This window comes from Cygnus atratus, chromosome 1 (assembly GCF_013377495.2).
Source record: "Cygnus atratus isolate AKBS03 ecotype Queensland, Australia chromosome 1, CAtr_DNAZoo_HiC_assembly, whole genome shotgun sequence".
NCBI classification, from domain to species: Eukaryota; Metazoa; Chordata; class Aves; order Anseriformes; family Anatidae; genus Cygnus; species Cygnus atratus.
Genome location: NC_066362.1, coordinates 78,510,679 through 78,582,767, shown reverse-complemented (window position 1 = coordinate 78,582,767; position 72,089 = coordinate 78,510,679). Strand labels below are relative to the sequence as shown.

Genomic DNA, 72,089 nt, shown 5'->3' with positions numbered 1-72,089 from the left:
CTGCTCCCATTTGCTGCCTCCAGTAAGACAACACGCTGGAAATTTACTGGTTTCATTCAGAGTTATCTAGTCTTTTCCCTGCCCACCCCTAGGCTTAGCAATAAAACACAAGCAAAATACATTTAGCAAGACTTAAAGCAAGGCTTGTCCTCAGGAGGAGTGTGGGAACACAAGGTTGCAAGGGAAAAACATAAAAGCAGTCCTAGTTTGTGGTTAACCTGCTTGTACCTCACCCAGCAGTACCCAGCCACCCCTGGCAGTGAATGTTGCTGTTGCCCAGACATTTCCAAAAGCCAGGGTGCCTTGCTCTGGAGTAATTTGGAGTTAGGGCCATCAAGGGAGACAGGCATTTTGTATGCTTTCTGGTGGTTTCCCATCCCAAGTGCCCTGTTGCTTATCTCAGGAGGGCAGGTATCTGCTGTATAGAAGCTACTGATTTGGCTTTGGGAAGTTTTTCCCTCTCTCTAGTCAGCCGTTCTGGTTAACCAATTCATATTAATTCCCTCACCTTTACACTAAATACTCCATGGTCACATTGTAAAACTCACTGTCTTGGGTGTGTTGCTAAGTTCCTATAGAGACGGCACAAGACAACAGAGCAACGTGCCAGATGCAGAAACAGCTTGCTGTGCTGCAACCCTGAGAGCAGGTCTTCTCATGCCCACACCTTCGTCAGTGTTCTGGTGTTGCAATATGGAGAACAATTTGACATTCAGAGAGAGGCATAACTTCGCAGCTCAGTGGTTATAGCGCTTCCTGGAGCTGGGAGAAGGGAGATACCAGTTCCAAGAGCATTCATGCATTTTATACAATGACCTCTTTTATAAGGAAATATTTAGAACAGCCAGGTCTCTGCATTGCCAAGATGGTTCAGTGAGCATGGGGGTTATGCTCTTCACTTTGGGACAATTTTGATTTTTGTTGTTTTGCTTCAGCAGAAAAATGAAGAACCCCGGAGTAGACAGTGAACTTTCTTTGTGCCAATCCTCAAATCTCCCATGCAGAAGCTAGAGACATTTCTTCAAAATATGCTAACCACTATAACCCCAAGTGGATAAGTAGGGGCCAGTGTCACCACAGTTTTTCCACCCCACTTCCCTTTCTGGCATCAAAGTAAGGGAATGGAGAAAAACTATGGATGGAAAAAAGGGTCAGAGTTAGAAACAGAGTGAGGAGGACAAATACAGAGCACAAGTATGGGATAAACTTGTACAGGATTTGTAGTTCAGACAAATGTTTAAGTTGACAAGGCAAAGATGAGTGTGGGGAATGACGGGAACAGGTAATACCTGGGAGAAAATGTAACAGCCTTGTTATGCAAAAAATCAGAATAAAAGACAGAAAGGCCTTTTTTGCCTAGAAACACTAGTGCTATGAAAAGGTCCACCAGCAAGCTCTTTAGCTCAGATGATATCAAAGTCTCCAACCTTCTGATAATCATTATTTGTGCCAATATGACCCTACATCATGAAATGTAGATTTTGCCATTTATTTAACAACAATAACGAAAACACCTCAGGAGCAGACAATAAATTACATTAAGATTACAATCTCATGTGATGCTAACATGAAAAACATGGAAGAAAACTGATTCATGTATTCATGCACTGTGATATAGGTCTGCAAGACCTCTGCTTCCCTTTTGGCAGCACACTGAAGGTGCTAATATCAAGGAACTCAAGGAAGAGAAGGAATGACCTCGTGATGAAGACAAAGTGATGTCCTCAAAACTAGACAGAGCCCCAGCTTTAGGCCCACAGTGATGTGGGGCAAATCACACACCTGGCCTCTTACTGTATTCCTCATTTTCTATGTGTTTGAGGTAAAGTACTTAACTTTTCTGCAGTGCTGGGCACACATGACAGCAATTGAAGTCTCTAAGAGCAATGCACAACAAAACATTGCACCTCCTGGAGAATTATGGCTTTATTGTCTTAGTTCAATGCCAAGTACTTATAGCTGAACTTAACTGTTTTTGTGCCTGAGCTCCCAAGCTGTAAAGGAAAGATACAGAAGAGAATTGCATTAATGGTGCCTATTCCTGCAGGGTATTATGTGAATATTTTCACGTCTGTGGGACGCTCACCAACAATGCTATGTGCGTCATCAAAATGCCACATGGGAATTATTAACTACTCAGTGAGGAAGTAAGATTACATGGAGTAAATATGGCCTCCGTCACACTCTGGCTGAAAAGACACAGAAAATCCAAATTACTGGCTACTTACCGGCTGAGGCAGAGGTTCTGAGCTAAAATAGTCCTTAATTACAAGATCACCCGCTATTATAATGCATAGGCACAAAAGAGGCTGAATACAGGTTGCACCTCCACAGCAACATTTCCTAATTTTTGAATGCTCAGCTCTATTATCTTATATCATTTTCTACTGTCTTTTGACATGCAGTACCAATGCTCTTCAAAGCATTGTTCTTCCCTCTCAGAAGTGGCTATGTGGGGCCCCTTTACTGGCGTGTTCCAGTGGTTGCACATCAGATGTGATCTGTGTATTGTTTCTAAGCTGAGTGTTGGTTTTCTGCCTGCCAGCTCTTCTGCAAGCAGAATACTTTCCGTTTGGTATGCAGGTGCCAGTAAAAATGTCCTACAGAGTTCCAGACTTGCCTCTGAACCCTCTCCAGATAACTCCTTGCTATCAAAACCATGTTATGGCTACTTTTGTGCAAATACCCTTGAGGGCAAAAAGTGCCCCTGGATCAGAAACCTAATTTATCTGATTATCATAGAATTACAGAATGGCTTGGGTTGGAAGAGACCTTAAACATCATCTAGTTCCAACCCCCCTGCCATGGGCAGGGACACCTCCCACCAGACCAGGTTGCCCAAAGCCCCATCCAGCCTGGCTTTGAACACCTCCAGGGATGGGGCATCCACAGCTTCTCTGGGCAGCCTGTGCCAGTGCCTCACCATGTTCATAGGGATTAATTTCTTCCTAATATGTAATCTGAACTTGTCCTCTTTCAGTTTAAAGCCATTACTCCTTGTTCTATCACTATACCCCCTGACAAAGAGCCCCTCCCCATCTCTCACGTAGGCTCCCTTTAAGTACTGGAAGGTTGCTATAAGGTGTTCCTGAATCCTTCTCTTCTCAAGGATGTGTGGACTCAGAGCACCTAGAACATTCTGCCTGACAGCATCACATTCATATGGTCGGTTTTCAGAGCAGAAAAGGGAGTTCCCTCTCCTCAATCCCCCCCTTCCCCGCCCCCCCTTCCCCCCCTTCTTTTTCCTGTGCTTACAGTTACTCAGCCTGGGAGGAACAGACAGCAAGGGTGTTGGTCTCACCATTGCCCACACACTTACTTACCAAGAGCTAAACTCACAGGAGGAGCCTTCACCACCAGACTGGAGCCTGGTCAGGCTCCAGATAAAATGCTCCTAAAAACAGGATTCACAAAAGCCAGGGCTGCTGACCACGCAGTCACAAAAATCAGCCAAAAGGAAGCATCAGAGTGTTTTAAGTCCCTGTAGGACTTAGCTACCATCCTCCAGGCTGGAGGGAGGCACTTTCTCCTCCTGGTTTTCACATTTGCCATCACCTCCCTTCCAAAATGCCAGCAGTACTGCTGGGAGACCTTTTATGTTAAAATAGCCAAGCGTCTTCTGGCAGAGGGATGATGTTGCTTTATCTCCCAAGGAACTCACACCAACTCCTCCAGGTTATGTGCCCTGCCCGCTGAACCAGGCTAGCTCATGCTTGGGGTAGAAAGAGCTGCTTTTTGCAGGGAATTAAGAAAGCAAGGACAAAGAAAGCAGACTGAGCGTAACCCTGAGCACAAAGTGAGTTTGGGTACTTACTGGTGCAAGGTTCCTCCCTCTCATCCCATGACTAATTGAGTGGTTACCCCAGGATGTTGGAAGAGGTGTAAGACCACATTGCACTCCTCATCACACTCCTAATTCCTAGCCACCACCATTATTCAGCAAGTCTCTTGAAAGGACACCTATGGACATGCACAGCTGGCGCTGGCAGTCTGATGCAACCCCTGGAGTTTCCAAAGCTCCCTTTTCAGAGAAAAGGCTCAACTTAGGGGGGCTACTTGCCCCACTGCTGTTAGCTTTTTCTTCCCCCAGCATCTGCAGAGGGTCTGGGGCAATCGCCTCTGTTACAGCCTTCTGAGAATGCCTGTTTTCAGTCGCTTTGTAACCACAGGCAATATAGATGCTAGTCCCCCCATGAGTCACCCACTTGTCACCAGTGCAGAGGCTTTCCCATGGGAGCAGCACAGGGCAAGCCTCTTCCATGCTGAGGCAGGGAGATGGGGATTCCCTCTCCATTTCCTCTCTTTATGTAGACGAAGTTTAAAAACAGTATTATAAGTCAGAGGAATGACTCAGTAAAGCAGCTTGGAAAGGGTGGGAAGCCTAGTTTAAAAAAAAAAAAAAAGGAAAAATAAAAGCAAAGATTTTTGCTTTATGATGCACTGCCTGCTATTTATCATCCATACACAAAGGGCTTTTCTTCCTGAGCCATTAACTAAATGAATCAGCAGAGAACATGCTTCCAGATGCATTGTGCAGTGTTTCTGCAGAGCACAGTCACATCTTGCCTCTCCTCCAGGGCTCAAAGGGCACGCATCACTCTGTTACTGGAGGAACGCTGCACAAACAGGAAGGTGCTTTCCAAACTGGAAGATTGCTGCAAAAATAAACCTTGCCTGCTCTGCGGACAACAGCAAACAGAAATCATGGGAAGTATTTTCAGCCTTTGTTGTCTCAAATGGAGCAAGGGTAAACAACCTCACAGGCAAAACTGCCTGCCTCTGTGTGTGGGATAGGGGGGGTATCAGCAGCACACAGCTCACACACCAACTCAAAATTCATGCCAACCCCAAGCCGTGGCAGTGCCTGTGCGAGGTGTCGGCTGTCACAGAAAGTTTCTGCTCCTCCAAGCATCTCTCACCAGCCCCAGTAGGTGAAGCTGGCATGAGAGCAGACACATCTTTTCCTGACAGCCTCACAAGATGTGCTCCAGCCACTGCGCCATGGCCATTTTGCAGCTCAGGACCTGGACTAGGGGTGGGACCCCCAACTAAGGGTCTTGGGGTAACTTTTATGTTGGTTCCTTCTTCCTTGACAGCCACTCAAATTGAGTCATTTCCCAAAAGCCATTCACTTACAATCAAGGCTATTAGGGCATTGCTAAGGCTTCAGACAGACCCAAACGCTCCCCAGCAAAGTGAGAAGACAAACTGAGAGGATGAGTATGTAATACTTCAGCATACCAATCCCAGCATAAAAATCCAGATTGCAAACAGTGCCCTAGCACCGTGGCTGGTCCCCCTCGCCCTTGCAACCCAATCCACGATTCACCCCTTGGAGGAGAGCTGCAGATAGCCAGCAGGAGGGGATGCAAAGCAGCAGCCGCAGCTGCAAGAAAAGCAGAGCTGTTGTGTAGGCATAGGGACATTTGTAACTAGCACTGGAGCAGGTCACAGGCTGGGGATGCTCATCACCATGTGGAGGGGATCACATAACATACCTTTTCATATCTGTTCCGCCTCTCCCTCTTTCTGATTATCCTCTCTCCTTGGCAGTCTTTCTCTGGCCACCAGTGTTTATGCACTCCTCTCAGAGCCAAAATCACAGTAGTTCAAAGAGACTCTCGCCACCTCTCATCACCACATATCATGGCATTAATTTTTGGACACCTCCTGGAGCTGTACATGGTGCAAAGAAAACTGGCCATAAATAAGGGGAGCAGAGCCTTTTGCCCAGGCTCCTGGGCAGGCAGGTGTGACCCCACGCATGAGCACACACAGTTGTCCAGCACACAGAGGTGTGTCAGGGCACAACTTAACACAACTTCTCTTCTGCACCTCTTGCTGTGGCATACCCAGAAGAAAAGGGGAAAACATGAAAGTAAAAAACAAAAACGGGTAAAAAAAAAAAAAACAGCTTCCCTACGAGGCTGTGTTTGAGAGGAAGCGGTGTTAAAGGTAAGAAGAAAGGTAAGGAGGAAAACATCTTCCCACAGATAAAGGGAGACTAGTTATCAGCCCCAGAAAACACACGGAGGCTCCACTAACACAGCAACAATCTCTGGAAGAGCTGTGCTCCCTCTTTACCCCCAGGACCAGTAGGCAAGGTGGACCTAAAATGTACACTTTGCAGGTAAAACGGGGTTTGGCTTTCTCTCTTGTTCACATTTTGCTCATAATTCCTGAAAAGAAACCAAAAATATATAGTAAGCATAGAGGAGACAAGAAGCATCCCAAGATGGTGGCCCATGTGCCTACATACAACCAGAAGTTTTAAGTTCCTGGGTACTTACAGCTGCCTTGCCATAAAATCAAAGACTTTATTTTGCAGTTCATTTCTCCAGCAACAAAACTGTTGAGCTATTTATTGGAAGCCTGGTCTCTGTGAAGCTGCTGGTGTAAAATTGAAGATTTACCAACTCTTGTCTGATGAGATCGTGCAGGTGTTGGCACATGGGACACACAAGAAGACTAAGTAATGCATCTGGGAGTCCCTCAGTGCTGGTTTTATTGACTTATGCCATGCATCTTACGCTCCGCATACCCGTCTGGCAGATTGATTATCAGTTCTGAAGATATGATTACCATTAAGCTAAATGAGATATCACAGGTGTGTTTCCATGCTTGCCAGCATTTATCCATGAAGATACATGGTACTGTCAGATAATGGATTTGATTATTTTTCCCCGCCATGTACTCTTCTTGTGCTTAGCAAAGCAGTATGAAGAAAAATCAATATTTACCATTCAACAATAGATTATTTTCTCACACTAGTTATAGTAATCTTTATAATAAGTGATAGAAACGGGAATTTCAACTGCTAAGCTGAATAAATGTTGATACTTTCTAATACATCCCACTTCACAGGAATTATGAAGTCTGTAAGAAATATTTTTCTTGACTAAAACATGTTATTTCCTGTTTTTGTTGTTTTGTTTTTATGTACTCAAGCCTTCTTGAGACTTGACATGTGAAGAAAGTAAATAAAAAAAAACAAACACCTCCCCCCCCAAAAAAAAAAAATTGTAAAACATACCCAGTTCTACTCGGAGAAGTTGCAGCAGGGGGAACAGCACAAGGAGACTAAGAAGTGATAAGATTTCAAGATACTAGTGCAACTGCTGTTGCAGATGTAACAGACAAGCTCATGGCATTACACATGCTTGTTCACTTCGGTATGCAGCCTGGCACAGAGCCACAGGCTGTCCCTGTTTTCACCAGTGGCAGGGCCACTGATAAAAAAAAAGTTGCCTGTGTACCCATAGAGTAAACTCTGTTTAGCTCCAATGAAGTCAGCAGAACCACAAAAGGGATGAATCTGGCAGTCCGTATACAGTTGTGTACCTACTCTTTCTTCCAGCTGTTAATGTAAAAATATATATTCAAAGCTTCAAGCCAACTTGGACTTAACAAATGCAAGCATGGAAATGAATCAAGCCATTTCACTCAAACCACAGATACCTACGTTTTAACCAAAAGTTTGAATACAAAATATTTTCCATTTCAATAATTTGACTATGCTCATTCAGTCCTACTTCTTCCTGATATTATATCACACAGCGCTTAAGTGGTCCTAAAATCCCAAATTACATTTTTATGGGGAGTGGAATGGGCAGAATGTGCAAGTTTGCCACATAACTGTGCCACCAAACCACATCCAAAAGGCGTATTTCTGAAATGAATTTTTTTTAAAAATGAAAAATGTATACTTTGCCACCAATCTGCTCCTACCTGCCTCTTCTTTTACCCATTCTGTTGTTGTTCTTGTCCTTTTCATCTCCTGGAAGGGTTGGTTTTGGATCCAGGCAAGATACATTACTAGCCTTAGCTAAAGAATTCTGCAGTCATCACCACTAACAGTTTTCAGAGCACAATTGTCATTGCAATGAAAACTCCTATTCACATCTCTTGGAAATATTGGTTTAGGCTGTTCAGCTGTGGATGAGTGAAACAAATGTGAACTAACGCACATTCCCCACCATGTTTGCAGCCTGCTACAGATCATCATAAACTTTTGCTCCAGAAAATGAAAATTCTGGAATCTCTACTCAAATCTGTAGATTCATAGTATAAATCTGTTCCTGTCTATACTGCTTAGTCTTCAGCCACAGTGTACAAACAGTGTTGTACAACACATTTAAAAAAAAAGCAAACCAGCAGCACCCAACTCCTGCCAAGGATCCTTTGCAACAGATAATAGAAAAATTGAAACAGAAGGCCTGACAATGCTTAATTTCATAGAGTAGAATAGGGGCATGTAGATCACTAATGTAAAAATTACTCAGGCTATGCCTGTGTCTGAAAGACAATAAAAAGATCTGGGGTTAAACAAAGTAGGAGAAGAAATGCACCTCCAGCTTCCTGTAAGACAATGGTCTACCCTCAAAAGGGCAGAGTGAGAACCTGACACGTTTTAGCCATTCACCATGTATCCCATACATTCAGCTAGATAGAGTTCATTTGGAAACCACAGCTCCTAGGGACTGTAGCCATTTGTTTATGAACCAGGGTGAAAAAAAAAACCTCTTCACTTGACTCCTCTGCTACTACCACTGATGACTGACTTCAGAGACTATTTTATCTGTTTCCTAGGATGACAGTCCCAGGTAAAACAGCAAGCAAGACTATCCAACCGAGATCGCTTACTCTACTAACTATTCTTGCTAACACTGCAACTTGATACTCCCACAGTAAGATTTGCAGGAACGCGAGAGAAAAGCCACAGCTATGAAACATCCCATCAGATTAAACTGCAACATCCTAACAGGATGCAGATGTAAATGCAAGGCATGCCCACATGAACTGTTCGCAGTTCCTGTTAACTGAAAGAGACAGTAAAGTGTTTAACCCCTTTTTCAATAACTTAGCCACTTCAGAAATAAACTGTTGGGTCAGACCCAGAGATGATGGCCAAGGATCTCATGAAAGTGGTACCCACCAAATACTTATCAACCAACAAGTCCTAGGTAATTTTGAACACCACAATCCTCACACATTTAAAGCCATCTACAGTTCAAACAGGATGCAAACCAATTAATAACTGATGGAGATCTGGTTATATCACAGGCATTTATAGTTTCATATGGAAAATTAACAAACAATTATTATATTAAACTATTAATTCAAGGCTAGCAAACACCAACCAGTAGTGGACTTTCCACAGTATTTCTTGCATTGCCTAGAGTCCCTAAAATCAGATGTACTTGCTTGAATTACTCTCCATTTTTTATGGGTCTTGCTCTTCCTGGTCTCTCTGCACATATTCCATGATACCAGCCATACTTTAACTCTTGCGTGATTGGTAATTTCCATCTACCCAGGAGACTCTGATGCCTGTATCCTGTATCAGCTATTTTCTTTCTGCGTGCTCCTCAAGATCTTAATTCATTATGAAAAATAAAGTAAGATTCAAAAAAAAAAACACCACACACCGACCAGAAGCTTTTATTGAGTGAAATTTCCCCGCTTCTTTCCTCAGCAGGAAAATAATCATGGCAACAAGAGGGAAAAAAAGACAATCCTAGAAGAGAAACAAAAAGTGCTTTTGTTGCAAATCATATTCTTGTCTCTATTTTTATTTTGCAGTTTAAAATAGTAACGTATCCTCTTCTTTTATTTGTTTCTCAGAGTGTATCATCAGTCATTGGCTTCTTCTTTAATATCTGAAGAAAAAAATTCCTAAGACAATGTGATGATCTCACTTTACTCCATATTGCCTGAAATTTTTCAAATGTTTTATGTTGTGAAATTAAATAAATACCCTCCCCCCCCACTTGAACTTTTAAGGCACAGGACATCTTCCAGCAAACCTTTTTGTTTCTAAAATGTAAGTCTGTAAATGGAAATCAAAACAAAAGATATCCCTCCCCCTTCCCCTCTTCCTTCTCAAGAAGTTCTGCCTTGAAGAAACATGTATATACCTCTGGAAGTCTTAAAAAGAAATCAATCCTGTTTATTCATCTTAACAACAGATGTCTGACACAAAACACAACTTAGCCACCTACTTTACTGACCCCATTTAGTCACCATTTCTAAGAGATGAATCTGAGAACTAGCTATTGGATAATTGGGCCAGTCTTAGAAAATGAGTTCCATTCCCATTCATGCCACTGTTTTAATCCCATAACTGCATTCAAAGGAGCTACTGCTGTCTTGGAACACTTTCCTTATTCCAGACCCACTTCTCAAAAAAAACAAAACAAACCAAAAAAAAGTCAGCTGGTCTTTCATTTACCAGCAATACTCTCTCCCTTCTTGCTGCTGCTCTCTACTTCCTCTCTTTCAGCAAGTGATGTCAACTCTGGCGCTGTTTGGTGGCTCTGGTACAAACTCTGGCCTGGTGTTGTTATTTCCTTCTGTTTTCCCATATGTGGTATGGATCCTAGTGTTGTTCCATTGGGCACTTGAAGGAAACATGGAGAGGAGGGCTGGCAAGGTGGCTGGGTGTAGGAAGTTTGCTCTGAGAAATATTGTCGTCCTGCTGTGCTAGAAGATGGCATTCGTGAGTGCGACTGATTCAAAAATGGAGCTCCCTGCATATAGAAATCATTCCAGGGGACAGCCTGATAGGCAGTGATGCCTGCTGAGGAAAAGGCAACAAAGAATAGTCAGAAGCATGAAAATAAGGAAACTGGGATTAAATCCATGTATACGTAAAAACACATATGTTCTGCTTCTGACTGTGTACTCAGTGCAAAACAGTATTAATTATTCCTTAATGCTTACTGCAACAGAGCTGACATCACATAGTTATGAATATTAATTCTGTTGTTTACATTGCAGTATATTTATCCAGAACATTACTATTAGGAAGGAAAAAAAAATCAAGTCATAGCATTATAATAACCTAAAGAACATGATACCACTTTAACACAGATCCCAGGTGCATATAATGACATTAGAGAACTCCCCAAATTGTTTTCCCCCCCCCACACTCTTGTTTTCCAAATCAGTTTTGCAAAGCATGAGCTGGATGCTTAATCACCACTTTCATTTTATTAAAGCTGCAATCCAGGAGTCAGAAATGGTGTTTTTTTTTTTTTTTTTCCAAATTTGTATGTATTAATTCAACTAAATTGCTCACATGCTTAAGTAAGAATTTACACTGGCAGTTTTTCTCTGCATTGCACTGCTGGATCCCTGACCCCAGTTGTCCACATTGCATAAGAGTTACAGGATCTCCTTGGACAGAAGAGCTGTGCACTGCTATTTATTACCCACTGTGCTCCAGAAAGAAATATGGAAGAACAGAGCATCAACTCAGAGATGCTATTCCTTCAGCAATCTTCCTTCTTCAGTCCTAGCAAGCAAGACTTGCACCTTTATACATCCCTTTATGCTCGTGTGACATGCCCAAAGGCACACAACACACACTTCTGGCATCACATTGTAAAAACTTTAATTTGGTGTGCTGGAATACAGCCCTCTCATTACTTCTGACACTTCAAATTGAAAATACACAGAAAATAATCATTATGCCTTACAGAGAGGAGAACCAGTCCAAGTGCTAGATAGCAGAGGTGCTGCCAACCTGTTCTAGAGAATATTAGCCATGAACAACAGTGTGAATGAGGCAGCTTGCACCAATCAGCCTGCGAGTCAGACTCCCTTCCCTGAAAGGCCCACAAGAACAGTATAAAAACACGAGCAGCATTTGTGATCTAAAGCATTTTGTTCTCTTATGTGAGGAGGCATACTTTTTGGACCATGACCTTAATTTAAGGAACATGATGGTCCAGGCAAATGAACTGATAAAGTTTGTGATCTTTCGATTGTACTTGGGCTTGAACAAATTCAAAATACAAATCACTGACACAAAATAAGGAGATTGATAATGCCATTTTTACCTAGTTACTTTTTAAGATTAAAGTACTTCAACATAGTTTTCTAAGTAGTATTGCAAATTCATGTCAGAGGAAGAAAAGGAAAATATATCCATATTCTCTCGGCCCCCATATCCCTAACTCTCTTCTTTTGCACTACTGTAAGACACATAACATTATTTCAAAATCGTCTCTGCAGAAGTCCAGCAGAGATAGAAGCCTGTTTTTCTTGCTGTCTCCAAGAACTCCATTTGCTGTGGCACCTTTTCACTTTGCGCCCTTGACTGCTACCTACATACATCACAGGCACGTTAGTTTGTTCAATATTGCATTCCTGAAAGAGAGAAGTTGCTCTCCATTCCCAAGAAAACCACTGCAGTACCTGACATACTCACATGGTAATGTTCTCTCTGACACACAGACTAAGTAACTTTTGATTCAAATTAATGGATCACCCAACACTTAGAAGAGAACAGAGGAGAAAAAAAAGAAATAACAAAACATGGGCAGCACATACATGTATATTTATGCATGTGTACACACATTAAACCACTGATCATCCTGAAACTTTCAGGTATATTTAGTTACCCCAAAAGAAGATTTCGAAGGATTTCAGAAATTTACCTGAGTTTCCACTCGGCTGCTGTAACACAAGCTGTCCCCCCATGTGGTTCTGTACATAGCCCTGTGTGGCTCCTGCTGTCCCATAGGTGACAACCCCACTGTTGCCAGGTAAGGGAAGGAAGGAGGTACTGGACTCAGTGGGTGTTGTAGGAGTGAGGCGGACACTGGAGAGCACATTGCTGGCCAGGTGAACTGGCAGATGGTGGAACTGGGAGAGCTGGTGCTGCTGAGGATACTGGGGCAGTTGGTAAGTTCCACCCTGGCTGCTGTACTGACAGTATGGGGTCTCTATGCTGCCTGGAGACTCCAGCTGCTCAGGGTAATCACAGGAAACTGGTGAACACAAGCTGCAGCGAGCAAGGAAAAAAAAGCAGTTCAAAGATCAGAGCAGGGTCAAAAGCTACAGCAACTTGTACAATAAACAATTGCTGTATCTTCCCCTTGACAATTCAAGCCCTGATCTGACTCCAACCCTTTCTGCCAAATCCTAGGTACAGGACAAGAGCACCAGAAACCACCTGAGCCAAAAGCTCTCTCTCAGCTTTTTCCACAGGATTCTTTAACATTGCATATTGGTGGGGACTACCTTTCCTTCAGTTCCTCCCAGTCTCAAAGGCACACTGCAGTGCTTAATGCATCCTCTCTCAAGATTTCCTGTTCACTGTGCTTCTGAACCCCACTTTCACTTGACACGCATGCAATTATTAAAAGGAATCACTTTACTGAAAGCAGGTGTCTTGTCCTACCATGCACGTTATACATTCTTTTCATACTCCATTTAAAGGAGTTTGCTTTCTTTTGCTCTCCATTCCCAGTCCCATGTCTAAATTCTCATGTATGCTCCCATTTATCTCCTTATCCATGTCCCAGCTTTGCCCCCCTCTTCCCCTCAAGGCTTCTCCCTCACAGAGGATCTCATCTGTTCCTACCCTTGATTCTGGATGCTGTAAGTGAAGGCCTCCCTGGATCCATTTTCTTGACTGGACAAGCTGCATTCACTGTCAGGAGTGTCCAGCATCAAGGGAACAATATGGTTGTGGGGGTTGAAGGACAGGCTGAGAGGGAGGCTGGCCCTGCGAATGGGCGGAGGGCTGGGAAGACTAGGGAAGCACTCCATTCTGCTGGAACTGAAGTTGAACTGCAGTAATGTCTTTGTCTGAACTGCTCCACAAGCTGCCACCATTCCTGCCACTGAAGAGACTGAATAAAAAGAGAGACTGTCATACTAAAAACTGAAGAGAGCAAGCACAGGGTCTAGCAAGAGTGGCAGAACAGAAAGGCAAGATGTCAGTGAAAGAGTGGAGGTTAACCAGTGTGAATAAAAGTAAACGAGTAGCAGCACTGCTGCTGGAAAGCAACAGGGAGTAGTAGCAAGCTCTCTGGAACACAGAATTATGTTTATTGGTTAAATAAAATTACCTTCATGATTTCAGTCTCTGCATACCGGATTTATTCAGCTCTCAAGAAGGCAGCCAAATGAAGCAAAGTACTTCCTGGAAAAAAGCCAGGAAAAAATCCCCCAGCCACCTTCCATCTCTATTGTCCTCTGGGAAGATCGTGCTGCACAGATTATCCTTTTGAAAAATATAATTGGTTTGAAAGAAATAAAAACGTGCCTTTGGAGATCCACTGCCTAGGCCACTTTTTAAACCAAAACTTCTCTCCTGGTTTGGCATCTGATGAATCATGCCAAAACTAAACAACAAAAAAACAGAGATGGCAGCTGAACAGCCTTGGGGAAAAAGCTGGGAGATGAAAAAGGAAACCAACACCTTTTGGTTTCTAGAGTCTTGTTTCGTGACCTGTCTCCTCAGTCACTGCTGGAAAAGGAGAGGGTAACAGTTTCCTACAGAGCAGCCTCTGTGGAAAGAGGACAATATAGGAAATGGAAAGGTCAGAAGCATATATGCTGGTGATCCAGAATAACAAGTATACACAGATGTTCAAGAAATTTTTATGTGGTGCAAGAGAACAAGATGCTTTTCTGTTAAGCCAGACAGCAAATTCTTTCTCTTTAGAGAAATGTAACTGTCTTAAGGTGTGCAGCACAGTTGAAGTGATTTTTCACATCTAGCTAGGCTGAACCAGCGTAAGAATGAGGCAGATATAAGAAAAGTAACACTGACATTACTGTTCAGATAGAATTAGTCTACTCCCACACATGGTAAAGCATTCAGGGAATGCTAGTTATATGAATAGTTTACAGCTGTACTTCACCCTTGCAGGCATACAGAGTAACATCAGATGTACTCCACCAGGTGTAAGCCAAAGGCCTTAAGCATAAAACCTAAGCATAATACTGCCATAGCCAGCACAAGCAACCTTTAGAGAATTTTGGAATGCATGCCCAGAGAGCTGATAATGAGATTCCTCTTCCACCATTTGCAGCTCCATTTCTTAGACTCCGCAGAGAGCTGTGCAACTGTGCTTATCTTATTGCACCTTCCTACTTTTTTTTTCCCCAAACTCACACCAACTATGAAGAGAGGCATTTATGACATTTCAGTGAAAACTTTTCAGACTCCTGATTTTGAGCTCACTTAGAAAAGTAGATCAAGATCTGGGATGGCTTCTATAAAGCACTCACATTCCTAGACAATTCTCAGTGGTTTAGCTCTCAATTTGAACATACTCCTTCTCCATTTTGGGCAACCTTTATGAGGTTCTTGTCACATTCTAAGTCCCGTACAACAAAGCAAGCAGTCAAGACAATATTTAGTTTCCTAACAAGGCAAAATAGCTTAACTAGAAATGAAGCTGAAGGTCTCTTCTCATTTATGAAAACATCCATTTGCACTGTTCCTCCTGACCCTTCTGGCCTAGAACAAAGTAGTTCACAAGGCTTTATGAAACAGCAGCCATTTGGGGCACAACTTACCTGAAAAACTGTCTATGAAGTTTCAGTTCAATGACAGTAGGATTAGCTATTCTGCAGGTGGCCTTAGCCTTGCTCAGGATGAATGCAAGCAGTAGTAATAACATAGCCCAAGAAAACACTTCTAAACCCACTTCCACACCCACTGAGAAGTTCTATTTTTCAAAAAATACTTTCAACATTTAGTGCAGATAATCTTTGTGGATCACACCAATAGGATCACAGATAACAATGCTGTGAAGACAGCACACTTGACTTCCAAAGAGCTGGTTCAGCCTTTTCTTCAATTTCTTCCACTTTTCAGTCCTTTCAAAAAGGACACTGAATCTGTATCTTCTGAATAAAGTAAGAAATGCAATACGGATAAATAATTCCTAGAAAAGTAGTATCTGCTAAAGTCTGACACTGTGTTTACAAAAGATTCCAGCACTCTGTTCAGTGTTGAATTCTGATCACTGGCTTGAGATCATACTTCTATTCCACAACTCTGTGACCATTCCAGACCTTGATGTAAATACAGATATCCTCAGAAGGCTTTCCAGGGAACAGGTGAACGTAACAATACAATATTTTGTTCATTGCTTCCATTATTTGAGTTTTCACTCCGTGAGACAACCTTGGGAATTTTTGGAGAGCAATTCAATAATTTGTAGCTTCAGATCTCACTTCAGTCAGTCTGTGAACCAGTCCTGGCATTACACTTGTCTTAATTTGACAACAGCTACACAGCTGCCTTCCTGTACTATAGGTGCTTTCTCAGCATCCTGGCAGAGTTAAGACACCCATTCTTTAATGGGTTTCATGATTTCCAATGAATGGGATAGTCTTAAATGGAAAAAGAAGAAAAGCATATACTTCTCTCCAGATGACTGATTTCAGTCTTTCACCAAACTTTAGAGGACTGAGATCTATGTTAGAGAGGTGTCTATGAATTTAAAAATGAGCATGGTCTGAACTGTGATGCTATATTCTAGGAAGCTGCTTTCTCTGTTGTTAACAGACCAGATCACATGCACAACATTTGCTATTTGAGTGACACCTACCTGCTTTGGAGCCCTTCCTCTTGACATCTGCCATATGTGACTTTCTTAATCAAAACACATTATGCTGATTCCAGAAGGCCTTGGCATGAGACACCTGCCACAATTCTGGCAGATAACTAAGGAGCTGCTTGCAGACTGTTTGGGAGGCCTGGGGACCATGATTAACTGCTTACCAAGCCCAGTGTTGGGTACAATACAGGTGATGTTGAGCAACCAATCTAACTTCAGATGGTCTGCTTACAAGGACTGATTTCTCCAGCATCAAGAGTTCATCAAAAGGCTCTGTTACTATGGGTCTGTCACACACTATCCAATCCAGTTTCTTCTAAAACATGCCTGTGTAATCACAGCATTTACTAGAACATTAAGGGCCACCATAAACCTCTTTGCAGATGCATCCTCTTCGTTACATTATTATAAATTATGAGAAAAAAATGCATACATCTTGCAACTGGCTTCTTGAAAGTTAAGAAATCTTAGGAGCAAAAGCATTCTTCGGTTACTGGAGTAAAGATCAGTAAGCTAACTTCAGCCTTTAACTATGCTGCTCAGATAAGTATGTCAGTCTAATCTTCTAGATTTTCAGTAGGTCGGAACCTACCACTTCAAGTTATGACTCTTGGTTGCCATATCAGCTCCACATCATCAGCTTTAAAGTAATTTGTTCAAAGGCCAGAATCCTGGATTATAGTGAAGTCATCATTAGGGCTTGTGGAATTTATTTACTGTTCTTTGACAGATCATGTCAAACCTCATAAAATTGCTCCCAAGATTCCTACTCCATTCCCATCTCTGCTAGTGGGTAATCATAGGCTGGGCTCCCAACATGTGTCCTCAGCAAAAAAAAAAAAACAGGAAACAAAACACTACCTACCAAAGTATTGGGGGACAAAAAAACCTCCTCAAACAAACCAGAGACATAGAAAATAACTTTTATTTCTTAAGGGGTAAGGAGACATAAGTATTTCTTCTGTCCACAAACAGCTTCAGCAAAGTAGGCATCATCAGTTAAATCCTCAGAAATTTCTTAAAATATGCAAAATTATCCAAGAACATGCACAACTGCCTGCCTAATTTGGCCTGAAGAACTGCTATAATTGGTAGTTTATGTACACACAGAGTCAGTGCTTACCTGCACAAACTTGATCTTGTTTTGCACATAAAAGGCATTTCACTGTACATGCATCCAAACTTTCCATAACACTAAGGGAGTTCAGTCAGAAGAAGCGTAAGAGAAATTGGGGTTTCATCTCTGAGCAACTATTTATGATTTAAGTCAGTAAATCAAAGAAATATATCTGTAAGAAGTCTCAGACAAACAAGAGAAACTTCAAACAACTAGAAATATCAAATATAAACACACACACACTACTTTGTTTAAAGTAAGCTACCTGTCTAGCAAAAGTAGTATGAAAACAATTTTAAGATCAAGGCAAGCTGAAGTAAGAATTTCTGAAGCACAAATCAACTCTAGTGGAGCTAACACCAAAACCAGAATGAAATAACATCTCAACTACAACTTGCTGACATTTTCAATCAACTTGTTTGGAGAACTGACCAAACAGTAAGACAACAAGGACAAAAAAGAAAAACACATAATCAGAACTACTGTCTAGAGAACAAGGAAAAACAAAGGAAAAGAGAGCACTGAGCACTCTCCAAAGGTGTCAGCTAACAGATCATGCTGTTCTCATACATGTAAGTCATTTGCTTGTCCAGCTGAAAGTGGTTGAACACTGCTATCAAGGAAAGCATCTGAATAATCACCCCATTAGGCCACAGTCTCTGGGTGCAACTACAGCATTGCACAGGTTGCAGGTTACTTTCCTGAAACATGCCATCAGCTGTTTCCACTGAGGCCACTTTTACTAGCTTTTGCCTTGTCCATTGATGAGCTTTTTATTCATTTGTTCGCTCTTATTTTGCTTCTTTTACTTTGGATTTTATACCATCCACATTTTGTCACCTTTATTTTCTTAACATTTCTAATAAAGAAAAAAGGTGAGTCCTGAATGGCCCTATTTATTGGCAATTTTTTTTTCTGAACAAGGCTGAATGAGTCTGCCTATACGCAATGCCAGATTAAGGGGCTGGGTCAAGGGAAGAAGGCTTAATTCCTCATGGTTGTGCTATCCCACACTTAGTAAGGCAATGTTTTGACAGAAGCTTCTCCTGTGATTGGGCTATGCAGCTCCCTCTCCTATGTGGACTCCACATATTTAGTAGCATACTTTTCCTTCAGAAAGAGCAGTAACTTAGATCTCTACTGTACCTAGACAACAATTTTCTCATAACTTGTAGAAATGTAACTTTAATACTTTCACCTTCTGTTGCATTTGATTGAGTCAAACATGGAAGGAAGGGTGGGTTTCTTAAACAGCGTGCAACCTGTGTGTGGCACTTTACACACACCACACACCTCCCTGCCCTCAGGAAACCAGGAAAAAAAACAATCACTGAACCTCAGTTTGTGTGCAAATCATGCCTCTTTTCTGCAAAGTGATTTAGAAATGGTAATTTATTTTTTTTTCCCCAAACAGATCTGTATCTAGAAAGCATTTACCAGCCTTAGATGATATAGCTAGATTTCGTTACTTCTTTCCCAGCATGAAAAGAACAAGGAAAAGTTTGTTCTCTTACATACACCTAGCAGAATGAAGTATATTCTCACCTTCCCATGTCCTTAATACTGAAGATACTGGGGTTTCATACAAGTGAAGAAAGCATGTATTTCATAAAAGCTAGAATTACACACAGTAAAAGAAATACATGACAGAAGCAAGTTAGGATTCAGGGAGTAAAAAAATAGATACCTTTATCGCTTATTTTCTCACGTACCCAATCCAGTCTCAGGGACATTCACATTGTGCAAAGAATTCAGATAGGACATTTCTTTCCCAACAGAAAAACTGTTTGGGTTTTCCACATCAGGAACTGCATCCCAGTGTGCAGATTCTCCGGAAAAAGAGTGCTCAGTACAGACAGATGACAAGATCACATCCCTGAATGCAAATTTATTTCTTTAACAGACATATTCTCTCCTGACTAAATAGCATGACTGCAGATGTACTTTAGGAACCAGGAAAGTTCTGCAGACAAGTATAGAAATATGAGGATGTTTGCTTTGTTTCCTTTAAGTAAATTATTTTGCAAATCTTGGTCTTTATCTAATTAAATACAGGGCTCAATGACTGTACTACTTCATCATTCTGGAAAGCAGTGAATTATTCAAACACTTTGACCATGTTTACTCTGTTGCCTCTGTTGCAAGAAGAGGAAAAACTAACTAACTTAATTACAGTCATATTGGTTAAACAGCTCATAGAGTTAAGGTAGTCCTTGCCTTGAGATTGAAGATTGACAGGCATATTTAAGTGATAGAAGTGCTGAATTACAGTATAACAAGAAAGTATCTCTAATAGGTATCTCTCTTTTAACATATGTTTATTTATTAGCATTCTAAACTTATTGATAGGTTCTTACATTTGCTTTCTACAATGCCAAAGTATTTTGTCAGGTATCAGTACTATCAAGATAAATTAAAGTCTCTGGGTCGTATTAGAAAGTGACAGAATTGCTGTTAATACTGATAAACTTATACATTTATAATACAAGGGGTCAGAAATGTTGGCATGAATTTCAAAAGAATGAATTACATTAGAGAGCAGAAAAATACTATACCACCTGTTTGCACATCTATTGTCTGGGATATCCGTCCCTAAGGATGTGGTGAAATTTACATTATTTTAAAAATATTTTCAAGTTGTGCCATCTTGGAAAAGTAAACATATAAATGAAATGCTTAAGGGAACATTCCTGACTCCAAGGAATGCTACAATATTCCACATGTGAATACATAATTGAACAAATCCTCTCTTCTTTGCTTGCCATCAATCTTGAAAGTCTAAACACAGCTCAGATAGAAAAACTGATCCAACAGCACACCCCGCTGACTTTCAACAATACTGCAACAGCAATTAAGCATGGATATATGCTTGGGAACTCACCTAGTCTCATCTTGTCAAAGTCTTACAAAGACTGGAAATTTGCACTATTCATACATGTTTGGGGAAGTCAAAAAACATCTTCTGGAGATAGAAAGGTATGTAGTTCCTGAGGAAAAGCTCTACACCCCAATGGCTTACACAATGCACCTTCCTCACAAAGCTCACTGCATTACAGGTTGCAGCCAGAACACTACAGTCTAAACCAGAACAAGGGATGTGTATATCCACCCCAAAGAGTATATAATAGCCAGTGCAGTACTTTCATCATGGTTTGGAAAAGCACCTCCAGCAGTACCAGTATCATAGAGCTATAACGGAAGAATGCCTCAATCACGTATCCTTAAAAAGTCATACTCAGAATTCCTTGCTGAGTAATAGTACGTGAATGAGTAAGAACAGCAGATCTGGCTCTAGTGTTAGTATGGATGCACCACCCAATACAGCCATTAACTTGATTAGGATGGAGCTTTTAACTTGGTATCACTTCTTGGACCGATGGGGTTGGGCTCCCCAGTGACCTTAAGACCAGCATCTGTGAACCTACCAGCACCACCAAAAATAACTGCAAGAACACCTACACTGATATTGGTCTCACCTGAGGAGGAAGCAAGCGGTGCAGAATGCCCAGTGAGCAGGCTGGAGCAGTTCCCAGCTGTAGTGTCTACATTCAACACAGCAGACTGGTCATGAACAAAGTCAGGCAACGGAGGCATGGGCAGACGAGGGACCCTGGAATTACACATAAAAGGTATAAGCACAGACCAGAAGACAAGACATTACCACAAAACACACACCCCAACTACCCTACAAAAGGCAAATGCTAGATCATTAGCAGGTGGAAACAGAAATATTAGTTGACTTATGAGTGCAATGAGACACAGGGCAATTGATACTGTATCAAGCAGTATTTGGGGAAGTGGTTCTGGACTACCAGTGTAGAAAGGACAGACAGCAGGGACAGTGCAATGAAGTCAGTCAAGTGGTCTCCAATCTCTCACTTAATCATTCTGTTTTTGTCTTCTCAAGATTCTCACTCCGAATTGCCATAAATGTCTCCCCCTGGAGACAAACTTCTCCTGCCCACACACTTGAAAGACCACCCATCCTCTCACATATTCCCTTTTCTCTCTCCAACATAAGTATTCCAAGATCAACTCTGAGAAGTGCTAGCTTGTATTTCTTCAGATAAGCCCATCTCTTTGTAAGACTGATCTGAGCAAGCAGCATGTCCATCACCAAGTGGAAAAAAACATGAAAATGGAAAGCAATGGTAGAAGGAGGTCTGGGATAAAAGATTTCTCAAGTTCCCCCAAAGGGCTTGGCCAGCACATATACAGAAACTAAAAATGTAGGAGTGACTCCACAGATCCCTTTATCTCATCTTCTGCTCTCCATGTAAACTCAGCAAGAGGGCTTTCAACAGTTATTTCAAAACAGTACTACAGGGTAACCAAAAGTTCTCTTAAGAGGACCCACTACAATTTGCCCACAAGTCTGTCAGGCTGGAAAATACAGAAGGACTACAAAGGTCTGCTACAAAGGTCTAACTCAATGGTGTAGTTCAGCATGGCTTAAATGCAAAAGGCACAGGAAAAAATTTGTTAGGTATCTATTGTGGAGAAATGAGGAAAATAGATTTAAATCCCTCACCCAGAACTGGCTGGCCCTGTAGGGACTGACAGGGCTGATGCTGAGTATTTTTTCTTGCCTTTCACATTCAACTTCTCTGTTTTTCGCCACTTTGCCCTGCGATTCTGAAACCAGACCTGATAAATAGAAAGAAAGGATACATTCAGGGAAGAAATGATCTACATACAGGAACACAGGCAAAGAAGCAGCAATAACCGCCTCCATGCATCACTAGGTGAATCCAGAACTCTCAAGAAACCTTTCTTCCACAGAACATCTGGAAGATTCACTGCAGAGAGGACCAACAGCAGAAAAATACCCCAACCAGCTTCCTGTGTTGCCCACAACAGAACCTCCAAGATAAATGAGTTCAACCTCCTTAGTCTTTTACCCACCCACTTGTCTCTTCACAGAAAACAGGAAGAGATGATAGATTACACAACAGCAAGCTCCACTGTCATTTTGGTATTTTTGGGGGTGAGTGAGGATTGGTGATTGTTCATACACTGTCCATCCACAGGAGCCACGCTCTTATCACTGCAGCCTCTATCCTATTACTCATGAGCTCCTCTTTCCTTTCTACTCAAGCTCCTCCTTCCTGCCTCAGTCCCTCTCCCTGTTGTTTTCTGGCACAGATCCCACAGTCAACACTGTTACCCACACAGCCATTACCATGATACGCTGTGGTGTCACTCCAACCACAGTTGCAATCTCCCTCCTCTTCTCATTATCAGGGTAGTGGTCTTCCTGGAACATCTTCTCCAACTCTTCTAGCTGCTCTAGAAATGATGCATTGTTCAAAGAGAGAGAGATAGGGAATATGTGATAAGGAAACAAACCAATAAAAACAAAAGAAAAGAGAAAAATACAAAAATAAACTTTTTTACTATTCTTAGAAATACATGAACATAAGGGATATTTTCTTAAAAGCAAGCACAAAAATAAACAAGTGTCTTCTTCCACAGTAAAACAAAGAGCATTGCTAGCAATACTTTAAAAGCAAGGCACTCAGCAACCTTTATTTGAAGAAGTTCTCACACATTTAATACTGCAAAATGCATTGCATATACCATTTAGAGCAGTTCAGCACCTCTGTGCTGTGCCTTCAGTATGGTGTAAGAAACACTGGTGCTGTTGGCACTAGAAGTGCCACTGTCTACCATCAGGTTCCCCATTATCTACCTGCACTATAGAAGGTACGTGACTTCTTCTTGACAGGTTGCAGGATTTCTGGGTTGTCACATAGCTCTTTTTTTTCCTTGGTTTCACCATGGATACTTCCAGATTCCAGGAATGAAGACAGCTTGTAGGACTGCTGAGCTGCAACACTGGCTGAAGGACATGTGGATGATCTGCAAGTAGCTGGGCCAGACGCATCCTGTAATGATGCTAGCCTGCAGAGATCTCCAGAGATGGCACTAGTGGCTTTCTCAGCACACATTCCACTTCTGTCATTATTATTTTTCTTTGTCCCCTTTTCAGTCTTGTCCGAATAATAAACCTCACACTGTTCATGTAACTCTGACTTATCCGTGGGTTCCTGTGCAAACTCAACCACAGGAAGTAGGGGCACTGAATTCACGTCACTGAGGAAATTTGTCAGCTGTCCAGATGCTGAGGCAAAGTTGATTGGGCAGTCAAGGGCTGCAGAGTCTTCAGAAGTTGACGCAGCTGCCTGCAGCATGCAGTAACTGCCATCTCCCTCCTCATCCTTCACAAGGCTGGTCCTATCTTCTCTTCCCAAACTATTCTCAACTTCCTCTTTTATAGTTGCACTTTGGAACACAGATGGCACATTGCCTCCTGTACCATGCCCGCCAACAGGATCAGCATCTATCACAAAGTGCTCAGTGTTCAGTAACATGTCCTCTTCCTTGTTCTTGCACTCTACAAGGGGAAAAGGAAAAACAACACCCCCCACACCAACCCAAACGCACACTGTAAGTCAGATGTGCCTAGATTTCAGTTACAGGAGAGGTACTGAAACACAACAGTGGAAAAAAAAAAAACAGCTGGGGAATTCAGAATGAAAACTGACCAGGATAGAGTGCTGCTAGAAGAGCAACAGAAAAGAATGCGATATGGCTAACATGGAGATATTCAAACATCTGAGACTAGAAAAGCCTCATCTTGAAAATGAGGATGCCTGCAAAAAAAACAAAAACAAAAACAATTAACTTCAAACCACGGGAAGAATTAATATCAGATACAGAGAATAAAGATAAGGTTGTGTATTACAAATACAGTAGTATTTGTAAAGAGACGAGCATTGGGAATAACAAAGGTCTTTCAAATACAGAATAAAAATCAGATGACATATCAAGTCCCTAAGTGACCCCTTACTAAAATAAGCAAAAGACAAATGCAAGCCAAATTCTGGTCTACTCTGTCAGCAGTGATTATCTGACAAATGACGCCACTTCTTGATTATAGAGGTTTCTGTTTCTATCATACTGAAGTTTATCAAGGAAAAAATAATGAATTATTTTATAATGAATATGATAATGAATAAACTACTACTAACTTTCCCCAGCTTCAGGCACAACAGTAATGAATAACAGACCTACAGAATGGGTAATGAAATAGCTGGCTGAGGACAAAAATAGGTGAAGTTTGACCAAGTTTAACAAAAAGCATAAACTGCATCACACTAATAGAGATCAAAAAGTAGAAGGTAAGTCAGAAATAACACAGCAAGAGAAATAAAGTAGGCAACTACTACCGTAACAGAATAAAAAAATAAGCATTATTCTTTTCCAGCCGACACGTATGTTTTCAAACCACGAAAACCTGCTGATTGTCTTTGAATGTATGCAAAACTGAGTGTGTTCTCCCTTATTTTATTTCTAGAAGGTGACTATTCCTTAAGAATAGAAAGTAGAATAACAGAACCATCTAATCGCTTCTTTCTGGAAAGAGGAAGATTTGAGCAGATTGTTGGTATCATTTCAATTTTAAGTGCATACAGAGAAATTTGGCAATTTAATTTTTTGGAAATAAAAATATCTAAAAATCATTTAATTTCACTCTATCCTACTTCTGACATACATTAGTGCAATGCCAAAATAAAACAGTTGCTTTTTGCCTCAACATTTTTTTTCTTAAACAACTGTTAAATCAAGTAAGATCCTCACAAAACCAGTCAGCTGTGTGAATGTTGATGGAAGTATGAAGGGACAACAGGCTGTTTCCAAGACCTTCCAATTTTCCTTTTTACAGAATTAAGAGAACTGAATTAGTTGTATAGGAAAGAGACAGGAAACTATGTACCCGTAATAATTTGATCTTGTTAAGCAGCAAGTTCCCACTGCTGTTAAATGAGATGAAATATACAAACGGGGAGGGCCAAGAACTGAGTGAGGCAGAAGTTGGCTGTTTTACATGATTCCTTTTTTCACTGTCCTCCCTGCTGTACTTGAACTTGTTTCAGTCCTGCTCTTGCTCATTATGCAAGAAAGCTAATATTTTCACATCATCTATTCTGTCAAACTCTGCCTTGAAACAAAAATAGTATTGTCAGCTTCATGTTTTGATTTAAGAAGGCTTTTTACTTGTATGTGCTTACATCAAAAAATACATTTCAAAGTCACGTGCATGTCCCTTGTGTCTGCAGTAGAGACAGATCAACAGCAGGGATTTTGCATCACCTGCAGAAATAATCCTTCATGAAATAGAAATTGCTACCTCTATTTCTAAGACATACAGCAAAAGCCTGACAACATATAACTTAGTATTGCCAAGAAGAGGTCTGAAATGAAAATAAAGTTCAGAAAGACAGGACCTTCATGGCAACAACTAGGGAGTTACCAACACACCCCTTTCTTCCATCATTGCTATTGCAAGAGACCAGACCAAACAACACTTGTCCCATCTTCAGATAAATAATCTTAAACAGAAGAGATTTTAACTGGCTGAAAAAAATCATACTAACAGAGTCTGGAATGCCTGAAGGTGCAGAAGCAGGAAGCAAAGTCATCTTTTTCTCCTCACAGCTACCCTCTCAGAAGTTGCTAGAACAAGGCAGCCACTTGCACAGTGACAGCAAGACTTTGCAAGTTGGTTTGAATGTTTGGTACAAAGCAACCTGTACACATAAGGAGAAACATGAACTTTGCAGAGCCCTCCATGCAAGCTCAAAGATGGAAATTGAACAGTGGGCAAGGGATGTAAGTGCTACCAGTCTAAAAACCCTGCAGCAGCAGGACCCCATTACTGATATGAAGCAAGTATATATAGTGATATGAAGGGAAAACCAACAGCCCCAGCCTTCTCGCTTTTACAATCCCAGAGACAAGTGCCACGCAGATGCCCGGCCAGCAGCAGCTCACTACCCCCGAACCAGCGAGGGCACCAGACAAAATGGCGGCACCCCAGGGGCACAGAAAGCGGCCCGGGGGAGGTGGTGGGGTCGTTATCCTCCGCCGGGGCTGCTCACTAGGCTCGTTATCGGGTGCCTCCCCCCCAAAACTGAGAAGAGCCAGTGCCCCATCCCTGCGGCGGGACCCTTACCCAGCCCTTGAGGCACCCGCTCCTCCTTCGCTCCCGCCCCGTCCATGCCGGCTCGGCGGCGGCCGGTCCGGCTCGGCTCAGCCTGGTAAATGGCGGCGAGGCCCAGCGGGCTCATCAAGGCCACCTGCGGTACTGGCCGCCTCCTGGGCAGAGCATGGCCCAGGCTGCCGGACCGACCTACCTCAGCCGCATGGGGGGCGGCAGAGGTGGGCTCCCCCCGCGGAGGAGTGGGACGACAGCGCTCAGCGGCATCGTAGCTAAAGGGGAGGCAGCCTGGAGAGCCCTGCCGGGCCTGGCAGCGAGCCGCTGGTGGCCCGTTGTGGTGACTGGGGCTAGCACCTGCTTGCCCTCTGCCTGCTCAGGCGCTATCTCCTGAGGGAGGCAATTATGAAGACACTCGTCTAAGGCCACCTGAAAGATTGCACTCCCAAAGTTTGGGTGAGGAGCGGGTTTAAATATCGCTAATGGCATGCATTTGGAACCCAGATGTTACAAAATTGATTGGTGTAATAGATCACGCTGAATGAGATAAACCTCATTATCTTCCCTTGTGGGATGGCAGCAAGACAGCTTTGTTTTTTGTGTGCTCTGGCTGTAGCTGTTTTGAAATACTTCTAATTCTCCATAAACTAGTAGTTACAAGAAATAAGTGGCACTTCTTGACTTTTTGGTGCTGTCATCTTGCATTGTTTTCATACTTAAAAGTCTTTTAATAAAAATAAAAATCCAGGCTCCTAACTCAGTGATACCAGGCAATTAGTACTCTCATGCTACAAGTGTTGTCATCAGCTCTGATAAAACTTAAAACAGCTTTGCATACTTGCAGGTGAGAACACAAGATGTAGGGGAGGAGTGAACCAAGTCTGTCTTATCTGAGTTTTTTCTTGCTTTGTGCAGCTGAGGGAGAGACCTGTACTGTAACTTGCATGGATGACAATGGTTCTGAAAATCAACTCTTCTTCTCTTGCATCTTCCATGTTCCGCTTTTCTAACGACTGAGTGAAGTGGGGCTGGCTCTAAACACAATTTGTATGTCTGCAAACAAGACAGACAGTCCTTGCTTAATGACTGTGATTTGCTTAATTGTGTTCTGCTCCACCATGATGAAACATCCTTCATCCTCATCTTGGTTATAGGCTCGGTATCTTAATGCTGGCATTCTCTTATTGTGCATTTTCCCATACATCCTGTTTTTGTTACAAGGTTCACTCTAGCATCCAGGGTCATGCATCAGCAGATGCTTTCACTTGAGTGTTGTAACATTGTGTTAAATGAGTGTAAACTGAAGCAGGTGCACCAGCATTCTGAAGACAGTACAATTAGTATGACAGTGCACCTGGTTCCACCACAAAATACAAGACATGCTAGCTGGAATATTATTGCAGCTAAAATGACATTTAATTTCTTAGAGGCATTCAGCTGACCAGACACAACTCTGATCTTGGAGTGGATAGGATTAGTTTTATCTAATCAATATTAGATAAAAGCACAAAGATAAAAATTAAAAACTGCTTTAGAAGTTCCTGTCTCTGAGTAATGTTATGTTTGTTTACTGAATTCTGGTCATAATGTCAGCTTTTTCTAGCATTCCGAAGAAGAATAAGAACTGTGGAGAATGCTTTCATTTATTCTTTCAGAAGGGATGGACACTTTTTTTTTTTTTGTAATGGAAAAAAATAGCACAAATAACATTCCATTTTGAGACATAAACCAAGAATTTTCCTGGTTATCCACAACACTTTTAAAATGTAACTTGTTCCTGTATTTCATTCATGTTCTTACCACAAAATAAATGAGTGCAACTGCCCCCATCTACAGGTTGTCTTTAATGTTTTTGTCTCTCAACAGTATGGAAATACAGATTTTTTTTTTCCAGTTATGCTATATATGTCCCCAAATGTTCCTGTGGAAGACATAGGAGCCAACACAGAAACTTGGTGGGATGACTCACACAATAGAGTGCTGGAATGGAAAATATAAACTCTACAGAAGGAATAGGCTAGGAAGGAGAGGCAGTGGGGTAGCCCTGTATTTTAGGGAGTCTTTGTCTTGAGCTTAATGGTGGTGACGATAGGGTTGAGTATTTACAGGTAAGAATCAGGGGGAAGGAAAACAAGGCAGATGTCATGGTGTGAGTCTGTTAGAGACAGCCCAACCAGGCTGAAGAGGCAGATGAAATATTCTCTAAGCAGCTGGGAGAAGTCTCACAATCGCTAAGTCTTGTTTTCAGGGGAGCCTTCAACTTACCAGGTGTCTGCTGGAAATACAGCTGAGGAAACAGTTTAGGAGGTTTCTGGAGTGTGTGGAAGTTCAGTTCCTGACATAGCTGTTGAGTGAGCCAACTCAAGGCACCCTGCTGGATCTTTTGCTTATGAGCAGAGAAGGACTTGTGGGTGATGTGAAGGTTGGAGGATGTCTTGGGCATAGTGGTCATGAATTAGTAGTTTTTGATTCTTGGAAAAATCAGGAGGATGGCTAGCAGAACAGCCATCTTGGACTTCCAGATGGCAGACCTTGGTCTGTTTAGGAGATTGGCTAAGAAAGTCCCTTGGGAGGCTGTCCTGAAAGGCAAAGGAGTCCAGGAAGGCTGAACACTCTTCAGGAAGGAAATCTTAAAGGTACTGGAGCAGGCCATTCCCATGTGCTGAAAGACAAGCTGGCGGGGAAGAAGACTAGCCTTGCTGAATAGAGATCTTTGATTGGAACTCAGGAAGAAAAAAAAAAAGTTAAAAAAAAAGTTTATGATCTTTGGAAGAAGGGGCAGGCTCTAAAAAGAACTACAAAGATGTTGTGGAGCTATGTAGGGAGAAAATTAGAAGGGCCAAAGCCCAACTGGAGCTTAATCTGGCTACTGTCATTAAAGACAATAAAAATGTTTATATAAATACATTAGCAACAAAACGAAGACTAAGGAGAATCTCCATCCTTTTTTGGATGTAAGGGGAAATCATAGTGACAAAGGATGAGGAAAAGACTGATACTTACTGCTTTCTTTGCCTCACTCTTTACTAGTAAGACCAGTTGCTGTCTAGGTACCCAGCCCTCAGAGCTGGAAGATAGGGGTGGGGAGCAGATCTCCAGGGAGATCCCAGTTGACTGGAGGCTAGCAAATGTGATGCCCATCTACAAGAATGGTCAGAAGGAAGACCCAAGGAACTACAGACCTGTCAGTCTGATGTTAATGCCAGGGAAGGTTATGGAGCAGATCATCTTGAACACCATCATGCAGCACACACAAGACAACCAGGCCCAGTCAGCATGGATTTACGAAAGGCACATCCTGCTTGATTAACCTGATCTCCTTCTGTGACAAGGTGACCTGCTTAGTGGATGAGGGAAAGGCTGTGGACGTCTACCTAGACTTTGGTAAAGCTTCTGACACTGTTTTCTACAGTATTTTTCTGGAGAAACTGTCTACTCATGGCTTGGACAGGTGTATACTTTGCTGGGTAAAGATCTGGCTGGGTTGCCAGGCCCAAAGAGTTGCGGTAAATGGAGTTAAATCCAGCTGGAGGCTAGTCAAAAATGGTGTTCCCCAAGGCTCAGTATTGGGTTCTCTTTCATATTTTTGTCAGTGATCTGGACAAGGGGATCAAGTGTACCCTTAGCAAGTTTGTAGATGGTACCAAGTCAGGCAGGAGTGTTGATCTGCCTGAGGGTAGGAAGGCTCTACAGAGGAAACTAGATAAGCTGGACTGATGGGCCAAGGCCAACTGTATGAGGTTCAGCAAGGCCAAGTGCCGGATCCTGCACTTGGGGCAAAACAACCCCACATAGTGCTACAGGCTGGGGGAAGAGTGGTTGGAAAGCCTGTTGGAAAGGGACCTGGGGGAATTGGTCGATAAATGGATGAACATGAGCCAGCAGCATACTCAAGTGGCCAAGAAGGCCAACAGCATCCTGGCTTGTATCAGGAATATCGTGGCCAGCACAACTAGCTGATTGTCCCTTTCTACTCAGCTTTAGTGAGGTCACACCTCAAATACTGTGTTCAGTTTTGGGCCTCTCACTACAGGGACATTGAGGTGCTAGAGCATATCAAAGGAGGGCAACAAAGCTAGCAAAGGGCCTAGAGAACAAGTCTTACGAGGAGCGGCTGAGGGAACTGGGGTTCTTTAACCTAGAGAAAAGGAGGCCCAGGGGAGATCATGTTGCTCTCAACTACCTCAAAGGAGGTTGTTGCAAGGTGGGCGGTTGGTATCTTCTCTCAAGGAACAAGTGATAGGACAAAACAAAATGGCCTCAAGTTATGCCAGGGGAGGTTTAGGTTGGATATTAGGAAAAATTTCTTCACCGAAAGGGTTGTGAAGCATTGGAACAGCCTGCCCAGGGAAGTGGTTGAATCACCATCCCTGGAGGTACGTAAAAGACATGTAGACATGGTGCTTAGGGACATGGTTTAGCGGTACACTTGGCAGTGTTAGGTTAACAGTTGGACTTCAGGATCACGGAGGTCTTTTCCAACCTAAGTGATTCTATGATGTTCTGAAAACATTCAGAAAATAGCGAGTTACTCATATTTGAGATGAAAACCTAAAATAAGGAAAGCAGAAAGTTGTTTATTTTAACTGGAGAAGTGCATGAGTTTATTAGGACTAAAAGCAACTTTTTTTTTTTAATCCAGCTAAAAATATTGACATAAATAAGCTAGAATAAGCCATACCAGGTACAGTGTAAATAAGAAGTATAGGTAGAGCGTTACAGAAAAAGAAAGTTGGAAATATGAAGATAATTAATTCTTCAAATATATTAAATGCAAGAAGGCTACACACTGTTTTCTTTGGTGTATTGGTTCTTATACTTGATCTTGCATTGATGTAAATAAACGCAAACACTTTCCTTTAACACAAACAATATTTTACAAGTTGAAGGCATGTCCTCAAATAGACAGGTTCTGCACAAAAGCAGGACTGTGTGTAAACTGACTTAAAACCAGAGAGTTCTACAAAAGAACTGAAGCCCTGGTACATATTTTGAGTTTATCTACAGTGGCTAAATATCTCAGTGTTTTCTATAAGTGTGCAAAATGGTGCATGCAATACCACATCAGCTATCAGATTAAGAGCAGCAGGAAATTGCCACTTCATTGCATATGCCTAGTCATAGTTATTTTGTACAGGGCATGTACTAACATGCCACAGTTACATGTCAAAGGTAACTGTTCTACTTTGAGTGGGAAGCAGTGTGAAAAAATAGTCATTTCTCATTGCTTACTGGGACACATGTTCGGGACAGAGGTGACCTTTGTGAAACAGATTCTTCAGCTTGATACCTCTTAAGGTGCAGGAAATCATCACAGTGACTTCCAAGAATTTTCTGAAACTCAAGTGGATTTTCTACTGCTGTCAAGGACTCTTAACAGTATGTTGAGACTGAGTTAAATTCAGGTACAATGAAACTCTGTGCCTATTTAAAAACAATCAGTAGACTTGCACAATCAAATAGATAAATTGTCCTAAATAAAAGTTATACTAGGGAGATTAATACCATCAAGATATCAAGAAGATATTTCAAATGGAAAACTCTCCTCAACTACACTGTGCTTTGCACTTAGCACCTTCTTTCTCAGGAACTCAAAGCTCTTAGTATGCTAATACTAACGAATTTAGCCTCACAACATCCAGTGAGGTAGGTAAATATACCCCCATTTCACAGATGGGAAAACTGAGGCAGAATTCTGAAGTGACTTGCCCAAGGTCCTGCAACCTGTGAATGGCAAAACCAGAATATATTTTCAGAAGTCCAGATCCTAGACTTCTGTATGATTAAAGTCCCTCCTCCCTACTACCACAAAGCAAGCAATACATGCAACATTTTTCCCTCCTACTGCTGCTGTAATCCTGGTGACAGAAAGGAAGTAAATGACTTTTCCTGACTGAATTCCCGCTTTCTTTGGCAAAAAGCACCTGGTTCTGTCAAAGTGTTGTATTACACTCTTTGCAGAGGTGCTTCTTCTGAGGCACATTAGAAAAAGGTGGTTTCCGTATGCCAGGGAGGCTGTACAGGTCCAAACAAGGTAGAGTTATTTCTTGCAGAAGACCTGCTGCTTGGCATTCTTCACGCGTTGTTCTTCCTTCAGGTTCTTCTGCCGCGCTTGTTTGCTGGAGATATATTCCACGTGTTCTGAGGGGAACCAGCCTCTCTCCCTGTCTGAAAGTTTCACTCCTTCCATCCATCCTGTGGGAGTGGGGACAAAACACAACATGAGGTAAAATAGTCAAGTACTTTTTTCATTCCTCTTCCCCAAAAGCCCCCTCCAACAAGGCCCTAGGATCAAATATAAAAATCCCCTTTCAGCTTCCAAATAAAGTAGCTTAATGAAGATGAAAATAAGTTTCTTCATCCTCTTAATGCAACAATCAGGAATGAAAAGCTCCTTTTGAAGCCTGATAGCATTGTGAAAGCTTAACACTACTAAAGTAGCTTTCTGCCCATAATTTAAGATACCCATTGTGTATTCTGCTCACCATCATTGCTGAGCTGCATAACCATAATGATATCTGCTTTCTCCAAAGCTAGCTCATCATTTTCCCGAGCTTTGTATGTCCTTATGCATTGAACCTGTGGTGCATCTAAAAGAAGAGGAAAGATCAGAATGGTATACAAGAAAGTAACAATAAACCTGTGTACACCAGACCCAGAGGTGGAAGGGGATAAAACACTGCCCAAACACTGATGAGTAGAGCAGTGGAAGGGAGACTACAGGTCTTCTACATAATGAGGAGTAAAGATAGGTAAAACAACTGACAGAACGTGGCACTGAGCGAAAGCCCATGAATATCTTTATTTACAAAAAGGCAAATATTCTGCCTTAAAGTCATTCTGGTTTGTTCTACCTTGCAGTGACTCCCAACTCCTCCAAATGGCCCACCCTCATTGCTGTAATAGCAGATCAGTCTCACCAGGGCATTCCAGGAGATCCAGTTCCCCTCGTGGAGGAGCCAAAGCAGAGATCCACCTCAGCTTCTCACTGCTGGAAAACATCACCAGATAGGTGTCAGACTTCAACGTGAGGGATAGCAGTCTGATGATAGGAGTGTGTGCGCACGCGTGTGCGTGCAGGATTGCTCACAGGAGGGGACAGAGAGGGGGTCCTTAGAGAAGCAGGGAAAGTGGAGAAAAGGGATGGAACAAGGCAAAACCTCCCATTTTTGGAGGCTGATAGTATGAAATGATGTGGTAGTATTGTATAAACAGCTATGATGAAAGAGAAGAAAAGTGGTTTACTAGGGACTTAAGGCAAAAGGATGATTTTTGAGTCCTCTGCTCAGCAGCTGCATTTGATACTTTAGCATATTGTTGAGGGACAACTGCCAGGCTTCTAGGAGGTATCTGGCTATGGTACTGGGATATACTAAGGATAACCTTGAGCTCACTTACTGTGTCTCTGTTCGAAACAGAAACTCCACTCTCTTTCCCTGGTAATTCTGAAGTAGAAAGAGACGGAAAACATTTTTGTTTGTTCCATGCAGTTTCATCTCGCACTTCTCCCCACGCACATCTGAGAAAGCGGCATGATCAAACACAACAAAACGTCCACCCCTGCAGGTAAAGAGGGGGAACAAAAGTTGTGAGTTTTAAGGTAGTAAGAGTTAAGAAATGAGTCTATGTAGCTCCCTGATGTCAGGAAAGCAAGAAGCTTTTAATGAGTCTTCATTTGGTTCAGGCACCTTAACCTTTGTTTTTGATGGAAGTCTGAAAAGGCTAGAGAAGAGAGAGAGGGGATTTAACAAAAAGGGTAGAAATACTAAGCTCTGTCCTATCAAGGTTTTACTTGACAGCTTCCAGCATAACAGAATCAGAACACACACACACACCCTCCCTTAACCAGCCAACCACTTTTTCCAGTTTCAGTGATTTGCACATTCATAAGCCTTCATACTGTCCTTTAGGAAGAAATTATTTTTGAGTAAAACTACAATAAATTGTTATTATTAAAGTGCTTCATATTGTAGAAATGGAGAGACAATGGAAGTGTTGCACTAGGGACCACAACATATCTAGTTATATTAGTGTATGTTCTAATTAAGAGCTGGGAATATCAGATTCTACATACTTACATGATACTCATGTAATGTAGGGTTAGGAGAGTGGCTTGACAAATGCTGCCACTTGCTGGCAGGCAGAGGGAAAGGACTCTCACCAAAGCACAGACCCAGAAAGAGACAGGTGTTTTGGAAGGGACAGCAAGAACTGTGGTTGAAGCACTCACTCCTTCGGCCGAGACAGGAGCAGACAGTCATTGAAGAGATGTAAGTAGATGGGACGGGTGGTGACTTTCCATTTTGGACTTGGGGTGTTGAAGTCCAGTGCTGTCAACTCACCACACTTCACAAGTCGCCTTGACTGTGAAATGAGTGGGAATATCTACAAGACAGAAATAAATATTTACATCAGGTGTATGCAAGGAATCCATGAGTTTTCGATTTGCATTTGTACCAGCTTGTGGTAGGGACCATCAGCTGAAGTCTGACACAAATGACTGGGCAAGGGAAGTATTGATGAAGAGCTGGCCTGTGTATGATATTCTGATTCAACAGTTTTATGTACATTGCAGAACAAAAGTAAGCACAATCGACTTTGCAAGGAAAGAGATAGAAGAGGTTAGGCTAGAGCAAGGCTCAGGGCATGGACAAGCTCACCTTGCACTCAAATTCAATCTTCTGGCTGAGGTAGATCAGCTCTTCAGTGCTCTTCATGCGCTGGACATTTTCATTGCAGTCCTTGATGAGCTGCAGAGGAAAACAGGTGATAGTGAGATAGTGAGGACCAGAAATGCCTAGTGGGATCAGTACTACTTCCAGGAGCCCATGACAAATCAGTGTAAGTGACAATTTCTTGAGCATCTCCGTCGGAGAGAAAAAAAAAAAAAAGTTTTCCAGGTAAGCATACTAAGCTTCTCCATAGCTACAAAGATTGTCCTTCTTTCTTAAGAAATTTATTTGTTAGATGAAGTCTCTGTGATAAGTATTGTTTTAACTTTGGAATACTAGGAGGGATACTAGAGTCTTCTTTCTGTTCAGGTGACAGAAGTTGAATTGCTGGTCATTTGGAAACAGCTTTTATTAGATGCTCCACTGTAAACAAAGGAGGCTGATTAGATAAACACCAGGCACAGATTTTCCACAACCCAGAGCTTGTTGCAGTATCTGTGAGCACCTGACGCAATGAAACAGAGGTATTTCAGTCTTGAAGTTGTCTACATAACTGTCTAAGGTGATACAGGGCAGCTGCATAACAGCGTCATAGAGATGACTCTGGTTTGAACACAGATGAGTCCCAGAATTCAGCATATGACATTTTACCCACCTGCCTCAAGACTGCAGTGTTTTAGTAACTATGCAGCAGGCAGGTGTCATCCAAAGAGTTTTAAGGAGGCATGCATCATGTTGAACTAGTCCTTATGTTTGTTGTGGAGAGTAGGGGAGTAATTACAAGAAAGTGAGTGACACTTCAAGAAGGTCAAATGATGACTAGACAGAACAGGAGCTAGCTAGGAAGAAGTCTACCTTATTCTGCTGTACAAATTGCAGGTAACAAATTGTACCAGAAGACTTTAACTCTTGTCTCTTTAATAAATAGGATGGAAGAATGGATGTAACAGGGTAAACATCTTGCCATGCTTTTTATGTCTGTTTGTTTTAAAGCAAGATTTTCTTGGAGAAGCAGCGGAGAAATTGGTAGCTAACTAGATGGGAAGGTAATGAACACAAAGGAGACCACAAACAGCAAGTCCTGAAAAAAGTAGTTCAGTATCATTGGCAAAGGTTCAGCTGCATGCCAGCTGGGTCCTTTCTCAGTGTTGTCTGCTCGTAGCTACATGTGCACATGCAGAAGAGTCACACAAACACACTTATTTGTCACAATGACAAGGGTCCCTGGCAAAGGTGAGGGTCAATGAAAAGTACAGGGCCACTTTGGTGCCCTGTAGTTGTGTGATAGAGTGTAGCTGTGGAGACTGGGTTGATGGCCATACCTTTTCAAGTGCATCATAGGCCTGTGTTGCTTGCACTTCTTCCTCAGACCCAGGCCGAGTTCTCTTCAGGATATTCTGCATGAGAGAAGACGTTTTTTGTAATGCGGACAGGCAAAGCAGACTATGGGAGGGGTAGGAGAATCAAGGAGACACCAAGATACCAGCCTCAAGGGGGTCTAAAGCAGTGGTATGAAATGAAATGTGGAGATCAGGCCAGAAATTTGAGGTGCAGAATGTAGCTGAAAAGATGCACTGAATAGGGCATCACTGAAAATCTAAATGGAATTAACTGTCCTGTGCAAGTTACATGGCATAGCAGGCAATCACTGATACAAGCATAGCCTTAATTGCAGAATAGTTCTTTACCCATCATTCCTTTCTCTCCCCTTCAAAAAAGGCTCAAATAATCAAAAATTAAAAAAAATAATTGAAAGAGCTCAAAACTGATCCATTAGGGACTTTCAGATTGACAAATAGACAGATAATGTTGCAGATAAAGAGCAGGGACAGACTGCCTTCCAGAGGGCAGACAGAGAATACTTGGCTTGTTTTCCTAGCAGGAAGACAAAAAAAGTTAAATAAAATTTAAATCAACATGTTCTGAGATGACTCTATACATTATTTATTGGAACACAATTGTAATGTTACAACAAAGTCCTAACAAGTGTACAAACCGCATTGCCTCATAGGGACTATCATGTCCAATTCATGGTGCTGGTCTAATGTACAGCCGCACTTGTATGATGACAAATGGATTTGTTTTTGCAAAGGCATATTTGCAATATATGCAACAGAGTCACTTTAGAGCATTCAGCCGAACATCAAAGATACAGCACGAAGGAGGACTGCATGCAGCCCCTCCTCCCAGTGCTTGGTGCTAGCTCATATTATATGACTTTCAGTCTTGAAGAAGTATCAGCTTGAGAGAAAATGTAGGAGAGCAGATAATCAACACAGTTACCTGTAGGAGGAGTTTGAGTCGAGTGATGCGCTGGAAAGGGAGGATGAGGAAGGATTTAAGTGAGAGACGTTGGCATACTGGATCACTTTCCAGTCTCTCCAGAACTTGCTGGAATCCTGCATTTCCATTTCTGTGGGAGTGGAAAAGAGAGAAGACATCCAGGTATCAGAGCAAATAAATAGTCTTTCAAATGAAGGGAAAAAAAGTACCAGATATCACCAAATACTGGAGTACTCCAGTCCCTGCAGTCAGGTTTTGTCAAGAAACTCGGACACTCTGCTGAAGAAGAGTACGGGTTTCTAACAGCTATAGAAGGACAACAGTACAACTTTTATAGGTCTTTACTCTTTGTGCCACAGTCCTCTGGAATAAAAGCCAGAAGTGACATCTGTGTTTCAATCCCCCCCTATGAAAAGGGCACCTTTCACAAGACAGGTGGTTTTCAGTTTTTCCTCACTAAATGGGCTTTATCCAAAGGCTGGAAAAGCTGCCTCTCCACTCCTGCTACTCCTGGGAGGACTAGTCTTTGCACATAACATGTCTCTTAGCCTCTGACAGGCAGCTACTGCTATCCAGTTTTCTGTCTTGGGTAGCAGCAAATACAAGGCTAATGTTACGTAAGTGGCATTTACTGCCAGAATAGCTAGTCCCATATGCTAAGAGATGGAGAAGAAGGTTGTAGGCCAGGTAGAAGTGCCTCACAAGTAGCCATTGGGCCCACAATGCCCTAGACAATATCTTAAAGGTCCTTTCTGTGTGGAACTGAACCTTCACTGAAGAAAACCAATTGTGAGACTAGATTGCTTCCAGTCAGCAGCACTGAGAGACAGTGCCTGAATGGTGTGTTTGGAACACTGCATTCTAGGAATCATTGTAGCTTCACTGGAATTACGTTGTTATGTAGAGAAGCAGTGCAGAAGTTCTAATGAAACCTTGCTCAGGACTAGACCTGTGCCTGACCAATGCTTGGTTGGGCCGCTGGGTACAGAAGAAGAGGGCAAGAGACATTCACTTCCACCACCCACAGCAAGAGACTAATGGTGCTCCAGTCTTAGGATTTTCAATGTATTTTAAAGACACCTGAATAGCCAGTTTAAATTTACTGAAAGCAGCCATATTTTTTAACTATCACCTTCAGGTTCTTAGTAGTCTGAAAACCACAGACTGAAAATGACTATTCAGAACAGCTTTTTTTTTTTTTTTTTGCGCTTTTCAATAGTGACTAAATAGAGAGAATAGGCTGCAATAGAATCACATGTATGTCCATTATTCTTTCTCTTTTCAGTGCTATGAAAGAGGATCCTTACAGCAGCTCACTCCTGCTGTCCCAAATGCCACTGAATTGAAGAAGATTCCGGCCTGTTCTTCTGGGGTGTGTAGTTTGAGTGCCAGCAAACAGACAATACCTATTCCCCATCACTTGAAAGAATGCATATCAGAGGTGCAGCAAGCAAGCAGGGAGAAGGGTGCAACAAATGAAAAACTTACAGTAACCGCTGGAAGGTTTGCTCCTGATATGTCTGGTTTGTTACATATGGTACATATACCCTGCGGAACTCAGGGGCATGTTTCAGAGCCACATCACATACATGGAAGGTGAACATGTCCTCCTCAAACTTCTCTTCCAAGTCAAAAAGGAAACTGCAGCATGTAGTTGCAGTGCCGTAAAAGGAGAGGAAAATACAGAGCACAGTGATCAGTATCATTATCAGTATCAGTAACATCCTCATTTCTTTAAAGTCAGGACAGCCCACATAAGTTCAAGATAGCCCTTTACTTCTAGAGTGTAGTGCCCATACAACGACAATCTGGGGCTAGGTATCAAGGAAGAGTCAGAGGCAAAATGGATTACTGTTCCTCATAGAATACCCTGAGTTGAAAAGGACCTAAAAGGATCATCAAGTCCAACTCCTGGCTCCACGGAGGGCCACTCAAATATCAGACCCAACTAATATCCAACTCAAACCCTCCCCTGCCGCAGCTTCATGCCATTCCCTCGAGTCCTGTTGCTGTTCACCAGAGAGCACCTGCCCCTCCGCTCCCCCTCATAAGGAAGCTGTAGGCCATGCTGAGGTTTCTTCTCAGTCTCTTCTTCTCTAGGCTGAACAATCCAAGTGACCTCAGCCATTCCTCATATATCTTGCCCTCTAGACCCTTCACCATCTTCATAGCCCTCCTTTGGACCCTAATAGTTTTATGTCTTTCTTATATTGTGGTGCCCAAAACTGGGCACAGTACTGAAGGTAAGGCCAGTGCAGAGGACAGTGGAACAGTCACTTCTCTCAATGGGCTAGTAATGCTGTGCTTGATGCATCTTAGGGTATGGTAGTCCCTCTTTCAGCTGCCAGGGCACACTTAACTCAGTCAATTTGTTGTCAAACAAAACCCCCAAGATTCCTTTCTGCAGGGCTGCTCTCCAGCCTCTCATACCCCAGTCTGTATGGACAGCCAGTGTTTCCCCATCCCAGGTGCAGAATCTGGCACTTGCAACTTTCATGCATTTGTTGACAGCCCAGCCCTCTAATTCATTCCTGAGAAGTCATATTTGCTACTTATAAGGCATGGACAGGAAACAATAGCAAATTAGGATATAACCAAAATAATTCCAATAGTAGAAATCAAAACACAGTAGAAAACCACAGTAGCTTAGTGATATATGTAGCTAAGCCTTGAAGGAGGAAAACAGAATCCTACAACGTACAGGATTCCTTGCATGTGGGATCATGTCTACATTTTATGACTTATGCTTTATTGATTCACATTAGATTGTCACACGATGGCTTTTTAATTTTTGTTTTCTGCCTTTTTTTTTTTTTTTTGATGACGGACTGCGCAGCTCTTTCTGCTGTCTTGCATTTGGCAGGAGCTATATTTGGTTTGGGCTCAAGTCTAGTTACTCAAGTTACATTGTAATTAAGGCCAATACAGCATGACTACAATAGCATTTTGAATGTTTTAACCCTGCAAGGATCTCTGCGCACAATTGCATCATCGTTTCTGGGACTTAACAACAAGATTTGCATTGCCCTGTCACCTAAAATGGTAAAGGTTCCTTTGAGGGCAGCAATGGTATGCAATCACAGAGTGCTATAGGCTTGTATATCTAACTCAAAGGTCAGTGCACGTGCAGAACATGACTGAGATAAGTTACCGATGGAAACTGGTAGTTTCTAGACTGTATCTGTGCTTCAAGGAGGGTGTTAGTCACGGAAGCAAAGGGACATATCTCACCTGGCACTGACATCACGTACGTCCTGAAGGCGGGAGAAAAGCCACTGACGCTCCTGATTGGTGAGCATTGCCTGGAGCTCTGCTGATCGCTGGAAGTGATCCACTGCCACATTTAAACTGCGCAGGTATGAAGCCTCAGACACTATCAACTCAAATTTGGCCTTGAGAGAAGAAAGGAGGGAGCACAAGATCAGTAAACCAGGCAAGTCTGCAAGGAGCCTTACTGACAGGAGTCAGGAACAAAGCAGGAAGACTTCCTAGTACATGATGTAAGTAGTGTGTAATTACAAAAGAAGAGGCTTTGGGAATGAAAAACAGGCTTGTGGTATGACTTAAAAAGACTAACAGCTACCTGCTTTAATTTTATTTTTCACTTCCCCTTGACTCCACTTTCACTAGATCCCCTATTTTATGTGTTCCCATAAATTTTCCAGCAACTGCATTGCCACCATTCTTTTCCTCCTTCATCATGTTTCACACGCTGTTGTTTTCTCTCTCTCTGGGTTCTCCCATTCACTTTTCAGTTCCTCCCATTTTCCTTACCCAGTTTCTCTGTGTACCATTTTGCTGAACCCATACATCTTCCCATTTCCTCTGAGCTGTGCAGCTCACATGGGTCAGTTTTGTAAATGCACACTCTACCCCCAAAATGGCAATTCATTGTGGTTTTATTAGCGTTTCTCATAAGCTTAAGTGTGGGAGAATGCTGGAAGTCTTCTACTTTAATGTTCTCTTTTGCATCAAACATGCTTAAAATTCCATGTTTTATCTTGCCCCAATTTTCCTATGTCTGTTTTCATGAAATTACAGATGTTCCTGTCTCCTTACTTCAGTGCTCCTTTCTTCTGCAATGCCTAACTTCAGCACTGTACTACATAACCACTAGTACCACATCACCATACTGCTTACATGAGCAGGTGACCTCCGCGTTCAGCCACTGCACTCCCACATCAGACATTTCTGTTCTCCACTTTAACCACTCTTTACAGGCCTCCTTCTCGACTACAAACCACCCATCTACCTTTTGACATCTATCCATTACCTCTTGCAGCTTCTGCTCATCCCGGGACATATTGAGCAGCATTCTGCTGCCCCGTATCATGGGGATGTCCTGCCACAGGGATGCAGTAGATGAGACTGACAGACGTTGCAAATATGAGTCCTGGGGAGACAGCACTTTCCTCCGTAACCTTGGGGAGCTTGGGAAACTTGACTCCATATCCTCTGAGAAAGAATCCACTCTCTTCTGGCTTTGAATGGCCTTGTTCAGAACCACATCACTGTACTCCTGATACAGCAACCTCGCTGTGAAGAGAGGCATATATTTTTATATTTTCTATAGCAGCTACCTGCCCTCTTCTTCAGTCTGGAGAAAAGTCTATTACTGTCTCAGTTTAGGATAACCAAATACATTAGACCATATGCACCTGCTATGAGCAAAGCTCACCAGCTCTCTGAGTGGTGACTGACTCTGGCTTCACCGCCTCCACTAAACACCCCTCTCTAATGATTTAATGCTGCTGTGTAGCAAAAGCCACGCTCCATTATGTTCACTGCAAGGGTGGGAGATGGAGGACAGGGGTCTGCCACGGCACTTCAGGCAGAAGGTACTTACAGGAGTTGATGAGTTTGGAGTGCCGACGCTTGAAGTTCTCCATTGTGTCTGCAGGTTTCTTCTCCCTGTCAGGGAGCAAGGATTTGGAAACAAAGAGCAAATGAAGAGTACAGTGCCAGAGGTGGCTTATCCAAATCTTAGCAACAGACCTGCTACAGCAAGGACCCCCTTTCCAACAAGCTCAAGCTCCATATGCTTTACTTTACAAAGAACAAAGTTTGGCTTGATGGAAACACTGTCCTAAAGGGACAGAAATTCTTCTATTGCAGTTTCTCTCCCAGAGGGCATGGACTGAAACACAGCCATAAGTCATCTTATCATAGTTTTCTATTCATTAGCTTCACCTTTAGTCCCTCAAGAACAATGGAGAGTATCGGTTATCTGTACTACACACACGCGAGACCAAAGCAAAGGGGCCTTTGAGAGACTTACCGCAATATTACTGTTTCTGAACTGACTGGTGGTTCCTTGTGCACCTTGTGTGCTTCTTCCTCTGAAGGAACAGGAGAGACTTCTGCGTATAATACAATCAGAAAGTAAACGCAAGTCCTAATTTATAGTCAAGCTACAATCCCAAAAGACACAGATACCACTTACTATACCCCTGCCTAAGCGGTCGTCTTGGGCTAGAGTACAGATGACCTACTGACATTTATTTATGGGTCAGACACTTTCTGGTTTCAGTAATCTTTGGCATTACTTAAACTTTACATCTGTTACTTAGTCACATTTGCTTTTCATATCTACAAAAGGCTGACACTTTCAGAAGTGACAGTAACTCGAAGAGCTTCCATCTCCAGTTGCCCAAGTGAAGATACTCCCTGTGGGCCCTACTTTGTAAGCTGTCTTTACCCTTTCAGAAGCTTGGGCCAGGCATCTGAGGATCAATGGACCCAAAGTCACTAGTTGTGTCTGGAAGTCTTAGACTTCCTTTTACATATGTTGAGCTCCAAATACTCTCAGTGACATTTAAGGCAGAAATACTGAACATCTAATAAAATCACACGTCCAGAGTCTTAGAAGGGACGAGGTCTGGTGGATTCAACATAAGAATGAATGTAATCAATTAAAAACTGCTGTTTGAGTCAGCTTCTGTTTATGTGAGATAGGGAAGTATGTTTTCTTCTTTTGTTTGTGAGGGGCTTAATTAAATAAGGAGTGGAGACTTTATACATAAAGTTCATTGGAAGCAGAAGGAGAAAGAGACACCAGAGACTGAGCTGCAAGTATGTGTCAGGGTAAAGAATTGTTGTGTTGAATGTTTTGGAATGTTGAACATGAAATTTACAGGTCAAACACACAAACAAATTTTGATTCAAGTGTGCTGCCAAACTCTTTGCACCCCTCAACCATGCCCTCCTTTTCCTTTGTGCCAAAACTTCAGCACGTTGTGGAGCATGGAAAATAAACTAGGTAATTACCGAGAAGAAGCAAGTATGTTGAAAGTGATATTCGTGTAGGATATAATAAAGAACAGACATGCATCCTGACAGTAAGTACTGTCTGAATGAGCTGCATTACAGAAGATATAAGTTTTCCATTCATGACATCAGTGATTTGGCTTTGTGCAAATTGGGATTTTAGATCTGACAAATTTGCGTTTCATTTTCATCTGTAATCTCAAAGCCTATGTTCACAGGAAGATCATCATATTTAGAAGGTCAGATTGGTACCTAAAGGTGTCAGTTGCAAAATAAAGAGAGGTACCAAAGAAACAAGGAGCTAAAACATGCCGTAACACTTATGGGCTACTAAGGGTGTGTGCATACATTTTCCTTATTAGTTGGAAAAGGGCTGTTACTGAAGTGCAGCAAAACGTAATAGCCGTATGATGGCAGTAGAGATGATGAGCAGAACGAAAGAGCCACATAAAGAAACCAACTCCAGCAAGCAGGCCAAAATAGCTCACGTTACCGAGTAAGGGCAGCAGAACAGTAAACATGGAGCAGGGATAGGAAGAGAAACTGGATGTGATGTCAAGGAGTGAGGAATCAAAGAAGAAAGATACGGTCTCTGTTAGTGAAAGCAGGGGACTGAGCCCCTGCATGAAGCAGGATGCACTTGTCACAGGGTAGCAGAGTGGAGCCAGGGATGAGCTGTGAGGGGGCAGCCTGGAGCAGGATAAGGCGGCTACAGGGATGCAGAGATGAGTACCATGAGAAATGCACAAAAGCAATGCCACGATCTCAACACTCAAGACTCCATATCACATTGCCTATTTAACTACAGGTTTTTGGTATCCGCAGTACCAAAAGGAAGGGAGTACAGGTGGAAAACAGAGGAAAGGACTCACCCTGCAAGATATCTGGTGGTACTGATGTCCTCTTCAGGCCCTGCCGGTGCCAGTCCTTGCTTTTTACTCGACGTTTAATTGGGCTTTCTTGATTGGCTGCTGGTTCTTGTGCAACTATCCTGATAGGTTTTTTGTCTGGCCAGCTTGATGATTTTTCCAAGGGTAAATGTCTGGGCACTTCTTCCCTTGACTGAGGCACCAAATGGTGTTCTTCTCCTTGTCCTTCCAGTCTTTGCTTGATCCTTCTCTCACCTTCTGTTTTCTCTGTAATTGCTGATGGAACTTGAACGTTCTTTGTATCCACACCAAAGAGGTCAGCCTGCTGCTCCCATCGCAGCTCTCCCAAGACCTCATCTTCTTGGCAGGTTGTTCTGGTGGTTGGTGGTGATGGAGGGCTCAGCTGGAGGAAGTGAATTGGATTGGTGAACGCTAGCATTGGAAGGGGCTGTACAGAGTCTTTGCTCTTGCAGTCTGTGTATGTTCTCAGGTCTTCCAGTGAGGGCCAAGAAGGGTGGTCAGGCGAGGATCTTCCACACTGTATACCCACATGCTGAACTGTTGTTTCAGGGCTGGTGTCAGAGCAGCTGGCCAATGCCTCATTTCCAACAGCAGAAAAGTTTTTGGCCAACAAACTGACCCCTGAGTCATCATAAGTTTCTGTATCCTGGGTACCCAAGTCACAGAGATCCCATTCTCTAGTTGGTGGAACAAGAACAACTTTCTCTGCTACATCTCTACCAGAAGAGGGCACAATATTAGCATCAGGTACAGTGGAGGCAGTCCGTAGAGGATGGCTAGAAGTAGAGGGAATGGCTTGTAACTCATTGTCATTCATACCACAGTTTAGATGTCGCCTGGAGTGGGGCACAGGAGTGAGCGGCTGGTAACTATCAAGGGCTGGAGGTTGGGCAAGGTGATTTGCATTAAATGCAGGGGTCTGAGCTTGACTAGGGCTGGGGACATGTTTGGCATCAGGCTCAGACACCAGAGGTAGACTTGAGCTGGGCACAGGGGACAGAGGTTGTTCTTGCTGGTTCGTGGTAAAGACCGTATCTTCTTCAGGGGGCCAAGTTAGGGTGCTCAGGATGCTGGAGATTCTGGATCCATGCTCTTGTTGGTTTAAACTCCAGTCAGACTGATCAAGTAAGGGCGTTTGTTGTATTTCATAAGCCATATTTGCTCCAGTTTCTTTTCCGTGCGTAAAAGAACTTTTTTTTTGGGGGGGTTGGTACTGCTGAATTGTCTCTGGGTGGTTCAGGGGAGTGGAAGTCCTGCCTGGTGTTTCAGGTGGTTCCAGAGGCCCTGCAATGAAAGCCACAGTCCCTCTACCCCCAGGAAGGCTCTCCTCTGGAGGAAGAGGGCTCGTGTATATTACAGAGAAAGAAGATGGGCCACTAAGGTCTTCATGAAAGCCTTTCTCTGTAAGCAGTTCATGGGGAGCACTGGCCTCCCCTAGGCCAGGGGTTACAATAGCAGTTTCTCCTGATGCTGGGTCCTGCATGCACACAGAAGCAGCTTGATTAGCTGGTTTCTCTATGGAATCCAGCGATTTGTTCAGGTTGGCACCAGCACAGTCCTTGGGACTCACAGAGACTTTTCCACCAGCATCCTCTTGCTGTGGGCCAGATATTGAAGCCACAGAGGTGAGCTCTGAGGGTAAATCTTGAATAAAGTCATGAAGCTCAGCTTTTCCTAAATTTTCCCCAGAGGGGTGAGGATCCATGAGATTAGCTGGCTCCACATTGTTAGTACCAGAGTAGGGGCATGCCGCAACACAAGTCTCCAGGTTCTCTGTGCTAGAAGGTGCTGCCACTCCTCCAGGGTGCAGTGCATCTCTTTCATCAAATGTCTGGGCAGCCTTTCCAGGTCCACCACTGTGCTTATCCTCCCTTCCCAGCCTTACCCTGTCATCCCAGTCAACTTCTCCAGTATCCTGACCGCTGGTGGAAAAGCGGCCAGAGTCTTCCAGCTCTTCTGCCTGGTCAGAGACATGGCATGCATGTGGAGGCACCACTGGAGTTTCACCCACTGGGTTCAGGTTGTCTAATGACAAAGGGCTGACAGCAAGTGGCTGACATCCAGAACTTGATGATGTGACATGAGCTTTCAGCAGCACACCCTCACCAAGATGTTCACCCATACAGATAGATTCCCCAGGAAGAAATGCTGGTCCCGTTTCCTCAGCCAAAACAACATCCTCCAAACCACAGAAGTCTACGTTATGCCTGGGAACACAAGATATCTCTGAACTGAAAGCTGAAGAGAGCCTCTTCAGTCTTAGCTCCTCCCTCTGCAGTTCTTGTTCCTGTTCATTGTGTTCCTTGTTTTTCTGATCTCTGGGTTCCAAAGATTTTCCTTCTTTCTGCTGATTCTGTTCTTCACACTCTTTCTTCTCCTGTTCCTGCTGAAGTTCAGACGCTGCTTCTTCCTGTTCTGGTTCCTTAGGCTGTAAAGTATTCACTTGTTCATTTTTTCTGCAGCATCCTTTACTTGGAAAGCACTTACTACTGGAGAAGCAGGTCTGCTCTCTGTTTTTCTGTGATCATCTTCAACATGAAGGCATTTAGAAGTGGATGAATTTTCTTTAGGAATCATTACTGTTCCCTGTTTTTTGACCAGGCTGCTATTCCATGTTTCACCAGCAGAGATGTTTCCTTCTGCTTGTTGTGAGCTCATTTGGCTGTCATCTGTTAAGGTGGAAGACAACTGATATGAAGACTCTATATTCTCCTCCCAACTTTGCAGCACCCTTCTGCTTTCCTTAGCATCTTCGGAAGTGTGTGGTTTAGCCATGTCCTCTACTGCTTCCTCTGAGGTAGGCTGCTCATCATTTGCTAGTGCTACTTTATTGCTGCTTTGATTGTGCTCTACATTAGCATCAATCTCCCGCAAAGACTCCATCTTATCCAGAGATGGCTCAGCCTTATAGTGCCCCTCTGAAATGGTTTTACACACCAAGAAGCACTTAGGTGCCTCTCTCTGAGAGGAAATGGCATTGGCCAAAGGAGATTTCTGATGCTGGGCCTGAGGGTCTGTGCCATGAAAAGCCAGTTCTGTCTGGGACTGAGGACATTCAGTGCCAAGGTCCACAGCCTGCAGGACAGCATTGCCAGTGGCTAGCCCATCCTGGACCGGGCTGAGAGAGAAGTCCTGGTTGCTTTCCAGGTCAGCCAGCTCTACTTGCTTAAGTTTCAGAGAACAATCCCGTTCACCTTCCTCTAAAATCGCTCCTCCCTCCCATTCTGAGAGTCCCTTTTGAGGCTCTGCATCACCTCGCTCTTGTTCCATTTCTGCTGGCACTTTTTGTACAAGGTTAGAGGGTCTACCTGGCATGTCTTCTGCTTCCCTTTGAGCACAAAGGCAGTCCTCAGGAGCGCTGAGCTCCACTCCTTTTGCAGAATCAGGCAGGCTGGTGCTCATTTTATCTGATGCATGAGGGGCATGATGCTCTCTTTCAGCTGCTGCAGAATTCCAGGCTTCCCCAGTGGTGCTGCTTGATTCCAGAGGAGTGGTACCTCCCTCATTGCTTTCTTCAGATTCCATCAGTGACACATTCTGTTGAAGAAAAAATAATTTTTCTGTTACTACTGCAGAATGATTTAGTAGATCTAATTGGCTTAAGAGACTTAAAAAAAAATGCTACTAATGCAGCTGAGGGGAAAAGAAAGCAAAATATATACTTAGTGAGGTGATAAGGGTTGGGAAAAATACTAAGATGGAGGGTAGGAAACACCTAATGTAAGCTTGCAGTAGGATAGTAACTCCAAAATAAAACTAATTGTGCCTTTTTAGTTTTAAATGAAGATCCAGAAAGTGACTTTGGTCAAGAGTAGAGATGCTGATCTCTGTACACAGCTGCAGTGCAATTTATGAAAAGTATTGGTTATGACTAGCCATCTGAAACCCAAAAGGGGATATCAGAAAGTATTCACAGGATGAGAAAATGACCAAGATCTCCACTAATTTTTATTGGACATGGTGGATGAATATCATCCACCACCTCTTGTAGAGGCTAGCTGAGACTTAGAGATCTCTTTGATTTCAATGTGGAAGCATCTGTACTATGGATTTTCATATCTCTATGTATGTATGTGCAACAGAGGGCCTTATTGCAACTGATCACAGGAATTGATTAACAAGTAGGAAGAGTGTAAGAATTTGATTAATGCATAACTAGTACATGACATAAGACAAAAGATATTTGAAGGCTGTATAAACTACATGGGTGGAGAGTAGTACCCCTGGTTTACATGGATGTAGCTACAGATTACAAAGAGAAACAAGATAACCATTTAGACTACCCTTTTAGGGAAAAATATCTCAGGATTGTTGGACAGTTTCCCAAAGGATATAGTGGAATTTCCCATTCATTACTGCATTTGAAGTTCAGACATGACAAAGCACTGGGGAATGTACATTTGGGAAATGTCTGTGAAAAGTATTGTAGAATCTGATTCACTACGTTACTTTTTCTGGATTCTGCCTATACCATGATCCACAATCCCTACCTTAGAAGGCTGAAGAAAGAAACAAACCTTAGCAGCTCCCCTCCTTCCTTTCTTCTGCTTCTGGGACATGTGCCCTCATGTTCCAGCCTTTCTTCCCTGTTCACTAGCCCCTGCTTCTCAGAAATTGCTAATAAACTGCTGCTTCAGGCTGCTTCATATACACTGTGTACCATCACAGTCACACCAAAGTTTGCAATTTAGCCTTCAAGGATCTGCTGCAATATGCAGCCACAGTCAATTTTTTTCCTAAACAGAGCTTCAGTGTCCTCCTCCTTCATCCTGTCAAGCTTTCCAGACATGAATGTATAATCCTGCATCTTTTGGTCAAAGAAACCATCCCACATTTCTCCAGGTAAAAGCCCACTAGCTGTGCCTAGCAGCAGAGTAGCTCTAAGGCCTGGCTCTGGAGAGTTTGCAGAGTTCATGAAATATATTTATTTTTCTTACTCGAAATAGACAACCAAATCTATAAACTTTTTCTTTCTCTGACATTCTTACTTTCCCTGTAATTTTAAGATTAGGTTTTTTTATTTGTTTATTTATTTTCCAGAATTTCAACTGCTGGTGGCTGAGGGGTGGGGGGTGGCAATAGTTTAAACTAGGGAGACTCATAAACAGAGAAAGGAACATCTCTACATGGAAGCAGCAACCTTTGAGATCAACATAATTTCATTGTGCTGATCCCACACAGAAAGTAAAAGCAATATGGGCATGACTACGTCTCAACTATTTGTCCCATCCAGCTCTATGGCCAAGGCATGCCTGACCTGAAAGTTAGTTTAGCTGAAATTTTTCTCTACGTCAGGTGAAACAGAACTTGCTCTGAAATCAATGAATCCATGCTCTGAAATCAATGAATCCATGCTCTGAAATTAGAACTGAAGCATTATATATACCTTAATCATAGAATATCCCAAGTTGGAAGGGACCCACAAGGATCACAGAATGGCTGAGGTTAGAAGGGACCTCTGAAGATCATCTAGTCTAACCCCCCCGGCCGAGCAGGATCATCACATTGCACAGGATGTCATCTGTGCAGGATGTCATCCTGCACGTTGCACAGGATGTCATCCAGGCGGGTTTTGAATATCTCCAGAGAAGGAGACTCCACAACCTCTCTGGGCAGCCTGTCCCAGTGCTGTCACCCTCACAGTAAGGAAGTGTCCTTCCATATTCAGCCAGAACCTCCTGTGCTTCAGTTTGTGCCCGTTGCTTCTCATCCTGTCTGTGGGCACAACTGAAAAGAGACCGGCTCCATCCTCTTGACACCCTCCCCTCAGATATTTATACATATTGATGAGGTCTCCCTTCAGTCTTCCCATTTCCAGGCTAAACAGACCCAGTTCTCTCAGCCTGTCCTCATACAACAAGTGCTTCAGTCCTCTAATCACCTTTGCAACCCTCCTCTGGACTCACTCCAGCAGCCCCACGTCCCCTTTTGTACTGGGGAGCCCAGAACTGGACACAATACTCCAGTGAGGCCTCACCAGGACTCAGCAGAAGGGCAGGATCACCTCCCTTGACCTGCTGTCAACATTTTTCCAAATGAGCCTCAGGATACCGTTGACCTTCTTGGCCACAAGGGCACATTGCTGACTCAAGTCCAACTCCTCAATCCACACAGGGCTACCCAAAAATCAGACCATATGTCTGAAAGTGTTGTACAAATGCTTCTTGAACTCCATAAAGCTTGGTGCTATGACCAGTTTCTTGGGAAGCCTGTTCCAGTACCCAGTCACCCTCTTGGTGAAGAACCTTTTCCTAATGTTCAGGCTGAACCTCTCCTGATGCAGTTGCATGGGGATGTTCATCATCTTCAAGCTTAGAAAAATGGACGAATAATTGAGTTCATTAGTTATTTTCCCCCCCCAAAAAACAGACCAAAACAGGATTATTCAGCATTTTGAATTTTTTAAAATTGAGTGTAGGTGTAAATATTTATAATTTCAACAAACAGTATGTTTCAAAGGGATATGTCATTTCAGAAAGTTCCCAGAGGTCTTCTGCCATATCTTACTGCTCTCAGTGCTGATAAATCGTCTTTTAATACGATTGCACATGAATACTGTCAGGAAGACATTCCAGCAAAGAAATGTAGAGCTCAGGAAAGCCCGTAAAGCAGCAAGGTCATAACCTTGTAAGAGGTCACCTTGTCCAAGGCAGGATCAATTTCACCTAAGTCATCCCCAAGAGATATGCGTACGTACCCTCCTAAAAAAAAAAAAAAAAAAAAAAAAGCTAGATGGTCATGCCAGATTATTCATGCTACACTGTTCTTAGCCCTTCCTGCTATATAACTCAAGTGTCCCCTGCTACATGACTAGAAAAACACTGCTTACCATACCTAATACAGACTGTTTTAAAAAATGGGCTCCTCAAGAGCAGACAGACTGTTTAGGGAGATTGGTGGTCCTAGACACAGGCTGATGGCTAAGGAAAGTTTACTACTAATAAACCTTTATGGGATGGTCTAGAAAGGTCTGAATAGCAAGATCCTCAAACTCAAGCCCACACTTTTTAAAGAGGAAGAACAACTGTTGCTCAGTGATCTATTACAGTTGTAAACACTGAATTTCCTTGTATCGAGCTCAAAGACCCAGATTCCACTTCTCTGGCTCTGTTGGCAAGGGATTTGGACAGGTGAAAGGACGAGTTTAAAGTTGTACCTGGCAAAGTTCCATGATGATACTGGGAGACAGCTGGGTAGAGGGAGGTGCAGAGTGTATGAACACTGGAAGCTGCCAAGTGAGATCTGTTTCATCATATTACTGCCAGGTGTTTTGCACACCTCACAGAAAAGAAGAGAGAAGCTTTGGGAAGTGACTTAGGAGAAGGGACAGGCAAACTTTCTAGATACACTGTGGAGGGGGCCCTGTGCATCTGGTGAGGAAAACAGTTAAGCTTCTGCTTGAAGGCTGGTGTCCTGTAGCGAAAGACATGTCTCTGCAATAACAATTTCATAGAGATGGATTGCATGGAGATGGAGAGAAAATAATACAACCCTGTACAACCCGTACCCCAGTACAACGCTGACCACACCCGTAGCAGTCACATAGAGCAAAGCTACATACCAGTAGTTACTTCAGAAATGCCTACGGAGCATTGACAACTTATGCTCCAACTACAAGCCAGCTTGGTTCTCTACCAGAGATAGCCCAGGAGACTCCCAGGAGCTGGGCTGGCTAACGTAAACTTTCAATTAGTGTTTGCAGTAAGGTTAGTAACACAACAGACAAGCATGCAGCAGCCTCTCTGGCAAATGCCAGGGTTTTGCAGGCTATGCAAACTCTCCCAGAATCTTCACCCCTACCACTGTTGCGGCTGCTAGTCTTTCCACATCCCTCTAGATTGTGTGTTGTTCTGACTGAAATTCTCAAATGAGGTGGTCTGATGGCCCCTGTGTAGACAGAGCTAGCCACACTTTTCTGCCAAAAGGATCTAAAAATCCAGCACTTCAGAGCTCACGTGCATGCAACAGTGCAAAGCAATATAGGTGATGCTGGGTGCAAACTCACTGCAAACTGGAATGTTGAGAGGGTGCAAGGAACTGTAAACCAGCGTGAAAACAAAGGGGTAGTACTCAGTTGTACTGCAGCAGGGAGCACAAAATTTGAGAGGGGAAGGGTGAAGAAGGTGGCCAACTAAGCAAAATGGGATAGCAGTGAACGCACTAGTGGACAAAGCAATTCCTATGATGGTACATGTCTATCCACAGATTTCCCAGACTAAAGAAAACCCTGTTAGTATCACAATTCCTTTCAGCGTGGGTCAATTTCACCTAGACAGAAACGACAAACTCTTCTGGTTTTAAATAGCAAGTACCTCATCCTCCTTCCCCGCCTCCTCCACCAAACAAAAAAAGGAGAAATGACGAGTGCTATCAAGCACAGACAAGCCCTTCAGTTAGCCAGGAAACAAGGTGCAATACCTCCGCAGAATTAAGTAGAGTGCTAATCCTAAGAAAACCCAGAGTTAGACAAGCCCAGAGACCCTCCTCCTGCCAAACCAGGGATGAGCCCAGCCTTCCATGCCCTCCTTGCCTTCCCCTGGTGGAGGAGCTGGGTGCGCTCCCCGTGGGCCCCGGCAGCTGTGCTGGGGCAGAGCAGTGGGAACGCAAGGCACACACACCCATGCTGTTGTAAACACCCTCCCGGCTGAGAAAGCCCTGCCCTGCAATTACAGGCCTCTCGACTGGACCTGCACCAACACGCACTGCCAGTTGGGTTGTGTGCTGGGCCCACCAGAGGCCCCAGGCCCCGCTGTGTCTCCTTTGGAGTGGCTGGCGACCCCGGAGGGTGGTGGATGGGTGCTTGGGCTGTCACGCAGTTCAGATACATTTCAAAAGGAGTCAGGATGGCAGAGGCTTGCTCAGAGTCTGCCTTCTTCCACACAAAATCCGGAGCTACCTGCGTAGGAAAATTGCCACCAGAGCTGCCACCTCTACCTGGAGGCCACGCCATCCTTCCGTTTGGTCAGGCGCTCAGGAGAGGACTCACTACAGCACCCAGGGCTGTGCTAGCACAAAGCCTGCCCCACCACAAGTCTGTACTTTTATTGTGCTGTTCCCCAGGAAGGCACCCATATAGCTACTCAATGTCACGCACTGATGCGTTTCCTCAGCTCAATTCCCCCATCGTGTATGAGAGGCCCTACTGCACGTGTGCCTCGGGGTGGGGGAAGGATGCCAGGCCACCGCTCAGTTCTATCACTGAACAGCCCGTTAAGAGAGGTGAAGTAGTGGGGTCAAAACTCCTGAGCTCAGGAGAAGATTACACAGGGCACACTAGAGATAAGAATGAAGGAGGAAAATAACATTACTCAGAGATGGTTTTAAGGGTATGAAGAGCTGACTTGGAGCTTGTCAGAGGAAGGAACATAAAGAATAAGAGAGGTAATACAAAAAGCATGAAGCAAAATAATGTAGAGTCTACTGCTGTGCTAAAAAAGCCTACATGCTATTACTACCCTGGAAAATAGCTGCCGCCTCTATGTTTTGGGCAGGGGGTTAAAAAATGAACCTGTCAATGGTATCTGATCTCCTGGAAAATACATCTGAGCTGCTGCTGAACCTTAGGAAAGTGAATAAGCCTTCCCTGGCACACAGATGCAAAGAGTTTGCTGACTTTTAACACTCCCAGTAGCATCTCACTATTTTCCACTACTGGTAGTCACACTCAAGATATACTGAGCATATTAATTATCAAATGATTCACTAACTGACAGAAGAAGGATACTCATCATATATTTGTTGCCACTTAAATGAATTATAATACTTAATGCTAAATCAAAAAAATACCAAAGAAATAAAATTAGTAGTACAAAATTTCACCTCAGAAATAGCTGCTGAACATTCGCCAAACAGTGAATGAAGCCCACAGCTTGGATTGAACATTGTATTTCTCAGAGGCAACAAAAATGATTCGGTCTTAAGATAAATGGGGCCACCTGTATATCAGGAAAATTGGTTCATTTTAAGCAGAGCTTAAGTTTTATATTCATAAAAGCACTGGATAAGCTTTGATGTTTTGCAGTCTTCTAGTACAGGAACAGCATGTAATGCTCACTGCTGTAGCTTAGTAGAATGACAGTTGATACTACTGGACTGACAGAGGAAGAATTCCCTCAGTCAAAGGAATGTACAGAGTCACTGGTGGCTGCTCTATGCAGGTCTCTCTACAAACTTCGGGGATATAGAGACAACTGAGATAAGCATCTGGAGCCAAAAGGAAGCACAGACGTCTGAGATGTATGCTATGATATACAGTCTTGTCTGCCAGAGGCACGTTACATCCATTCCTGGACATAAGGTTTGCTATAAGCTAGAGTAGCTCCCAGTTTCTCTTTAAACTAAGTAATTCAGGACGTAGATAGGAGAGATTCTCCAGCTAGCTGCAGAAATTTCAGTCTCTTACTGTGCTACAGAAACATGAGCCAGAATCCCACGCTGCTGTTTTTGAGTTTCAGATTAAAGAATGCTAATGTTTGCACCAAACCATTTTGACAGATGCAAATGCCATTAAAACATCAAAGGACTTGGAAACACACTTGAAAGCTTGGCCTTGCCCAGACTGCTCAGTGGAACCATTGCTGAGCACAGCTGTTGTCACGTTACCTGTACGAGTCCTGAGCACAGTTAAGCTATACGGACAGATAAGGATGAACAATATTCAGCAGACTGAACTGAACAAACTGTCCTCCCCTGCAGAAAGGTCCTCCTAAGCTATCACGTCTGATGTTCTTGGCAAACACTTGATATACCCTCTTTAACAGCTGGATCAAGTTCCGTCTAGAAAACAGTAAGATTTCTTCTTTCCAGTAGCAATAGCCATCAGATCCCTACAGGATGGAAAATACAAAGTTGAAATATTTTAGCAGTACAGGAGGACTGTAATCTATACAGCAAAACACACCCCACCATGAAGGTACTGGTAAAATGCTCTTTTTGTATCAATATAAGTGACGCATATTCTATGCAACTGAAACAGTTCCTAGTAATAGCGACAAAACTGCACTGGTACCTCATACCACACTAACAACTTCTACCAGCACAACTTCATCAGCCATGGCTGGCATGCCTACAGCAAAAACCTGTGCCATGTATCTGGCTTCAACACTGGTAGTACCATCAACTGGCAATATGGATAAAATATTGTGGTATCAACATATCACAAGATAGCAACTAAAACAGAATTTTCAAAAAAAATATCTTGAACTCATTTGCCCTCATTTTGTGCCTTCAGAATGCATGCTTCCAGATGTTTCCAGCCTTAGTTCCCCACAGCATTTTTAGTTAACTTACGACTCCAGTAATGAGATTGGTGGAAAGAAATATGGAAAAAAATGTTATGACACTTGAATCATAGTCAAAAATATTTTGCAATATTGCAATAATGGTGCAGCTTTGTACTGAAAGCTGCAGCTAAAGAGAAAAGAAGTCCATCCACAGGGGATATAGGGATGTCTGTGGGGAAAACAGGTTTTGGTAAACCCCTCCCCTAAACTTGCTTTTCAGGGAATGAACTATTCTTTCCTGGAAATTAAATCGGTGAATTTAGATCGAATAAGCACAGTGAGACGTGTTTGCTATTGAGAGCAAAAACTATTAGACATAAAAAAAATCGCTATAAGCAATGTAAATGTGGGAAAGCACCAGTGAGGACCCCTTCCCTCTCCCAGTGGAAAAATAGCTTCACACACCCAAAGCCACAGGAATTGTGTGGGTGCTGAATAGGAAGGTACTAATGCAAACACATGGAAAACTTGTTACTCACAGCGTAATGCCTGCATGGCCAACCGGCAAAAGGTTTATTGTGTGTATCACAATATTTTCTGTTTTTCATATAGTCCCACTTCCTATAATCATGTTGTTATGTGAGAATTTTGGCTTACAATTAAGAAAAATGCATGTCTGGCCTTTATGGGTGTGGAAAAGACCTGAAAAAAAAAACATATGGCTTAAAAATTAAATCTTACTGTATGGGTTTATCTCAGTCTTTTAAGCCAAAATGTTAAACCTTAATTCCTGACTAATTAGAGCAAGGACAAGTCTCCCCTTCCCCTCTAAACTGATTACTGTTTTTCAGCAGTTCAGACCAATGACAGTGAACTCGTTTGCAAAGTACTTCAATCTGATCTAGTAAGCTATGTATACCAGACTGGCAGTAAAGTATGCTGTGGTATACCTGGGTTAACGGAGATGAATAATTAAATTCATCAGACCAAATCTAGGTATCTGCAGATTTTCTGTAGCGTTCATGTATTTACAGTCCAGTCCAGTCCTAAGACACTGTAGAGCTCCTTCAATTCCTTCTGCTGTTGCTGACTGTACAGACTAGTCAACACCAGCTGGAATCACGTCCTAATAAATTTAGATTAGGACTTGACGTGACACCCTGAAATCCAGAACAGATTAAGAAGCTAGAGGAAGGAAAAAAAAAAAAAAAGGCTAAAAATACCTAGTTTACCTAGTTTCCAGTCAGATCAACCCCCTGAAGTAGCTGTACGTGCAGGTATACAAGCCTCAGCAGCAACTGCGAGGCATGGATAGGAACAAGCAGCTAGGTGAGGACCTGGAGAGCGGGAAAGCAGAAACCTGGACCCCAAAACCCAAGTTATAGTGAAACCACACCCAGGATCTACAAGCAAGTCCCAAACACTCCAGCATAGCTGTCTTGATGAACATGACTGCCAAGTGCTCAAAACTAAGGAACAGGTGTACAAGAGGGAGCGGACAAAAATGAAAAGTATGGGAGCATGGAAGTTTTACATTTCCACTGTTCACCCTCTGCTAGCAATGTTTTTTTTTCTAGTTTCATGTCTGAAGCATTCAACATATGAAGCCAGACAGATCTAATCATATTTACAACCATTTTGAAAGGAGCAGTTATTTTAGACTTTAACATTTCTTTGTCTTCTTGTTGCTGCTTATTGTACTCCCTGGACCCAAGTACAGCTCTTTCTCTCCTCAATAAAGGACTACATCTAAATGAACATTGTGTGGAAGCTAGATCAACTCAAAGGAGCCCCCTGCGAGCACTGTGAAAATAAGGAACAACAACAACAACAACAACAAAGATGCTAAGAAAAGTCCTGGAAATTTCCTCAAACCTCTGCAAAGTCTAGCATGGAAATATTCCAAATGGAAGGAGAGAGGGAAGGCAATTTTTGTGGAGTTTTCTTTCGAAATGAACAGGAAAAAGTTATATTAAGTAGCATTTTAAATGGTATAACTGATATATATCAATGTTACGAAATGCTTTTTATAACTAGTTTCACCAATTACCATTACCTTACTTCGAAATTTATAGTAGTAATTACAGCTCATGATGCTGTAGTTAAAATTTAGCGTTAGCCCCTAGTATTGTAATTAATGCAGCACGGTATAAAAAATAAAAACTGTAGAGTCTCACAGATACAACCTTAAAAATGACCAGACCAACAATACTGAGGATCTGTTTCAGCAATATTTCCCCTAATTTGTCAATTGGCAAAAAATATCCCCACATGCTTTCACATGCAGCACAGCTCCAACTCTATATTACTTTACAGCACAGAATTTATACCAGCTTAGAAATATCACTAGCTTCTCTATCATGTACTAATTACAGTATTTTTCCTACTTTTAAAAGAGTTTCAACAAATACGGAACAATTACAGATTCTTCCTTCATTTACATTTTTCTGCATAAGAATGAGGGGGCAGGGTCCGCTTTACATCATCACCTTTCAAGATCTCCTAAAATGGTACACTTTTACAACTCCATGGCTCTTCAGGTATTAGCCGAGCAACTAAAATCCTCAGGTGGCCTTTTGGCAAACTTTTCGACTCTGACTCTTGACTGGCCTCCAGTCTCTCTTTCCTTAGCCCCATGGCACATAGAACTGCCTCTTTCTCCTCCCAGGCTGCACCCTATCAAAAGGAGATACAGAGGAGTAAAATGAGTACTGTGCCTTAAATTCACCCCAAGCTCATGACTTCAGTATGCCAGCGAGAAATTAGAACATAAGACAATTCACTTCCTAACAGTCATCATGACTAATGGTGTAATAGTCTTGATATGATTTCCTCTAGCTCTTTTATGACACGATCACACAATAATGTCAAACTAAGGAATGCAAACTCCTCGATATGCTTGCATACACCAACCTACGCAAGCGTACATACTATATGCTAATTGGGGTTGTGCATACTTTAGTATTAATGAGGAACTTCCCCTGGGAAGTTACAGGCAGCAGTTAAATGAAATCAAAGATTCAGCTCACTGCCTTTCCCATTACCTGCAACACGCTTTGATCAGCAGGGCATAAACAAACACATAAACATCCCATCTCTCCCAAGTTCAATGAGATACAGCAGAGTTCAGCTTCACAGGCAGCTTTCAGTAGTGACTCCTGACACTGCCCATCAGACTCACCTACACAAGTTTATCAAACTTGGCACATGGCAAACTGCTTTGCTGCACTTAGGAGTCACTAAAGGCAAGAGCAAAATGTGCAGTTGGGTATGATTGTTCCAGTTTGGGAAAGCTAAGAGCAACAGGGGTGCTTGATGGGGGAAGGATTGGGAGGGTACAGGAAAAGGGGGTGGGGGAGTCCATGAACCGTGCTGACGAGGGAGGGAGGAGTCAGAGCTCTCTTCCCAACGGCACTCCCATACTGAAAACGGGTCTTCCATCTTTCCTCTGCCAGACTTGGTGAACCCGGCTTTAAGCACGAATCTTTGATGACTGTTACTGAACCCCGCACCTGCCCTCTTCCATACATCACAGCAGACTGGCCAGGCAGGGGCACAAGGCGAGCGATTTTTGCAAGGTCCCTTCCCAGCAGGGCACAATGCAGACAGCTGAAGACAAGACAAGGGAGGTCTTGCCCTTGCAGTGGGCTTAGCAAGAGGCCACGGCAGCAGTCCTTGCTTAGGAGGGGCAGCAAAGCAGGACAGGAGGGTTTAACAACCCCAGTCCTGCCAGTGTTTCACAGGCAATGGCTTTGTCTTTGCTTGGTGTCAGATTCAGCAGAGCTAACAATTGTATCTGGCTATGACTCCCTGCCACAGGGCTGAAGAATAGTGACACATGTCATGACGTGGCAAATCAACCCTGTCACTCTCATACACAAGAGGTATGACAGGTCATTGTAGGTCTGCTCTCAAGAAACAATCATGGTAGAGAAGGTGTGATCACAGCTATACCTACAGCAGGAATTATCAGCATTACTACTGTCTGAAATAGGGGAACACCCTGCACTCCAAACGTCTGTATACTCCTGCTCTGCTAGCATTTATCACCTTCTATTAGGGTAAAGATGCACCCATAAGACTGCTGTTTCAAGTTGGGCCTCTGCTAACAGTTACAGCTCGTGAACAGTTGCAGTCACGCAGAAATTTCAAGCTAATGGGTCCACAAAGGATAATAGTGAACATCAGTTACATAATACAGGCCGAAACAAGAATGCATAGATTAGGATAGCAGGAGCTCCCCCTCCTGCAATTCCTCACTGCTGCCATTCGTTAAAGAAAGGATCTACAAATGGCTTAGATGATAAGCAATTTTTTCAAGGCAAGCAAGATCTGCACCTTTACCCCTGGACCTCCTCCAGCACAAATCCTAATTCTGGCTCTTTGGCTAGCAGTTTCTGCTTGTCTGAGGGTCATCTCTGTAGCTGAGGTAACAGTAACCCCTCCTACCTCAGACATACTCTGAGGATAAGTCAGTGAGCATCTGCTCAGAGCACCCAACATGCAAAGCCCTGTTATAAACTATGGATCTGTTTGAGTAAGACTTCTCTTATAGTTGCAGTCAATCTCTTCACCAACAAAAGTGCACTAACTGTCCATACTGTTCCTTCACTGTGTCTTTTGCCTCCAAGTTCTTCAAGATACAAGACATGTTCTTAAAATATTTTCCTTTTGTACTGCAGAAATGCTTAGTACACGCAACAGATACATTTTTCACACAAAGTAGTGTCCCAAATTAGTTGTTTCAGCTCATTCTTCTGGATCACTGTTAGTCTTGTTTCACACCTGTGCTATACCCATCTCACAGTCCAGTCAATGAAAGGACCTGCCCCATAACCTTACGTATGTTAGGTATCCACAGTTGCCTGTTTCTCACCACATCCACATTCACACGAGTCCCTTTCTATAATTCTGACAATTTTATGAGCTTAGGACACATGGCATCAGATATTTCTTGCTATCTAAGCCCAAAGCAAGTATCTCCACCGAACTGTTCTTGAAAACCAAATCTTTACAAACAAGTGCTTGAAATTAGGTGCACAGGTTAGGCCTCACCTATCCACACACTTTATTTATTTATTTTTAAAATCTCTTGTTCAAGACAAAGGAAGCTTGGGTGGTTGCTTTTTTAAGCCTTCTGCTTTAGGAACTTTCAGGTTACTCTTATGTCCCGTTTCAAGCCTTCCCCTACAATCAAGACAGCTAAAGGATTTCTTGGATGAAAAATAAAACAAAACAAAATGCCACCAAAATCCAACACTCCCCCTTCTACTGTTACTCTCACATCATCTGTTAATTCTGAAGCTGTGGTTTTAAGAAGCCCACAGACAGAATTACATGTGATAAAGGAAAAAAATAATGTTGGCAACATTGAAATTGTTCAGTCAGGCTATGCTTATCTAACTGTTTCTGAATGGATTCAGGTACTTAATTTTAGGAACCTGTTCTTAAACTCTTGACTCAGGATTACTGCTTACCTTCAGCACAAAATTGCAATTCCACCAGGTCCTCTGACAACTATTCCAAGACAGCATATTACTGAAGTAATAATATATATTGGAGAGTTCTTCTGTGTCATAACACTGTGTTTACAAACTGGAGAAATTCAGCTTTATTTTCAGTATTACATGGGATAACAAAGAAAAAGCAAGCAAACAAACAGAACACAGCTGATACTTTTGCACATGCTTGCCTCAACACTTCTGTATTTGGCTCCTACATCTGTTAGTACCATTTCTCCCCCCCCCCCTCCCCCCGAAAATGCACTTTGTTCATTCTTTTCCATTGTCACAATCAAACTTTGTGCAACGCTGCCTTTTAAAATAACTTATAAAATGAAACGTACCAGTAAAACATATTTTTCAGGGCAGAATTGCCTTCATATTGTCTTGCTGAACTTGAGATTTCTATTAATGACAGTTTTCAGTGCACATGCGATCCATTAAATCTACCACTTTCTTGTTAAACTTTTTTCCTTAAAGCTATTTTGCTATGAGTATTAGAGCTAGATTTTTTCCATTTTCCCACTTTTACACTCCAATGTGTATTCTCATGCCTTTGATATCACTATTATTATACACTTAGCACCCAAACAGTAAAATGTGATGCTGCATATAGAACTAAGGGAAAGGCCTCCAATATATCAGATAATGCCCACTGGGCAACTCAGCTGCCATTTTTCCATACATGCAGCCACAATTTTAGGCAGCTTTTTATGGCCGGACCCTCCCTTGTGACTTGTCACAGCACACAGTATGGAGACATAACTGGCATGCCCAGCCTTGCTCTTCCAGCAAAAGACACAGTCATTGCTCCACCTTATGTTCAAGTTGCTCATGCTCTTTTCTTTGCACCTCTCAAGAAGGAAACAGCTTGTTTTACTCAATGTGCAGAATGATAAGGTGGATGACACGAGGAATGCCAGAGGAAGGCCGCCTTCCCTGATGGCACAGGACAGACTGACTGATACGAGCTCCGTAGCAAGACAGCAGAAGTACCCGCGGATGAGGAAGAGAGTGACAGTGCAGTAATGTATTCCCTGCCATTCAACACAGGGCCAGTTAGACAGTGTTAAAAAGGCATTAGGTGGCTTGGGGGGGCCATGTACCAGTCTCTCTAGATCACTTGTGCTTTTATGAAAATACAGAAACCCACAATTTACTATCAAAATAGTACTCCCACTTCTTTTCACCTGTCTTCCCACAACATCCTCTCTTTGTCCCCCACGTTTTTTTCATAATGTATAGTCCTAGCAGGGCTGTGCACTGTACTGCAGCCTTCTCAGTGCTGCCCCCCCATCCATCCTGAGCTTCTTCTTGCCTACATCTGAAACATACTTTTCCAAGAGAAAACACCTTTCCTTGGGGAGATGCAGAAAGGGAGAGAGAAATGTATTGCTAAAAATACCCATAAGATCCATGAGCTAGAGGGTACCTAGGCTCAAGCCTGAAATACTTCCACGTGCAAAGCAAGTTATGGAAAAATAGATGCAGAGAGGCAGCAGACAACAGGAAGATTTATTTGAGCCATGTACAATACCAACAATCAGGACCTAACCCTCGTTGTTCTAAATATTGTGCAGTGAGACACCTTTCCTGTCATGCAGGGCTGGAACATCTGTTCTTCTGTAAATCCAGAGGGGAAACACACACACCACACCTTCTCAACTTTGCTGCTATGCAACCTGACAGTCCTTACCTGTAAACACAGATAGTGATCTCTGAGTGCTTTAGAAAGGAGGCTGGTTCAAATGTTGCAGCTAGATTACATTTCACAGGGTTAGGGTTACCCTCAGACACCTGTACTATGGAATATCTACAGTACAATTCGTGTGTACAAACAGCAGCCTGGGCTTAACCCATGCCAGAAGGATTTTGCTTACAGCCCAGTCCCACTAAAGACATGGCCATGGCATCAGAGCTTTGCTAGACACCAGCATGACTGGAACATCCTTCCTTCTCCTGTGAAATGAAGCATACCAGCAAAGCTGTATTCTTACTGGTGTACCTTTACAAGGTTTCCACTAGCACCTCCTGGCAGGGCAGGAAACTGTAACAAAGATGTAAGGGTCTACTTAAGAATTATACTGTTCAAAGAACATTTGCAGGCACTTTTGATCATCAGACCTGTCATTTTTTGTGAATATAAAGGGTATATACTATAAAACTTACATACACTGATTTTTTGTAGCTTCTCAGCAACACTGAGGGCAAAGCACCCCTGCTCCCATTAGTCTCTATGTGTTAGTTTAACACTGGTTTGTGTATCTATCACTAGGTGCATATGCAAGCATAGCCATTACAGCCACCTTGTGGCAGCTGCGAACAATGGCCGTGTCCAAGAGGTTACAGGTCTGCTCCCGGCCCACCTCAGGCCTTGCACCACGCGTCAGCTTATTATCTCAGGGCTTCTGCGACCTAAAACAATCCTACCTGACATGACCAGGATCTTCTGCTCCCTCAGGCAGAGACACTTCCTGCTTTGGACTGAGGAGAATTTCACATATCCTTTAACAGTCTTCTGTAAACAGGTCCAGTGGTCATTTGCTTTCTGCCTCCCATATACTCAGTATTTTGAGACTTTTTTTTTTTTTTGGGGGGGGGGGAGTGGGGGAAGCACCATTTGTGAGGAGTATGCTCTTCAATCTTGTGTACCAATTTTTCCACTGATATGTCAGTTACCTGGAACACAGAGATACTCCCAACTCTACTTCATCTACTCTGGAAGATGAAGTAGATCTTCCAACTCTAGTTTCATCTACTATAGGGAAGGAACCTGAATCCCAATTTCTAGTACTGTAATCATAATCCTTCCTCCCCTAGACTAGAATATTTTGAAACTTCAAACTCTGCTGTTGGATTCATCAGTAAAGTGACAGTCGTTCCCCACCTCTCCTCCCCAGAGCTCCTCCACACCAGTCTCACTCTGTGCAATGCTCAATCTCACCAGCATGCGTACGACTGTGCTCTGCATATAGGTGGCACACGCAAGGGACCTCTAAGTTTGTGAATCCCACCGTGCACCTTAGCATGACCCTGATAAGGATTTGGGAAGTTTTGCGTATGCTCTGGGGCAGGGACACCCATGCTATGTCTAAGCACCAACGAGGCCAGTTCTCACACACTGAGAATTTACATGCACCTAAATGTTTGATTTGAGACTACAAAGAGTTAGTGCAACATCTGAATATTTTCGTGGCTCTAGTCATCACATATTTCTATGTGACTTACTGCAAATAGGATACAGCCTCAGGAAGTTAATTTATGGCCAACTCTGCTTTAATGCAGTATTCTCTGAGCAGCAACTTCACGTGTTTCCTCCCACTCCAGTTCACTTTTTGTATGCTATCCAATTACAGTTTCTATAGCCACTCCACCTCAACCTCTTCTCACAGAGAAACACCCTCTATTTTGTATATATCTACATATGTGTGTCTATTTACATACACATGTCAGGGTAAGCACCTTTCCCCCTTCTACATTTTTCCCACTATCAAAACCAATATTCCTCCCACTGAACTCTCACTGAAGTCATAGGGATTTCTTCTTTATCATCACCTAGCTGTAATCCAACCCCTGAACTGTGAGCTCAAAACCAGTCTTCACCACAGGCTCTGCTCTACATCCCCTGCAATACGTAGCATTGCACTTGATGGAACAGTGTTTAAAACAGTTTGCTGGGACAAAACCCATTCCCCATCTATTATTTCCACCAGAAGATCAAGAAATCTGGAATCATCAAGAAATCTTCAATAGAAGAGACCAAGTTAATGAAGCTTTCCCAAAACAGGTACCTTACCCGCTTAGGCATTGGAAACAACTGAAAACTTCACATCTAGAATAAACAAATGCATTAGCAACCAACTTTTTTTGCACTCATTAAGCTTTCACAGGTATCAATACATCACAGACAAGGCACAGACCTTCTTTGTACGTTATGTGCTCTTTCCCACACCAGGTCTAACTTCCACACATGCTTCTTGACCATAGACCTGAAATGAGCTGACCTAAACACAGGCTTGACAACACCCAGAGTTCTTCCAAGTCAAGCAACTGAGTTAACCTGGGCTAATGAGTAAATCTGGGCAGCTGTTCCCACATACCTGCTTTAAAGGAAATATTTTTAAAAAAATTAGCTTCCATGAAGGTTTAAGGTAAGGTGTGTTTGTGACAATTACTGTACCTCAAGTCTTAGTTTCACCTGTCATAGGTGAAACTAGTTTAAGCCTGTCATAAGCTGACACTGTCCCATCCCCTGCCCTCCTTATTCCCACCCCCATGCTGCCCTTTCTCTTCTGACATATAAGCACACATGTGGCCTCACAACGGGCCAGCCTGGGAAACTGACATGGATGACAAAGAGTAGGCACAACAGCTTCTTTCAATGGCAGTGCCAGCTGAGAGGATTTGTGCAACCAAAGCCTGTTTACCTCAGCCCAGAAATATAAGGACTAAACGTACGATTCCTTCTTGCATCTAATCCAGCACAGGGATGGGCTGCTATCTCCATGTCTGTCATGCCCAGCTGCAAGCTATCCCTCTGCATCAGACCTAGCACTACCTGGCCACCGAGACATTTTTTTTGTTGTTTGGGGAAGGGGGTTAATTTTCAGTTGGAGCAATGATTGAACTGATTCATTCCTGCTCAATCACTAGATCTGATACAAAGGAAGCACCAGGAGCTCACAGGCAGGACTGGATGAGAGGAACTGGATCAGTCTTTCAGAAGTAGCCTGTAGTTACACTGGATTAAACACCATATGAAGCCACAATCCAAACAATTAAAGTTATTCAACCCCATTTCTCTGAAATCCCCATCTCAGCAGTCTCCGCAGCCATAAGCACTTAGCTGTCACTCTATATCACACCAGCCATTCCATGACTACAGTTCCACAATTGTCTATTGCCAGAAGTAAGAGGTTAGCATGGATAACAGCTGTAAACTTGCAATACAATAGGCCACCTTTTTGCTGGAATGTGTCATCCTGGCAGCAACAGGCTCTTTAACCTGTCACGAAGATTTGTAGCAAGACTTTGTGGCTAGGAACCAGGCTGGACAGATTCAGATAAGAAATTAGTGAGGGTAATCAGCCATTGGAATAATTTACCTGGGGAACCAGTGTAGACAAGATATCACTTGGTATCTTGAAATCAAGACTGGGTAATAGAAGTTTGAATCTGATGCAGTGATAACCAGCTGCGAATGTAAATATCTGCCAGGGGTCAGAGTACAGTATCTGCCCCCAAATGCTGATAGTATGAACATCCACCATACAATCACCTTGCAGAAGAGGGAGGCAATTTCTCTCTGTATGGCCCAAGTGCTGAAACAATGGATCACAGCTATACTTGCACTGAAGTCACTTGTAAGTACTTCATTAAATGATACAACAGGAGTTCAGCGAGGAGCTGCAAAGTTGAACAGAATTAAAAGTTTATCAGGTACAACTATTAAAATAAACTATCTATAATGTAGCTGAACAGTACCCAGTAAACAAACATCAGGTTGGAGAGATACCAGATGACAGAAAGGATAATACTCTTAGAATCAAATATTCATTGGGGGGGGGGGATCCAATTATGAATTTGAATTCCCTTACCAACAATTCCTGAAATTTTGCCTGGAATAGCCATGGAGACTGAACATAATTTACATGAATACAAACTGAATAAATCAGCCCACTTTAAACCAGACTTCAGTCTATTAAAACAAACAAAGGCCATAGCAAACTGTAGCTCTTTACCTCTAGAAGGCATTTGAAAAAAGCAATCTGTAAGAAAGGAGAGGACTCAAGGAACACAAACAAGAATATCCAGCTAAATTTAGCAGGATGAAGTAAAACAAGACCCAAGGAACGGCTCCTACCAGCAAAGTCTTTCAGGATGTAGGAGAGGTTTCCAGAAGAAGCATCCAAATCCCGCTGTTTCAGACACCAAGAACGGGGGGCTTCAGCAGGAGCACCAAGCTCAGGCCTAGTCCACTACTGCCATTAGCAATTACAGCATATAACTTCACTGACAGATTTATCAAGACCTCTGGGCTGCTGTGCAGATAGCACTACAAATACTACCCTAAGCTGTGAACTGGCAAAATGAGGTTCTACGTGGCCAGCTGAACTGTTCCAAACATTAACAGTAATTGAGAATTAAGAATAATTCAGATTTGGAACAGCTTCAAACCTGATTTACATGCCTCCTCCTCACCCAATTCAGTTGCACTTCTGAAATCTGGGTCATCCATACATTATTCCTCCAAACCAAGACACCTCCCTCCCATGCAACTCTTTAAAAGGACTCTGCCCTTATCCAAGCCACCTCTAACAAGCCATGTAGGTTGTGAGAAACTCCAAAACATAAGAGCATCATGTCACAAAACTCTTGGCAGCATGTTACAGACGTGGCTTGGTCAGCGAGGAATGGGCAAGCGGTTCAAGGACAAGTCAACAGCATCTGTATCTAGCAGCTCCTTGGCAAGCCTTTCTTCACACAGATGAGTGGAGCTCAGATCTCCTCCCCTGCCCCTGCACTCCCTGCTAGGTTTGATCCAGGGTCTCATCCAACTTCTGTAAATAGATGAAAGCATCAAGCACATGGATAGAACAGGTGGTGGGTCAAGCCACAGCCTTGGGAGCTGGAAAGCCCCCCAACAGGTTGTTTGGGGCACCGAAGTTGCCGCCAGAGCTGCTGCAGCAGCCGGGGTCCGCGAGGACGAGAAGGGAAGCGTGCAGCGGGCAGGTATCTCGCCTTCCCTTCCTCCGTGACAGGCCATAAAAGTCACAAGACGCCAGCGAGCCAAGCGGGGAGGAAAACAACGAGGCGTCCAGAGTTCAAACGCAGCCCTGAGCCGCCGGGGCCTCTGCCCTTGGCCGGGGCCGGAGCCCAGCCAGCAGCGCGGCGCTGCGGGGAGCCGAGCCCCGGCCGGGCCCACGCTGCGGGCCCTACCTGCGAGGGGCAGGAGCGGGACCGAGGGGCGCTGCGGGCCCGATCCCGGCTCCCCGGGACTCCCCCCGACGGCGGCGGCGGCCCCTCGCCCACCCTCCCTGCCTCCGGCACCTGCGGGCCGAGCCCCGCGGGAGGAGGACGAGCTCCTTCCTTCCCCCTCCGCCCCGTCGGCTCCTAAAATGGTGGGCCGCCCTCTTCCCTCCTTCCCCTCCCCGCCGCGCCGGCCCCGGGGGCAGCCTCCCCTCCGGACCGACCCGGGCCCGCCCGGGAGCCGCCGCCAGGCCCGGGACGAGCCGAGCCGGGCCGCGCCGGGCCGGGCCCCGCGGCTCCCTGGGGGCCGCCCGCAGCGCCCTTACCTGCGCCGGCCTCACATGGCCGGACAGGGCCAGCAGCACCGCGCCCCCCCGACTCCCCCGGTGCCGCCGGTGTCGCTGCCCCCCGCTGCCCGGGCCGAGGCGTCGCTGCCTGCCCCGGGCCCGCAGGTATGTGGCGGCCCGCAGGTGAGCCGGGCACACCTACAGGAAGGCAGGCGGGCCGCCCTGATTGGCGTGCGGGGCCGGGCCGGCCGCGGGCAGAGCCGCCGGAGCCAGCTCGGCGGCGGGGCTGTGCTCGGGCTCCGCTCGCAGCCGGGCCGAGGAGCAGCGCTCCGCTCCGCGACGGGCTCCGGGGGGAGAAGGCGCCTCACGCCCTCCCAGGCGGCGGCAGAGCGGGTAGACCTGGCCCCGGGATCCATCTCCCCGACCGGCTCCAGAAATAGGGACTAGTTTTTGTGCCTTTTTTTTTTTTTCCTCTCCCCAAACACATCTTCATTACCCGAGTCTGATCTCTTCCCTCTTCCAGTCTTTATTTTTGCACGCCTGAACCCTTCCGCTCTCCACCTCCTCCCCCCCCTCTCCAACAGGCAGCCAGCGTTTTAAGGAAAGCACCGGGTACTAGAAGAGTTGTCATCGGAGCGTGGGGCAGGGTTCGGACCTCAGAGATCCCGACATCGTGTCCTGGATCGTCAAATAAAGGTAAGGGAATAAAACTGCTCAATTCAGAAGTAATTGTGCAGAATTTGGGTGGAAAAACTCTCAAAGTTCTACCAAAAGTCAGGATCCACAGCTGCCATTCTCAAGGATCCTGTCCTCCCAGGTACACAGGTAAATACCCTGAGGAAGCCCGGCTGCATAAAGGCTTTCTCTGGTTGTTGTGCTCAGCTGTGTACTGGAAGGGGACAGCATATCAGTTCCCAGTAAAAGAAGTTTTTTCCCTGTCTGCCAGCTTGACTGTAGCCATAGGGACAGACAGCCTGTAGGGAGGTTTCCCTGACTTGGCAGAGTAGGACAGAGGCCAGCAGAGAAAAGATATAAATAAAAGCAGAAGAAAAGGGGAGGACAACTAGGTACAAAACATTGTGAGTTTGGGAGTAGCAGGACAAAGTGAAACAGCACTAATTTCAGCCTTTCTTTACCCTGTGCCCTGAAACAGCTGATTATTGTGATCATAAAAGAAGGGGCAAATTTGGAAAATGTGGGTTTTTCATTCCATAACAACATAGAGTAGGTTGCTTGGTTCTCCGCTGCCCTGGTTTTATTACTTGCTGCACAGATACCTGAATTTGCTTAAAGGGGTACAGGATTTAGTGAGAATTCCCTTAATTGCAGTTTAGATTTATTTTTTTTTCACAATGGATGCAGAGGGAGCAAAGAATTACGCTAGACAAGTGAATGAGGAATTACCTATATATTACATTTTCTGTCTCCTTCCGTAGATATCCAATGCCATCTCTTCCATGAATCTTTTTTCCTAATAATGTAATGAGGCTGCTGATTTGTATCCACCAGGACACTCTGGAGCGAAAGAGAAGGAGGAGCCTGACCGAACAAGTGGAGAAACCCTGTAGCCCACACCTGGGTATTCCTCAACTCTCCATTCCCTGTGTGGGATCTCCCAGGCAGGAAAACTGCCCCCACAAGTGGCATGCTCAAAGCTCTACTCAGCCAGTGACAAAATTGTACTTGTGCCTGCTACTGCTTTCTGATTCAGCAAATGCTTTTCTTCACTTGTATGGATGAATAATTTTATCATAGCAGAACAGCTTCTGCAGTTGATGCACCTATTCCATACCACTGCATCTGAAGTCAGCTGGGAGGAAATGGATGCTTCAAATTCCCAGAAGCCAAGAGACTGGGGAAATCAGCTCTGCATCAGGTGTCTCATGGGTTGGTGCGCAAAACTCTGGGCCATTACATAAGCAGGTGATGCTTCTTCCCACTGCATTTATAAGCTCCTAGCAGCTGGCAGCTGGAATTGGGGATGCTGAGTGGGAAATGGCACCTCTGTCTTCTAGAAAAGGATGATGTATTGTTTAAGAAGGGCTTAACCTTTACCCTTCTCCTTGGCACCTCCAGCAGCTCCAGAGGCACTTTTCTTATTTGCTTTTGTGAATCATATCCTGAGGTACCTTGCTTTCCCCGCCCATTGCACTGGGAATTTGAGTGCCTAAGTTTTCTTCATGGATTACCTAGTGGAGAGAAGTGCCTATAAGTGATAACATGCAGCTCTCAGTATCACAGTATCTATGTCCTTCTATGGGCCAGCTTTCCTTCCCTAACTCCATGGGAACTGGGCTCCTAACTTCCCTGTGGACCCATGAAAATTCCTGAAATGCCATTAAGGTACGTCTTCCCTTAGTGGCATGGAGGAAAGGTCAGTGGACGATAGGTATGCTGCAGACTCACAGAATCGCTGGGTTTGGAAGACACCTCTGGAGATCATCTACCCCACTCAGAGCAGGGTCAACTGGAACAGGCTGCTGTGCCACAGTAGCCACAACTGTGTCCAGCAGGGTTTTAAATATCTCCAAGGGTGGAGACTCCACAACTTTTCTGGGCAGCCTGTGCCAGTTTAACCACTTTCATGGTAAAAGAAAAGGGTTTTGTTTGTTTAGAACATCTGCACATCTGGAACACCACACAGTGTGAGCAGGAGAGGTCCTGTCCCATGTTGGGAGTAATCCTTCATCTGTAGGAGGATGAGCTACAGTGAGTCAACGTTTTTGGCAAGTAGAGCCACAGCTGATGAGCTTTGTGGTGAAAGTTGAGAGCCAGCATTAATGGGAAACAGGACAGAGTATAAAAGAGAAATGTGCCAGGTGGACTGAGAAGCATCATCTCCCATTTCAGTCCTCCAAATGCTGGACTGCACCACCTGAGTACCCAACACATTCGTTTTACTCCAGGAAGAAAAAAAGTGCCACATTTCCTCCTGCTCCTTATTCATTGTTTGCTGTCAGTGGTTAGCAGAGTCCTAGCATCCATCCAGTGCAGTTTATTTCCATAGACCCGTCTCCAGCACACTGTGAGAAATGCAGTCTTCCAGACCTCAGCTCAGCTTTGGTGCCACAGGTCCCATGCTCTTACTGTTTTTGTAGGTGCTAGCACATTACTGAGCTAGAGCAAATGCTGGAGTAAAAGGGAAGAAAATGTTCAGATTTGCACAGTTCATTCAGCTTTTTTTATCTTGAATACAGCATTAGTTATATTGACAGGGATTTCTATAGCTATTCTTTTGGATTTACTCAGAGGGCAGAAAGGATGCAATGGAATATTAAGCTGTTTCTGTATGTAAATCATCTCTCAGAAATACAGGTTTGAGCCTCCCCAGTTCAGTTTCAGGTGTGTATCATACTCTGATTTCCCTTTGTGACAGCAGATTGGAAGGAGCAGCATTTTGAGCTTTGATTTCGTCACTTACTTTTATAGTAGCATTTATAGCATATATAACATTTGTGTCTGATGTGCAAACTGGGCCATTGCCCTAAATAGATTACTTGCTAAAATCCA

General features: G+C 43.4%; 1 protein-coding gene across 5 annotated transcripts; it reads right to left on the bottom strand.

The window, feature by feature from the left end:
- Nucleotides 1-31,047: 31,047 nt before the first annotated feature.
- LOC118244906 (rho guanine nucleotide exchange factor 5-like) lies at nucleotides 31,048-69,107 on the bottom strand. Of its 5 annotated transcripts, XM_050709542.1 has the most exons (16): nucleotides 67,187-67,883; nucleotides 66,602-66,729; nucleotides 44,583-48,137; nucleotides 42,722-42,803; nucleotides 42,290-42,354; nucleotides 41,717-41,979; nucleotides 40,675-40,835; nucleotides 38,932-39,084; nucleotides 37,444-37,573; nucleotides 36,483-36,557; nucleotides 35,149-35,238; nucleotides 34,719-34,873; nucleotides 33,887-34,048; nucleotides 33,409-33,479; nucleotides 32,974-33,078; nucleotides 31,048-32,683 (listed from the first exon to the last, which is right to left on the bottom strand). In XM_050709542.1, the coding sequence occupies exons 3-16, from the start codon at nucleotides 46,720-46,722 to the stop codon at nucleotides 32,529-32,531; spliced, it is 3,807 nt and encodes a 1,268-aa protein (XP_050565499.1). In that variant the 5' UTR covers nucleotides 46,723-48,137; nucleotides 66,602-66,729; nucleotides 67,187-67,883; the 3' UTR covers nucleotides 31,048-32,528. The 5 variants fall into 5 exon arrangements, with proteins under 5 accessions (XP_050565499.1, XP_050565502.1, XP_050565497.1 ...); XM_050709545.1 differs by lacking the exons at nucleotides 66,602-66,729; nucleotides 67,187-67,883 and adding an exon at nucleotides 68,619-69,083; XM_050709540.1 differs by lacking the exons at nucleotides 66,602-66,729; nucleotides 67,187-67,883 and adding an exon at nucleotides 55,203-55,426.
- Between the last annotated feature and the right edge of the window lie 2,982 nt (nucleotides 69,108-72,089).

Coding starts and splice junctions, on each gene's coding strand:
- LOC118244906 (XM_050709545.1), bottom strand. CDS start 46,722: ATGGGTGAACATCTTGGTGAGGGTGTGCTGCTGAAAGCTCATGTCACA. Junction 39,085..40,674: donor GTACGTGATGTCAGTGCCAG/GTGAGATATGTC, acceptor TACATGCTGCAG/TTTCCTTTTTGACTTGGAAG. Junction 34,874..35,148: donor AGATTGAATTTGAGTGCAAG/GTGAGCTTGTCC, acceptor TCTGTCTTGTAG/ATATTCCCACTCATTTCACA.